At 44.0% G+C, this 55,528-nt stretch overlaps 1 long non-coding RNA gene across 3 annotated transcripts; it reads left to right on the top strand.

Annotated features, from left to right (window-relative positions):
- The first annotated feature begins 2,941 nt into the window (after positions 1–2,941).
- LOC310703440 lies at positions 2,942–53,883 on the top strand. Of its 3 annotated transcripts, XR_014524116.1 has the most exons (7): positions 2,942–3,650; positions 4,222–4,413; positions 12,368–12,497; positions 24,757–24,861; positions 39,879–40,056; positions 44,479–44,591; positions 53,672–53,883. It is a non-coding gene; the product is annotated as an uncharacterized lncRNA (long non-coding RNA). The 3 variants fall into 3 exon arrangements; XR_014524118.1 differs by lacking the exon at positions 2,942–3,650 and having other exon boundaries at positions 4,120–4,413; XR_014524117.1 differs by lacking the exons at positions 2,942–3,650; positions 24,757–24,861 and having other exon boundaries at positions 4,120–4,413.
- The last annotated feature ends 1,645 nt before the right edge of the window (positions 53,884–55,528 follow it).

The raw sequence follows: 55,528 nt of genomic DNA, 5'->3' as shown, positions 1-55,528 counted from the left end.
ATACTAATAAGAATCAGTTATTCAGAGACTTAAAAAAAACAACCTATCTGCTGATAAATGATGATACCCAACCTGCAAATATATTCCAGGAACCTAGCTATTAATGATAAGATGGGGAATATGGAGGAGAAATGATTTTGAGGAGATATGGAAGGTTTGCAGAATTGGTACTGTTAAAACGGAAAGGGGTCAAACCATCACAAGAGATGTTGACATTTTGGGAAGTTGAATAGTTACAATGGAGTGGTCTTGGGGATGGGGGTGCATATTTTTATTTATTATTATTAAGTAAAGGTAAAGGGACCCCTGACAATTAGGTCTAGTGGTGGCCGACTCTGGGGTTGCGGCGCTCATCTCGCTTTATTGGTCGAGGGAGCCGGCGTACAGCTTCTTGGTCATGTGGCCAGCATGACTAAGCCACTTTTGGCGAACCAGAGCAGCGCACGGAAACGCCGTTTACCTTCCCGCTGGGGAGGTACCTATTTATATACTTGCACTTTTTCACGTGCTTTCAAACTGCTAGGTTGGCAGGAGCTGGGACCGAGCAATGGGAGCTCACCCCGTCATGGGGATTACTTTGTTTAAAATTTAACAAATAAAATATTTCGGGAAATCTTAGCAAGAGGTCACTGAGCCCACATTGCAACGGTGAAGGAGAACAAACGTAGAAAAAGGTAACTGCTACATAAAGGTTCCCAGTTTTGAACATTTCTCTTCCATTTGTCAACTGAGCAAAAAAAAGGTAAAAAAAAAGTGGAGGTACTTAAGGTACAATACGGTAATTAAAAACCAATACATATAATAAAATTATTCATCATCATGGAAGAATTAGGTCAAAAGCAGGAGAACAGAGATAAAAACTAGAACTAGGTTAGGATTAACACGCCAACATCCCTAAGAGGGAAATTTCCAAAGTGCTGGACTTTTTAGTTTAGGGGGCAAGCGGGGGAAAGGCAACAGAGGGAGATAAGATGGTGATTATGTATGGCATGGAGAAAGGGGAAAGAGACATGTTTTCCTCCCTCTCAGAATACCAGAACTCAGGGTCATCCAATGAAATTGGAGGAGATTCAGACAAAAGGAGATTCTGGACAGTTTTCTTGAGACAAACAGCACACAGCTAATTTATGGAATTCACTTCCACAAGATGAGGTGATGGCCAGCAGTTTAGAAGGCTTTAAAATGAGCTTAGGCATATTTGTGGAGTGGGGGTGGGTGGGGAATCTGCCAAAGGCTACTACTAATGCTTATTTGTTATATCATATGTTTTCTTCAGGGTTAAAGGCAATGTGAGAGGGCTGCTGCTTTCACGTCCTACTTGTGGACATGTGGGAAGCAGAATCCTGGGTTAGATGAATCTCTGGTCTGATCCAAAACAGGAGATTTAAAAGCCTAGCGAGGGGTGCGGATCCTGTGACCCTCCAGACATTGTTGAACTCCAACTCCCATCCGCCCTGACCACTGGCCTTGCTGGCTGGGGTTGATGGGAATGCGAACGAGCATCATCTTGAGGACCAGTTTCTCCAACTCTGGCTAAAAGGTGCCAAGAAGGACATCAGTGGCACTGCCAGGTTAGCTTCACTGGATAGTGTATCCCAGAGATGAGATGCCACCACTGAAAAGACCCCGCCTTGCGTCACTACTTGTGTCATCGTTGACGCCAGAGGTATCTGAGGAAGATTTCCTAACATCTGGGCAGGGGGGCAAATTAGAAGTCAGCAGTCCTTAAGGTATGTACCAGAAGAACATGTGTGTGCCTGAACATTGCATTGCAAGATAAGATCCCAATGCACCCTGATAACTTAGGGTTTTTATCTCTGCCTTGTAATGTTGGAATTTTACCTCAGGCTACCTAGCCCAGCTAATAAATACTATGTGTGTTGTAATATAGGTGAGGAGCCTTTGTCATAAACAATCTAGCCCATCTAGTCACAGAGACCGACCAGGTGCCTATGGGAATCCTGCAAGTCAGGCATTAGCAGAACAGCACTCTGCGCACCTGCAGTTTCCAGCAGCTGGCATTCAGAGGCACGATGCCTCCAATCCTGCAGGTGGATCATGCCCATCATGGCTAGTGGCCCTTGATAGCCTTGTCCTCAAAGAAGTTGTCTACTCTTTTAAAGCCATCCAATTTGCTGGCCAGCAATGCATCCTATGCAAGTTCCATTGCTCTGATGTCGCCAGCCCATGCCTTGCCCTTGTTAGTAGGTCAGTGGTCAGGTAAGTCTTCTAATAAGAAAAATAAAATCTGCTTGGGGGAAAACACACAGAGAGAAATCAGAATACTAGTGGATCAACATGTTTACAAACTCAGGCTGGGACCGAAAATCTCATTCCACCCTCAATTTCTTGAATATAGTTTCTCCTCTGAAAATGGAGGCTGCTTTTCTGCTGGGGAAGAAGTATTTCAGGTGGAGGGGTGTGTGTTGCTGCTTCCCTTTTGGGATATTCTCAGGGTATGTAGCCAGCGGTAGAAAGAGTTCCTGGCTGCCAGCTGTACAAAGAGCCGCCCACCATTACAAGCCGTGCGCAGCTTTTTTTAACATTAGAAAATTTGAGGGGCAAAGGGAATGGAAAACCTATGGCCACTTCATTAGGTTAAGCATGATAAGTAATACAGTGGTACCTCGGGTTAAGTACTTGATTCGTTCCGGAGGTCCGTTCTTAACCTGAAACTGTTCTTGACCTGAAGCACCACTTTAGCTAATGGGGCCTCCTGCTGCTGCTGCCGCCAGAGCACGATTTCTGTTCTCATCCTGAATCAAAGTTCTTAACCTGAGGTAATATTTCTGGGTTAGCGGAGTCTGTAAGCTGAAGCGTATGTAACCCGAGGTACCACTGTCACCCTCTCCCTCGATTTTTTGGGCAGGGTTTCACTTGAACTGTACCCACCCACCCACCCACCCACTAAATGGTTGTTTGTTTGTTTTTAAAGGGATTTTCCAAAATTGCAGTGACACCAGACTAAACACTTATCATTGTGGCTGAAGGCATTGCCTGAGACTGGGAAGGAGAAAATGACTGTCAACTGACCAGGGGGAAAAAAGATGACCTGGTCTGCTCCTGTGCCTTTACAAGATCTTGGCATGATGTAGTGGATGTGTTTTCCATGGCATGGTATAAGTTTTTATCGCCTGCTAATTCCTTTAGATGAAGCTGCTGTTGAAAGAACAGCAGGGTCTGGCAAAAGAGTTGGCAACCCTAAAGAAAACCCTTTGTTTTTGCTCCGCATATGGAGCAGGTCACTAATATCAAAAGAACTTTTAACTTGAAAGGCGCTTAGTTTGGCTGCCCTTGTTTTTGAGAACAGGCAAGCCCAGAGAGTGACTTGAAGGTTTCCCACAGTAAATACATTATAGGCGGGTTTCATAGGCTACTGAGACCTTTATACTTCCACCTGCACATTATGGCTCTAATAAACACATTATCAGGTCATGAAAATGATGGCAAACATGTGACTGGAGGATCTGATAAGTCAGAAGCAAAGATTAGCAGGTCCTCATCTCTCTCCCCGCCCCTCCCTTCTCAATGGAAAAAAAGCTGCAAGAGATTCCCTTATTTAAAACAATTGCAGCATGTGGATTTACTGCACTTAAATCATTACTGGCAATTAGCACATGTCAGAAGGTTGCAGCTGGCTCCAATTACAGGTAAGATTTTAGAGATTTGAACTTAATTGTATGCATGATAGTGGGAGGCTGGGGGGCACATGCCAGAATAAATGGGATCACACCTCTTTGAAATGGGAATGTTACCACCTTTATCATTTTCACTTGACTTTTGTCCTTCAGGAGGGGGAGGAAATGGAGAACTAAACTCCCAGCACCATTTCTGTGTCCCCCCTCCTTCCCCAGTTAGCGGAGTGTACCTATCCAGGCACGATAAAGAATGAGAGTTTCTTATCAATAATAATTTGGAGCCTACCTACTTCCTGTTACCCCTTTTGCCTGAGGGCTTCTGATAAGCGCAAACAACATGATGGCAAAACTTTGGCCAACTTCACAAGTGGCACTGAAGCGTTGTTTAGGAATTAGAATTAAGGCCTCTTCTTGCCCCACTCTACCCGGTTTCAAGTTTCACCATTTTTTGTTGCCAAGTTGAGTGCAATTTTTGGGAAGCCAATCATTGCTTAACGTTCCATGGATTGGTGTGTGTGTGCTCTTGTTTGATAAAAAATAATGTCACTTTCTCTCTCCCTTGCTTGAGTTTGGTTATCATGAGAACACAAGGAGCCCTATGGGAGCAGTCCAACAAGTCCATCAAGATCAACCTCCTCTGTCCCATTGTGGCCAGTCAGCTGCTTCTCCAGGAAACCTACAGGAAGGATATAAAGACAATAGCCCTCTGTGGCAACTGGTATTCAGAGAAGCATGTTGCTCCTTCTGATCCTGCACGTAGCATATAGCTCTTATGGTGAGTTCACCCAGTTGCCTTTTAAAGCTTCCTAAATTGGGGGCCATCAATGCACCTTGTGGCAGTGGATTCTGAAGTTTAAATATACAGGGAGGAATTCAACATCGCATACTTGTTCCATAAGGGCAAGCATTTCAGCTTGACAGATAGACCGATCACCACCCTCTCCTTCCCTATGCACTGTCCTGAGGGTTCTCCTGAAGCTCTCCCTGAACCAACTGGGTTGGCATGGAGAGAGAGGAGAAGGGTGAAAGCCCACCGCACAATCAGAATACCACCTTTTGCCTGCCCTTAATTTGCCAATGCGCATCTCCACGGAATGGTCCCCAATCCAGCAGGATGCTAGGGTTGATAGTATTGAAAATCAATGAGAGGTCCAGAAAATCAACAGCTACACTCTTACTTGAGCAATAACTGTCCAACTGGGCAACCAAAGTTGCTTCAGTCCCCAATCAGCATCCTATTCAAAATTGGTAGTGGCCTGGGTCAGTAATGAGGTACTGTGGCCTGGGGATCATTGGTCTTGCTGGCAGGGGCAGTTGAATATTGGAGTCTAACAACATTTGGAGGGACACATGTTCCCTGTCACTGGTCTAGGCAATCTGTTTCATCCTGGAATTGAGCAGACAGGCATCTTCTGCTCAAGAACCATGCTCCTCAAAAGGATATTTGTCACCAACTGTTAAGGTCCAGAAAGAGTTTCTTCTTCATCATGAACACTTCCCTCAATGTCACTGGGACCATGTTCTTCTTCAAGAAGGCATTAATTACCTTCTACCCTCCCATGAAGACAGAATAAGGCAGAATGGGCAGACGTGGAGCAAATAATGTTAGCCCAAACACCATTGCACACATGAAGAAGATGGTTGGCTGGTTGGCTTGGGGGTATTTTGATTCTTTTAGCAGTTAGAATTTAGCTACTATTATTTTACAGTTCAGTCAGGTATTCAACAAAGTGGCTGTCAAAGACAGTGTTGATATCCTCCACAGACATCAAGGATTTAGCAAATTCTGCGAGCCAGTGAGGGCTTGCAACCAATTCACACATTTATTTTTGAGGTAGTTATGTTCTCACATGTGGGGACTTTTTACTGCCTCGTTTTTTACATGTTGAGCGGCTTGTGTGTGGCAGCCCTATCCTAATTTGGGCCAGGGAAGAGAGGAAAAGTACAAAGCCAGGGAAAATGCTTGAAAATGAGTCCTTTGTTTTTTCAGCCACCTCATGCTAACGGTTCTTCATGTGAAAATTAGGTGTCAGGCTGGCAGCACGAGAACTCCCCCCCCCCTCAGATATTAGCGTGCAATTTGGCAATATAGCAGAGAATTATAATGGGGGTGGAAACTACTGGTGTTAAAAAATTGTTTTAAGTATTATTGTAATAAGTGCAAAATGCTTAGAGCTTCTCAGTCGAAACAGAATTAAGTGCAAAGCTTGATGATTCCTCCTTATTTAAAAGTGTTATGAATGCTTCTTACAGTCTTCCTTTCTCGTCCCAAGTAAGGCACGATATAATGAACATATTTGCTCACTGTGTATACAAAATGGCCCTCTTCATTAGAGATGGGGAGGCTTTTGATTTGGTTTGCATTTTAATTTGCTCTTCAACACAACAACGCACAACACACAAGGCGAATCTTTCAAAATTCACACTCCAAATTTCACATTCCAAATTTCGTGAAACAGTTTGCCGACCGAAATGTGTGTACAAAAATGCATCTGTTAGGACAAAATGTGCACAAAAATTAGGAAAATAGCATTACAAAAATATTGGGGGAAATTTATTGCAAAATGTGTATATTAAGAGAAATGTGTACTGATATGCTGATGAATTTTTGTGAGGTGTTTTTTTATTTAATCACAAGCTCATATGATAACTGGATTTAAGATGGAAACCCCCCCCCGAAGCTAACAGATTCATTCATCCCTATAGTTAACTGATTAAGGATCTGTTAAAAATGTAAAGACAGGCACTCCCCTCTCAAGTGCCTCAGAGATTATAGGCCCACAGCACTTGGTCTGAAACAATTTTGTGTTACCTTTCTGCCTTTGTGAGTGTGGTCTCCATGTCCAATATGATTTGTATGATTGCAGGTTTGGGACTGAAGCAACCTGTTGAGCAATTTGCCTACATCACAAAAGAACAGGGTACACTGAATGGATGGGAAGAAGGGTGGGGCCACAATGGCCAGCCCACCCCAACCTTTGTGTAAATTCTGCACAGGGCCCATGTGCACATAACACTCTGTGTATAGGCTCTGAATGGAGGTCTGGCTCAATGCCCAGAGGTTAGGGGTGTGTGAACTACAGCTGTGATCCTGTTCCTCCTTCCACAAATTCAACACTGTTAATTGTCTGAACAGGATTTCTGTGGCTCCATGTGGTGGTGTGAGTTCTCAGAAAAGACAGCTCCACAGGATTGTGGAGCCAAAAAGTGTTTGGTCACTGTTACCACTTGAACAGGGCCTAATTAAACATTTCCGACATTTCTAAGTAAAATCCCTTTCCCCTTTAGCAGTGAGTCCTTGTAAACACGAAGGTTCTCAGATTTGTGATAGGCATCATTTTGATTTCATAGGAGTCCTCCTTTATTTACCTATCTGGCTCTCAGCTTTTCCTCTCCCTCCGCTTGGGAAAGCTTTAATAGAGCTTTTGCTCCCACACTGCCACAGAGATTTGTTTCAGAAACCTTTGAAAGAGATTTTTAAAGACCCTTGTCATGGGAACAGCTGTCAGCCCACACAGCTCACTTTTAATATTTGAAGCTTTTTTAATGTTTAATTTGCTTCTACAGGTTTTGAGCCGATTTTATTGTTGTTGAGTTAAAAAAAAATCTGTTTTAATTAACCCCTGCCACCCAAGCAACTGAAAAGCACACCAGCATCTCATGATGTTTCTCAAGCCTGAGCTTCAGAAATGAGTATATTTGTATGGCCTGAGCCCAGGTTAGTTGTTTGAAACATAAACTGAGTCACACAAGTATTTATTTATGCATTTGATCGCATTTATGGATCGCACCTCATAAAATACCTTGTAGCGATTTCACAGTGAAAATATCAACAAAAAGAACAATTTTTAAAAAATCCCATCTGTAAAAACAATTTCAATAATTCCACGTGGGTGGAAAATTAAAAGCCATTTTGTATGCAAAACCTATTCCAAATCCAATAGAGACACAGGTGGGGATAAAGATTTCTACTTAAAAGGCTTGTTGAAAAAGGAGAAATCTTTCCATGGGTGCTGAACAGGTGATAGAGATGGAGCCTGTCAGACATGGGATGGTGACATGGGATGGGTTGGGGAGGAGTTCTGAAGAGCAGATGCTATTTCAAGTGGTGTTTGTTATCTATCTATCTATCTATCTATCTATCTATCTATCTAATTTTTATTAGTTTTCAACATATCATTTTCAACAATAATTGAACATATTTTCATATCTTATACCATTTTTTTTCTTCCATCAATCACATCTGAAAATTTTCCAATCTATTCACTTAATATACATTTATTACATTCACTATTACATTCAGATCTCATAACTAATATCCTATTCTTTCTTTACTGTGCAATATTTCATATATTTCTCCTTACAAAACTTCTTGTAGTCCTATTAACGTAATTTGTTGATTACAATTGCTCTTCAAATAGTTTGTATATTTCTTCCAATCTTCTGTGAATCTCTGGTCCCGCAAGTTTCGAATCCTTCCTGTCATTTTATCTAATTCTGCGCAGTCCATTAATTTTATCTGCCATTCTTCTTTTGTCAGGATTTCTTCTTGCTTCCAATTCTGGGCTAACAATACTCTTGCCACTGTTGTTGCATATAAAAACAATTTAACACCTTGCCTATTAATATCCTCGCCTATAACAAGTGGTGTTTGTTATCAAGCAGGAGTAATATAAGATGAAGAACTTTATTTAAACAAACTTGCATTCATGCCTTTCCCTGCTGTTCTGTTGTTGCACTGTTTGTGCGGAGTCATTTCTGGGTAGCTATTCCCTCGGTGGTCACTAAATTTCTACCTCTGACTGTTGTCCTCATCCTTCTACATAGTTCCACATAAATACAGGTACAGTTCCTAACATCTCCCATTAAGAAGGAAGGGGAACAATGTCTCTGTGTTTTCCCAGTGGCCACCATCCAAAGAAAACAGTGCTCAACTCCATGTAAAGCATTATAATAGGTCAATAATGTTGGGCGAGTGAATCATTTAATGACTTCCAAAGGTCTGATAGTTAATGGTATTGGGGTGGTAGTGGGGTGGGGAGGACAATCCACTAGTTCTGCTCCAGTCTTGTTCCCGAGTAGGGAGGCTTCATGAATTTGATCTTTGTGAATTTCAGCCTGAACTTAAAAATAATAACCGGTGCGGATTAATGCAGAAATGGGATGGGATTTAGGACGGAGCACATGTGAAAATAGTGTGGACTAGAAATAGATTGATTTGCTCCTATCACAGGCACCAAACTGCTGATGAGAACTACTTTCACTTCCGTAGGTCCACATAAACATTAAACATAGAGAACAAAAAAACAACAACAGCTGTCACTTGAAATATGACGTTCCCTGAAATAATGCAAAGTAGAATAAAGCCCAGTTCACATGTGGAGCATTTTGGGCTGTCATTACTCTGCAACCAGAATTGTTGCAATTTCATTACTTTGGCTTTGCCGGCCTAGGCAGAATGACAAGGAGCTGGATTCATTGAGCATGGGTCGTTGGTCTTTCCCTTGGTGTTTCTCTCCTTACAGTGTGCCAGGACTATCTATCTACTGGATTTTGAAGACCTGGGTGCAGATCAATATCTATTGGCTTTCCCCACTTTTGCCCATCCTTGTGAGCCCGTGGGGCAGATTAGGCTGAGAGATAATGCTTGACCTAGGTCATCCAGTGACTGTCATGGCTGGACAGGATCTTGATTTCAAGCCTTCTACTGGGTTACTCTCTGCCCAGTAACCCAACACTATGACCCCATCTGCACTATACAGTTAAAGCATTATTGCACCACTTTAAACCGCCATTACTTCACCCAAAGAGTCCTGCGAACCACTGCTGTTAAGCTGGGCTTTTTCAGCTGGAACTCATTGGAACTCAGTTCCGGCACCTCTCAAGTGGGCACCATTGCCATTTTATAAGAGAACAAGGTGAATTCCAGCACCCCTTTTTCTAGAAAAATGGCACCGCCGTTAAGTATGCTGGGAGTTGTTAGGAGACCCCCCCCCCCATTCTCATCACAGAGCTACAAGTCCAGGATGGTTTAATGAACACCCCTCTTTTCAGGAAGCTCTTGACCATTGTACCTCTCTGAGGACAATAAGAGTGTTTTCAACAACTCTCAGAACCGTTAACAAGTCACAGTTCCCAGAATTGTTTTTTTTTTGGGGGGGGGGGGGAAGCCATGGCTGTATAAAGCAGCATGATACTGCATTATAGTGCAGATGGGGCCTAGGTATTGTTGTCTTGTAACACACACACAAGATACCGTGCAAAGACTCGGAAACTACAACTAATCCTGAATGCGGCAGCTAGACTGGTGACTGGGAGCGGCCGCCGAGACCATATAACACCGGTCTTGAAAGACCTGCATTGGCTCCCAGTACGTTTCCGAGCACAATTCAAAGTGTTGGTGCTGACCTTTAAAGCCCTAAACTGCCTCGGTCCAGTATACCTGAAGGAGCATCTCCACCCCCATCATTCTGCCCGGACGCTGAGGTCCAGCGCCGAGGGCCTTCTGGCGGTTCCCTCATTGCGAGAAGCAAAGCTACAGGGAACCAGGCAGAGGGCCTTCTCGGTAGTGGCGCCCGCCCTGTGGAACGCCCTTCCACCAGATGTCAAAGCGATAAACAACTACCTGACATTCAGGAGACATCTTAAGGCAGCCCTGTTCAGGGAAGTTTTTAACGTGTGATATTTTATTGTATTTTTGGTTTTTATGGAAGCCGCCCAGAGTGGCTGGGGAGACCCAGCCAGATGGGCGGGGTATAAATAATAAATTATTATTATTATTATATATTATTATTTCTTTACGAAGGAATGAAAGGGAACTCCTTATGCGAGGAACAGCATGTTTCAATACACTTGAGCACGCCAGTAAAAATGGCATCCTTCTCTTCTCTTTCATAATATCTAGTTATTAATGTCTGCTTCATCATGATGAGGCCTTTCTCTGATTCTGGCAGCAGCATGCAGAACAGAGGTGGGAGAAGAGAAACATTGCTGTCTTTGGACATGGGTACATTTTACTACACCCTAAGAAGGGGTGAGGGAACCTGTCAAACAGCTGCTAATTTTCACTTGTGGTGCTGTGCATATTGCAAAGTGTGTGTATTTCAGCAGAGCAATTTGGAATGCCAGAGCCCCAAACTGAGCGCGGTTCTAAATTTTCCTAGATGGGTCTATATCTGACTGCTGCGCAGCTGTTAACTCTGCACAGAGCATCTTGTGCCAGATCTTGCAGAAGGCATCCCGGCAATCAGAGGAATTATTTAACTCAATTATTTTTATTAATTTATTGTATGAAATCCTTCAGAGCGAATCCTCTTTGATGTGCGATACCCTAATCACACCCGCAGGGCATTGCGAAGCGCAAAGCGTGCGTGAGTGTCTTTAATTCCTCAGTGGTATGATAATATCTTTTTTACTAGTGTAAATAAATCAATTATTTAAGTCAAATACTTTGATCACTGGGAACTGCCAGTGAATGTCTGTGCTGTGGAGTTTACGGTGGGCAGTTCTTGTCTGTAACAACTACCGTCGCAGTGCTTGTAGCTCTTCATTTCAATCCACACTTAAAAATGAGATTAGAAGCCATTCACCAATATACATACTTATCTTGGGCCTGGTGTGGCACAGAGTACCTTAGCCAAGTGGAATAACAGGGTGCTTTCATCTGTCACAGGGTTAAAGATGTGCCACTCTTCTTTCTCATTAACTAATTGCTATTGTACAGAGAACGTATACAATGATTTCTCCCAATGCACCGTGAACCTGGTTCAAACACTCTGCATCACGATAACAATTATTTGCCCATATGGGTAAAAGGGTATTTTGGGTCTCTTGGGATGCAAGGTAAATTAGCATTTTATATCATATTAATGAAGTGTTAATTGTTTCTCACAACGTCCGTGTGTATGCGTGTGAGAAAATTGAATGCGTTCCTATTGACATTGTCGCGGAACAGCCACATTACCTTGCAGCACTTTCTGATGAGTTCATCGAGAAAGTGAAATATTACTAATTGTGAAGTGTAATTAGCCGTTCATCTAGCAGAGACCTTATTTTAAAGTGAAGCTGCAATTTTTAGTCAGAAAAATATGCTTCAAAAAGCCTTTTTCTGAAAAGTGCAGTTCAGTAATACATAGTCAGCATGTGAATACTAGCACACAAAGGGTTTTGAAGATGATTTGGTAACTTCAATCATTTAGAACTCACATAACCCCCCCATTTTAAAACCACTGCACTTGTTGCCAGTTTATTCCTGGGGCTGATTCAAGGAGCTCATATTGGTGTTTTAAGCCATAAATATCTTAAGGCCCCAAATAAATGAAAGATCATCTTCATCCCCACCAACCTTCTGGAGGATACATTGCTGGATTAAAACCTACAATATTTTATCCTCACACCGTCAAAAGTTCAAAATAAAATATTTGGCAAAAGTCTCCTCTATTAGTCACAGATAGGATTGCATGACCTGTGCATGGTACAGTGAGTTCTGGAGAGGAGTTGAAGAGAAAGAGGAAGCCTTCTGATAAAAACAAAAGGGGAAGATTTCTCCCTTCCTCACAAGCCATGCACTTCCTCTCTTACGGGATCCTCTCTACATTCCAGTCACTGCTTGTGGGCATTTATGTAAGACGTGGTGAATAAATGTAAGAAAGCAAATTTCATTTTTGCAGTTGAAAGTAGACCAGCCGATACCATAAGCTATTCTAATATACAGGTGTTCTTCTTTGTAGGTTCTGTTCAATTCCATGTATGAGAATGTGGCTGTGCAGACCACAGGTAAAATCTTCTACAAAGCTCTGGAAGATTAGGATCAATGGCTTCTCCTATCTCTCCCCTGCACAACAGCAGCCCGCACATAAGGTGAGGAGACACAGCCAGCTGGAAGGGACCTCTCCCAATAAATGTCCTGTGAAAGCCACTTATTCCTTCATAAAATCATTGTCCTTTGGACTCCCCCCCCCTCCATTCTGTGTCAACTTTCCAAGAGGCGCAACAGCAAGTGCTGTTTGTTTTTAAATCTCCTACTGTTGTAGGAATGAAATTCACAAATTTCATCTGTTAGTCCTTTAAGAAATAAATGAGGACCTTCAGCCATTGCGCCTATCATGCTTGGGAGAAGGTCGAGGTGTCAGGCCTACTGGAATTGGAAGCTGTGCTCCTGCTTCCTCTAACAAATAATGCTACACAGATTAAGGGAAATCTAGCCAGTGCTCCACTCCTTTTTACAACAAAGCCTGCAAACATGACATTATGGGCCAGAAGGCTTATTACTGGACAGCAGTTTCTATAAAAGTAGCAATTTTATATTGCCTTTTTTAAAAAAAAGAATCCTTATAATCTTCTGAAAATATATTGGAAAAAACACTTGGACCAAGGTTTCTGTATGAAGCGTGGTGAAATAAAACCTTACTGTACATTCAGCTATGTGCTATTCTTCCTTAAAGCACGATCTCCACTTTTGGTACCTCTGTTTCACAGTATGGTGGTGGACCCTAGAGGATATGCCCTTTGACAGAAAGGAACTCTTTAATGAAGGTATGATCATCTTGAGAAGCTGAGGGAGGACAAATCCAAATTTTGCTCCTTTGGTATCTCTGGTTGTTCTTTCCTTTATTGACGGCACTCCTTGGATTTTCCTTCTGAAGTTCCTAAGTTGTCTCTTTGTCTCATCAAAAGCACCACCTCTCAGCCTCCAAGATGTTTTTTTTCCCAACAAAACAATAACAGAGAAGCATTGCTGCTGCGTTCATTTTCCATTCTCAATACAGGTTGCTTCCCTCCTTCTTTCTTGAAATATCCTCCAGCACATTTTTGCCATGTAAAAAGTTACTTGCATTGGAAGCCTCCTAGACCAGGGGTCAGCAACCTTTTTCACTGTCCCTCAGACCATGTGGTGGGTTGGACTATATTTTGGGGAGAAAAAATGAACAAATTCCTATGCCCCAGAAATAACCCAGAGATGCATTTTAAATGAAAGCATACATTCTACTCATGTAAAAGCACACTGATTCTTGGACCGTCCGTGGGCCGGATTTAGTGGGCCGGCATGTTTAGCCTGGAGAAGAGGAGGTTAATGGGTGATATGATAGCCATGTTCAAATATATAAAAGGATGTCACCTAGAGGAGGGAGAAAGGTTGTTTTCTGCTGCTCCAGAGAAGCGGACACGGAGCAATGGATCCAAACTACAAGAAAGAAGATTCCACCTAAACATTAGGAAGAACTTCCCGACAGTAAGAGCTGTTCGACAGTGGAATTTGCTGCCAAGGAGTGTGGTGGAGTCTCCTTCTTTGGAGGTCTTTAAGCAGAGGCTTGACAACCATATGTCAGGAGTGCTCTGATGGTGTTTCCTGCTTGGCAGGGGGTTGGACTCGATGGCCCTTGTGGTCTCTTCCAACTCTATGATTCTATGATTCTAGAAGGCAATTGGGCCGCATCCAGCCCATGGGCCTTAGGTTGCCTACCTCTGCCCTAGACAATCAAGAAAAGAGAAGGGGAATTCTTTTTTATTGGAATATTTCTGTCCTGCCTTCTGTCCACGAGGGGCAATGAAGGTGACTCATGATAACAGAAAACTAGGAAAATAGAATACAAATATTCTTAAAATGACCCACTTGCCAATAACAACAATAAACAATAAACAAAACAGCAGAGGCAGTAAAACAAATTAAAAAGAGCAAGAATTTTCAACCACTGCTCAGGTCTGGTGATTGCTTAAATACTAGCATCCTGGACTGGCACCTAAACCAAAGCAAGTATGGAACAAAGTTTTACTCTAAAGATTACAAACTCCACACCCTGGGAGTCCTGTCAAAGAGTTTTATATACACAGCACAATCTGTTTCAGACAATGTTGGATCAAGATATAATATGTGTTAGGTTAATATGAGAGGAGCTGGTCCTTCTGATATTTTCCCGGCCTCACGTGTGTTTAGAGCTTCAAAGGTAAGAATGAGAACTTCCATTTGCCTGGGAAAACAGGAGCAAATAAAGTGGTACATATTGGTGTTTTGTGACCTGAAAAAAGGGGCTTCTGTTATAACTCTCGCTTCCACATTCTGAACCAATTGGATTTTCTAAATGCTTTTCAAAGGCTACTCTGTATTGAGTGCATTGCAGTAATCTAATCTGGGTGTAATCAAGTCATGTATGACATTGGCCAGACTGGTTTTCTCCAAGAAAAGGGGAAGGCTGGTGTAGAAGCTGAAGCTGGGCAAAAGTGCTGCTGGCCACAACTGCAACCTTGAACTCAAGATTCCTAATTTGCAAACCAGATCCTTCAGGGTTGTGGAGGCGGGTCCAGTTGGTTTTTTTTTAAGGGGGATTTCCTAACCAGTGATCTCTCCCTCCCTCCAGTTGTTCAAGCTGTACATGTCATGGATAGGAGCAATGTGATTCGGAAGATGGTACTGTGGGGTACAGGATATGGCTACATCTTTTTGATTTTGGGGGGGGGCAACTTAGGTTTTACTTTGTGTATTGTATAGCCATGACCTTAGCATATTTCGTCTCTAGATAACCGATGTGTCTGATACATAGCCTTTCTGCTGAAGCCAAGATGGTTATTGCCTAGAAGCAAGAAAGCAAAAGAAGCTCAATTGTACAGGAGAGGTTAAATCAGAACAGACAAATCAACCAGTTATTTAAAAATCTAAGAGGAAAGGGAGTGGATGATAGACGTAACTGGGAACCATTTAAAGGAATATGCAATCCTTAAATGATTGCAGCATGTGCTTTTCGCTACTTTGATGTCATGTCATTGGTTTACACGTCTCAGTAAAAAGTTGATGAAGAAAATGCAAGTGTGTTCCAACTAAGGTGTTTCCATAGAAAGGTTGACACCCATGTATACTCAAAGGGGTTTATGAAAGGAGAAGTACATAAGAGAAAACTCATAGGCTGCTGGCCTTGTCAATGGCTTTTATTAGCTGGGAGAGAGAATGGTTGTTGTGTTAGAATTCAGGAGAACACCCAAGATAGTGCACCTGAGCAAACACTGTTATCCCTGAGTGAAGTCCATACCAACAGAGAAGGCCAGCGCAAGGTCCAGACACGGCTTACATCCCACTTAATCCTGAATACAAGGGGTGGGGTAAACAGGTGTGTAAATCTCATCTTGGCTCTCTCCACCAACATGAAGGTGACTTTATGACTGTTATGGCACATTTTATGAGTTTATTATAGGGCGTACCTTAACAAGCTTGCTGGATAATTTCTTGGATTCCCCCCTCCCACCCCGGGTTTAGTTATGTGGCAGAGATGAGGAGCTTGTGGTAGCTAATGCTCATGACGGACCTTGAAGAAACTGGTTACATCAGGAGAAGATGGTGGGTTTTTCCTCCCACATCGAAACTCCTTCCTCTTGAAGGCTTGCAAAACTCTGAGCAGTTTCGGACACAGCTTTACAAAACACCATAGTTTCAGCTGGCTTTGGGAGGTTGACACTCTCATCCCGGGAGCTGCCCCCGCCCTCCACCCAAGGCAGCAACAAAAGCCACCAGTAAAGAGTCCTGTGGTACCTTAAAGACAGTTTAATTATAGTATAAACATCCACGGACTACAGCGCCGCTTTGTCATGTTCATGAAGTTCTCTGTTCAGCTGGGGATCTGCAGCTGGGGATCCAGAGAGCAATGGCTGGGGCTGATGGGAGTTGTAGTCCAAAGCAGGTAAAGGGCACCAGGTCGAAGAAGGCAGACAGGAAAAAACTGTCAATAGTAGGGCCAAAAGGCCACGGAATGTATGGTAATAAGTACAGAAGGTCAGTGCCATTTCTGTGCAAAGTCCAGATGTATGTAGGATAAGACCTGAGCCAGCAGCTCACCAGAGGGGCTTAGCACTGGCACAAAGAGACAATATGCCCTTTAGTCCAGTTGCAGGTTCTGCCCCCAGCCCTGGCATAGCAGCAGCTGGTGCTGGGGCCACGGTTTGGGTGTGCCAGCCCTAGGCCATGCTATTCAAGTGGACATTGGGAGAGGCAGTGGGAAAGGACAGGTATGAAGGCAAAGTCATTGCCCGCAATGCTGAGCCACACATGTAGTGTGGTTATCTAAATACGGGGTGTGTATGGAATACAGTGTGGAAAGGCACTGGGTGGTTCTGTCTTCTCCTTGACTTGCACGTAAAATGTACATGTACACGTAACACAATATTGATATATGTCCACCCACAATGTCATTGGGCAAGTGTGGATTCACCCTGCACACAATGGCCTGGACCACATACATATGTTTTGAAATGGCCATGCTGCAGGGTAATAACAGAATCCATCTGCAATGAGCTTTTATTTCTAAACAAAACCAGACTCTCAAGAAGAACCTTTCAGGGGCAAAACAAGAGGTTTAGATTGTGTGTGGACTATGTTCTTAGTCTACATTAGTCCATGTCTTCGTTGATTTTACTGCTGCTGCTGCTACTATTTATTACATGCCCTTCACCCTAAATTCCCAGGGCAGGCTAGAACAATTAAAACACAACATTAATATTAAAATACAGTACAATAGTGTTAAGTTGTGGGTGAACATATCAGACGACACAGCGATTCTTCAAATAGCTCTTGTTTATTCACAGGCCAGGACAGAACTGAACTGAAGGGCTCAGTCAGCCTGCTTATATAGAGCTCCAGTACCACGTTACTGTAACAACTTTCTAAAACTATCCAATCACTGAACGTCACTTTCGATCCTTCATTTGCATAACTATCTACAGTATCCCCCTGCTGGCCCAGGGTGAGAACTTCAGTACATAACAAATAGTACACAATATTTAAAATAGTTTAAAGCAAGTTAAAGCTACATAAATAGGGTGGGTCCTAAAAGTATACATCTCAAGTGTCAAAAGCCAGGGTGAAGAGGTAGATCTTTAGCAGTCACCGAAAGCTATATAATGAAGGTGCCAGAATAAAATGTGTGTGCACAGCATTATAGAAGTCCAACTGCATTCAGTGGGACATATTTCTAGGCAAATGTTTGTAGAATTGCAGCCAAAGTAATAGAGAACTTTCCTCCAATTCACTTATATAACACAGAGACATTTCTTTGCACCTAAATAACATTGTATGAATTGTTGTAGGTGAGCTGTAGTTTTTGAGCTCAAATTAGCCATCACTGGTTCCTGGGAGTAACCTATTCTGTCCTTTGCCTTGGAATGAGTGAATAATATAGAAACTGATGTATGCTGGCAACAAAATAATTGAAAATACTTCATGTCTTGTTTGTTTCGACTGCTGCTTATGGTCATATCAAGGTATATATGGGGAGAGCCTTCCAATCAATAAGAGAAATAGGAATAGACAACATGTGACTCTAGAGAGGAGGAAGGTAATGCGTGTTCTTAAGCTACAGAAACAGATTTCAACATATGGCTCAAGTATTTCTGCTGCAAGGAATTGCACATTCCTAAACCTGTTTTTAACTGATGACATCCACCTTTGACTCCGAGTATTGCATTTACAGCCAGTTTGCACACCTCTTGCTAAATACCTTCCTGTTTTGGGGGAACGATGGTGAAAGGGTTTCTCAAGAGCTAATGCTATTTGCTTGACAGGTCTTCTCTTATTAAGTTGTCTGGCTTGACTGATAAGACATGCCTCAGTATAACATATAGCTAACTATAATGCCTGGATAACCACCAGAGAGGAAAGACGGGAAATTTGGTAGAATATCAGTATGCACATGAAGTCTTTGTGTGTGCGCACATGAGCATAAATGAATATGCTTTATGCTGTTTGGGGTCACACCATATTAAACCACATCTTATCCTTTGGCTCCACACACTCTTTAAGGTGTATTGGGACATTTAAAGTAACGTTCTCCAACGGCTTTTAAGAACTGACTTTATGTCAGTTGCTTTGTGGGTGTGTGTAAATCAATATATATGAAGGGATTCCTGTAAGTAGAAATGATGGCTCCATTTCTCAGTGTGACAGCAGAAGGTGGTTGTGTTTTTTTGTCTTTTTTTTCTTAAAGATGACATCTCAACCAAAATGTGTGATGGAAGTGTTTCTGAAAGTAGCCACTGGAACACAGATGGAGTACCTGGGGTTCTCGATAGGTTGTTGGACTACGACTCCCATCGTTTCTTATTACAGTGGTACCTCGGGTTACAGATGCTTCAGGTTACAGACTCCACTAACCCAGAAATAGTACCTCGGGTTAAGAGCTTTGCTTCAGGATGAGAACAGAAATTGCGTGGCGGCGGCACAGCGGCAGCGGGAGGCCCCAGGTTAAGGGGTACCTCAGGTTAAGAACGGACCTCCAGAACGAATTAAGCTCTTAACCCGAGGTACCACTGTACTGAAAATGCTGGTCTGAGACTGATGATAGAATCCAACAACATATGGAGGGCAACAGATCCCCTCATCCCTGCTCTAGGAGGAGGTTTCTCTGTCACAGGCAGGTCTCATCTGGTATAAAGACTTGTTGGCCCAATAAAAGGCCAGACCCTCCAAGTGTCCCTATTTTCCAGGGACAGTCCTGGATTTACAGAAGCCATCCTGGTTTCTGATTTTATCCCGGAATGTCCCGCTTTTCCTTAGGATGCCCCTAGTTTCATTGGAGGAATGTTGGAGGGTAAGGAGTTATGCGACTCCCGAGCCAAGGAGATAAGTAACTATGCAACCTTTAGATGACATCTGAAGGTAGCCAGTCAGGGTGGTGTTTTTTTTAAAAAAATGTTTAATGCTTTATTATGTTTTTATATATGTTGGAAGTCACCCAGGGTGGCTGGGGCAACCCAGTCAATTGGGTGGGGTATAAATAATAAAATTATTATTATTATAGTTGTTGTTGTTGTTGACTAGGACATCCCTATTTACATCGGAGAAATGTTGGAGGGCACGAAAGGCATCTCATTTTGTGATCATAACTAAGGTTCAGGGTCAGGACTTCATGAAATATTCTTTTATTGTGGCATAGTTTCTAAAGTGTTTGCCTGGCTCTGGGGAATGCATATTCTAGTTCTCTTTCAGTTGTCAATCCCACACAGAGGTGGCCTTGGCAAAGCACTGCCTTCCAGGGGCTAACTGCACAATACACACAGATGTATGAAACAAAGCCATGCTGCTGTTTATGAAAAAGGAAAGCATCTTTGGGAAATGGGGAGGCCAGATATTGAGGGAGACATCCCTCAGCTTTAACCCTTCCCTGCCCTCTGCAGCGACCATTGGTAAATGGTATCATTGACAGTCCTACTTCCTGACATTCTATAGAGTTTCCAGAGTAATTGAGGGTACCAAAGGAGCACATCTGATTAAATGCTCCCAGAAGCAACTTGGAACACGAGATGTTACCATTGGTCATATTATCACAACAGCATATCCCTCATCATTTACTGAGTTGAAATGGTGTGTGTGTGTGTGTGTGTGTGCGCGCCTGCGCCCGTAGGAGGCAAGGTTGGCATATGCATGCAAATTCTACATCAACTTTAAATTAGGAAAATGTTTTTTTAAAATTAATTTGTAGAAGTAAAGGTTCAACATTCTGAATGACAAAGGAGGAGGCTCTGCTTGTTTTATTACGTTGATCTATTGAATGCGGAAGCTGATTCTTAACCATATCAACTTTAAAATTCATCAGGCTTTAAGAATTGGTATTTTAAGCACCCCTTAACCCTGCTCCTGCCAACCTAGCAGTTCAAAAGCATGTCAAAGTGCAAGTAGATAAATAGGTACTACTCCGGTGGGAAGGTAAACAGTGTTTCTGGTCGCTGCTCTGGTTCGCCAGAAGCGGCTTAGTCATGCTGGCCACATGACCTGGAAGCTGTACGCTGGCTCCCTCGGCCAATAAAGCAAGATGAGCGCCGCAACCCCAGAGTCGGTCACGACTGGACCTAATGGTCAGGGGTCCCTTTACCTTTACCTTTAATGTTGAATTCTGAAATCCAAAGCAAAAACCTTTGAAATTCAGGATTCACCATTCTGAATTTGGCCAATTTAAGAAAATGGTGTGAAAGTTTGAGTGGGTTCTTACCACTTACTATTCAACTTAGCTTTTCTAGTTGCAGCTTTTCAGTTCCATTATAATGATCTTCTCTCCCGCTCCCTTTCCTTCAGGAATGCTTTGTTGACACAGATTTTGCTCAGTAATACCAGGGGGAGTTGTATTATGTTAACTTGTCTTGCTCTTTCCCCCCCTTCCTCAGTGTGTAATCTTATTTCCCCAGCTGTATGACTGCAAATGATGAACTTTTTACATTTATGTTCCATATCTATTTTGAGCTGAAGTATAATAATTAACATTGTTAAATGGCAGCCCTCAAGGAAGGCAACTTGAAAAGGTATTTTGATAGGTCTTCATAAATCTACTTCAGCAAAATGCAAAGTGTCTGCATATCTAATAATCTGGATAGGAATATATCCCCCGCTCCCCAAAAGTAAATCTTTAATTTCATAGGGTTTGAGTACCAAGTAACATATATCATCAGTGATAGTGTCCAGAGCCTTGGCCAAAGTAGTATAATTTCTGTTACATTTTATTAACTCATAATATTATTCTCCTTTTGCAGAATTAGATTCTTCTCACAAAGGCACCATCTAATTATTATTAGATCAGTTAATTTCCTCATAATTTAAAATAGTTAAATTTGCCGGATCATTTTTTTTTTAGATTAGGTGATTGTGGGGTCTGCTGACTGAGGGTCCCAGATGCTCATTTTCATCCCCACTGGATGACTACTTTAGTGGTAGGCAGGCAGCGACGCTACCTCATACTTTGGTAAACTGGAGTGCTGCAATTTGGGCAAATTAAGGTGGAAGGCAGCCATCCAGGATGCAAACTAAGTTGGCTCCCATTCAGAAGTGACACTGTTGCACACCTACTACTCAAATAGCCACCTGGGTCCCCAGGGAGGGGCAAAAAAATATTATGAAGCTGCATTGGGGTGGTGGTGGTGTGTGTGTGTTGGATTGTGTGGGGGCCTATTGCCAACACTATGCTGAGGGTCCCTTAAATCTGGTGCTGATCATGGCCTTAAAGCTGAGGTTGCCCACCCCTGCTGTCAGGTGCTCGAGAGTAACCAGGCAGGACTCCGACCTGTCTTTTACAGACTTTATTTGGGTGCAAACTATTTACAGTGAAGTGCGTCATAAGTTCATGTCTGGCTCAATCGCTAGCAGAATCCTGGAATGGTCTGTTTTTGTACCTCCCCCAACATAAAAGTTTCATCACCCCCAGCCCTTTTCGCCCCTCCCTGCGCCTCAAACTACTGCGCATGATGGGCGATGGCAGGGGTGTGCTTCCCTCCTCTCCGGTTTGCTCAGGTGCGGTGTTAAGGCTCTTACTAGCATCCTCTGGTCCTTGCACCTCTTCTCCACTGGAGGTGGGGCTTTCCTCCTCACCGGAAGAGGAACTGCTTCGCAAGATTTTCGGAGGCTCCCTGTAACACAACTGCCTCTCTATCTCTTGCCTCTGAGCCAATGGCAGTTCCCTGACACCTGCTTTAACTGGAAGTGCTATGGATTGAACATAGAGAGCTTTCTCCACAAAAAAACATGTGTTTCCTCAAAGGGCTATGGCTCACACCCAGTAATCGCCCCCCCCAAAGGCTTTTGTGTAAGTACATGAAGTAACTCCTAGAAGAAAAGAATGGACATTTAATCAGCTGTTTAAAATTTCCACTCTATTTCCCTATTGAAAATATAGGACACGAAGAGCTACTGTAGGACAGGTGAGAGGCGTGGTCAGTGGCAATACATAGGTGAAGTCTCAACTTTCCAGTGGAAGAGGGGCTGTAGGTCATGCTCTAGGTTTCAGTGTGCAATACTGCACTTTTTCTGAAGGCAGTTGGGCCTAACATCGGCAAGCTTGGAAGAAAGGTGGGATATAAACAACAATCAATAGATCAACCCACAGTCTGGCTTGAAGAAGATAACTTTTAGCGGTGTGAACGAATCGCAGAAATCAGTCTGTGTGTGATGAGAGAAAGAGAGAGAAGGGGGTGGGGAGGAGATCTGTAATATTTAAGTTCAGTGTAAACACCAGAAGCAAGATAACTATTGTGGAATTTGCAATGGAAATGCAGTTATTTCTACTGGACCAAGTGCAAGAATGTTTTATCTCATGGAATTTCCAGTCAAGAATGGAATTATTTTTCACCCTGCTGAGGCTGCCTCAGCACCAAATATGGATTCAGCAAGGAAGGAGGACCAAAAATACCATTCGGCATTCAAAACACAGCTGTTGTGGCCACATTTTTCTTCTTCCTCTCAAAACGGGGGGCAGTATAAAAAAAAATGTACTCCTCTACTGTTATGGTACTACTGGTGGCATTGCAGATATATTCTTTGCTGCCTCCTTTTTCTCTCTTCTTTTATAAACCATCAAGCTGATTTTCCAGCAGTTCTCTATCTACATGGTGTGCTCTTCCCGGCTTTTAACTATGACAATAGGGTGGGAAGAGCACCAATTCTTTGATCTTTGGTACTAATGGAGAGCTCTGGTATTATGTGGCTTTCCAACAAAACAGGCTATTTTCATGGCTGAGGCCAAACCAAGAACTGAGCTGGGGAGAAAAGCCAAGAATCAGAGAGCAGACGGTTAGTTTCACATGCTTAAAATTAGCCCTGCTCGTCCACTGGAGCGGCTCTCGTACTTTATAATTTATTTAACCGTTTTGTCAGTTGTGTCAGTCAAAACGGCCAGCCATTTCAGCAGCTGGGAATCCAGCCCCTTTGCAAGAACAATTGCCTGCATCTTGCTGTTTCTGGCATGTATTCATCATAGAGCTAGTGGAGATCCATTGCAGGAACGATGCCATTCCAGCATCATCCAGGACGAGTTCCTTAGGGTGGGAAGCAGCTGCACAGTAAGGAACAAGAGCAAGTGGTAAAGCTGGTGGCTGTCACACTTTCTTGCATATATATATATATATAATCTAAAAAGGAGCTTTACATCAATAGTTCAATTCAGACTTTATTCATATGAAATGGAAGAATGTAGAAAGGGGTTACGAGTCCATCCCTCTGCTGCTGTTGACATGCAGTTCCTCCTGCCCTGTTCCCATTTTGGGGAAAATTGGAGGCAGTGTCACTTAAAGGTAAAGGTAAAGGGAATCCCTGACCATTAGGTCCAGTCGTGACCAACTCTGGGGTTGCGGCGCTCATCTCGCTTTATTGGCTGAGGGAGCCGATGTACAGCTTCTGGGTCATGTGGCCAGCATGACTAAGCCGCTTCTGGAGAACCAGAGTAATGCACGGAAATGCCGTTTACCTTCCCGCCAGAGCGGTACCTATTTACTAGCACATTGACATGCTTTCGAATTGCTAGGTTGGCAGGAGCAGGGACTGAGCAACGGGAGCTCACCCCATCGCAGGGATTTGAACCGCCGACCTTCTGATCGGCAAGTCCTAGGCTCTGTGATTTAACCCACAGCTCCACCCGTGTCACTTAGTTCCATATAAATATGGTTAGGATTGAGATACAGAGCTGAAGGCTAATTTAATAAGGCAAATAGAACTATCATATTTTCCCGTGTATAACACATGTATAAGACGCCCCCTATTTTGGGGGACTCACATTTAGGAAAATGGGGGAGATTGTGCAGAATTGTTAAGCTTTGTTTGGGGGGGGGTTGCCAGCGATTGTCTGCCCCCGTGATGCCAGCAGCCGCATATCGCCCACAAAATTACCGTTGCGACAGCCAATCACCACCAGCCCCTGGAAAGCAGCCACCAATCACCTGCCAAAACAACGCTGACAAAGTTCAGCATGCGACAGCAACCAATCCACTGTCACCCCTATGCACTATCCCTGTATAAGACGATCTCCCCCTTTCTATGATTATTTTTTCATAAAAAATCCTCGTCTTATACACGGAAAACTATGGTAGTTCAAATCCAACAGAGGGGCCCTGTGCAGACATCTGCCTTAACTATATTTACTGCTACTTTACTAAATGGAAACAGGGTGGGAAATTATTGGGCCCCTCCTATGGATAAACTGGCACAAGGCTGCTTAAAAATCACATTTTAAGTCAGGGTTACTGATTTAGGGTCCCCCCATCCTGTCTCCCCCCCTTTCCCCCCTTACCTATGTACAATGAAGGTTTACTATGCCCCATTGTTTTGTGTAAGTGTATACAATGTTTTTTTTTAAATAAATAAATAAAACATGGTTTGCTGTTTCAGCCCTGCTTGAGACCCTAAACCATGATTTTTGCTTGAGGACCTAACCCCACCTGCCCCAGCTGAGAAGTTGTGTATAGGAAGACACCTGCATGTCACCTTGTGGAGGTGAGGAACTGTCTTGCTTACGGTATAAAGGCATAGCTTCCTGTCATAGCTTCCTAGTCTGGCTTATAGCCAATGCTTAACTAGGTATTCCAATGTAACGCTTAATCGTCATGAAGGGAAACAAACGGTTAAGCCTTTTATTTGCCTAAGTCTGCAGTGTACACCATAAAACTGGCACCAAATCAGTTCAAGGCAGGGATTGTTTGAACCACTGTGCATTGTTCCTCGGGAAAAAGGTGGGAAAGTAAAGATGATTACTGTAAAAATGAGTAATAAATCATAGCTAATCATGCGCTTTTGTCATATTTGTTGACGAGCAGCTGCTTTCATATATTATTCAGTCATCCTGCAGTGCCCTTATCTTGGGCTGGCTTTCTGATGATGTTACACAGCTTATGGGAGAATGTGCTAAATGTCGGATATTCCCCACAGTGATAGAAGCCTAGTTCTCGCAAACGGGAGAGCCACCTTCACTCAATGCTAGCCCTGCCCCCAACCTCACATGGGGAGGAATTCAGTGTTGCATTAAAGTGATCGGTCCATCAGGGCAAACATTGCAGATTGCCATATGGAACAACCAACCTCTCCTCTTCCCACACATTGTTCTGGGGCTTCTCCCCACCCCACCCCACACACCCCTGGCCAATTTCAGGGGCATATGGAAGGAGGAAGGGGAGAATCTCTGTTGCGTAATACTACTACTACTACTACTACTACTACTACTACTACTAATTTATTATTTATACCCCGCCCATCTGGCTGAGTTTCCCCAACCACTCTGGGCGGCTCCCAATCAAGTGTTAAAAACAGCACAGCGTTAAATATTAAAAACTTCCCTGAACAGGGCTGCCTTAAGATGTCTTCTGAATGTCAGGTAGTTGTTTATCTCTTTGACATCTGATGGGAGGGCGTTCCACAGGGTGGGCGCCACTACCGAGAAGGCCCTCTGTCTGGTTCCCTGTAGCCTCACTTCTCGCAATGAGGGAACCACCAGAAGGCCCTCAGCGCTGGACCTCAGTGTCCGGGCAGAACGATGGAGGTGGAGACGCTCCTTCAGGTATATAGGACCAGGCCGTTTAGGGCTTTAAAGGCCAGCACCAACACTTTGAATCGTGCTCGGAAACATACTGGGAGCCAATGCAGATCTCTCAGAACCGGTGTTATGTGTTGCGTAAGCAGAAGTCCTTGCATAGGACTTCTGCTGATGGGACTCTTTAGTTGGAATTCCAGCCCATGGTTTCCTTGGCACCCACACCCTAAGTGGGAAGCCTATGATCTGGATTGGGGAAGCCATTGCCCTTCAGTTATTATTGGATGCCCAAATGGTCAGGGATGATGGGAGCCAGCAAAATCTGGAGGCACCATGTTGTCTGTGGCCCTTCACTAGATTTCCATGGGAGGTGAATCAGAGCAGGGCCCTGGGCCAGAAGATGTGAAACAAGCCAGAAGTCTGGGCCAAAAGAGCCAATGAAAGAAAAACTAGGAGACAGGATCAGAGAGTGAGCCAGGGCCACAGAATAACCAAGGATACAGGAATGCAACAGAGCCCAGGAAGAGACCATGTTGCTCAAGCTAGGAACAGGAAACCCTTCAACCAATTACCAGCCTGTATCGGTGGAGTCACTTCAGGTGTTTAGATGGCAGCCCTACCATACTAGGGCTCGATCTAGACACATCAAAGAAATGTTTCCGTTAACTGTATTGTAAACTTTGTATGAGAAATCGGGTTTGGCAAAAATGGAACTCTACAGCGCCATCCGGTGTCACAATGTTATAATGCATATACAACACTTATCAAGCGCTTTTTCTTTGCCAGTGTAGCTGAGTCCTAAGTTGGTTGTATGGAGGAACATTCCATTAGGTGAGCTCCAGCCTCTGAAATGGTAAAACCGGGACATAGATATACCACCATATCAGCTGAGAATAGCCGGTGGCAGGAAAACAAGTAGAAGGCTCAAGACCGCAACGTCCTGCTTTAATGAGGTCGCCAGTGCATTTGGAGGATGCCCTCTGGTTTCTACAAATACTTCATATATATGAGGGTTGCTTGTTTCTCATGGCGGGTTTAAAAGTTGCAGGTGGACTCTTGGGAGCTGCATTTCATAGAATCATAGAATCATAGAATCATAGAGTTGGAAGAGACCACAAGGGCCATCGAGTCCAACCCCCTGCTAAGCAGGAAACACCATCAGAGCACTCCTGACATATGGTTGTCAAGCCTCTGCTTAAAGACCTCCAAAGAAGGAGACTCCACCACACTCCTTGGCAGCAAATTCCACTGTCGAACAGCTCTTACTGTCAGGAAGTTCTTCCTAATGTTTAGGTGGAATCTTCTTTCTTGTAGTTTGGATCCATTGCTCCGTGTCCGCTTCTCTGGAGCAGCAGAAAACAACCTTTCTCCCTCCTCTATGTGTCATCCTTTTATATATTTGAACATGGCTATCATATCACCCCTTAACCTCCTCTTCTCCAGGCTAAACATGCCCAGCTCCCTTAACCGTTCCTCATAAGGCATCGTTTCCAGGCCTTTGACCATTTTGGTTGCCCTCCTCTGGACACATTCCAGTTTGTCAGTGTCCTTCTTGAATTGTGGTGCCCAGAACTGGACACAGTACTCCAGGTGAGGTCTTGTAGCTAAGGATCTGGGATATGTATGCATTTGCTTTCTCTCACTGTATATTTTGAACTTCCTATAAAATAAATGCTCTAATGCTTACGTGCCCCATCCCCCTACATGGGAGGGACATTACATGTACTGAGATGGAAATTACTCGTATCGGCTGGATGTTTATAAGGTCTAGTTAACTTTACCTGCTGGCGTCATATTTCTAAGGCCCCAAATCCCTTTCTCCATCCCTTGTTTGCTTGCATGTGTGGGTTTCATTTCCTTTGTGGCTCAATGCCTGTCAATCAAGTGCAGAAGCCTAGAAATCCCCTCAGCCTTTATCCTGTTGGATCAGTGATGGCTAATTCACTCCTGAATGCTATGTAAGCAAGGAATGTAGGGAAATTTCTACTTCATATTAGGGCTGTCCCCCCCCCCAATACACCTGAGAAAGTAATAGCACATTAAATTAGGGCAAGAAAATGGGGTGTGTGTGAAGGGTTAAATGCAGGGCTTTCTTTCAGCCGGATCTCGCCGGAACTCAGTTCCAGCACTTCTCAGTTCGGCACCATTTGTCAGGAGTTCAGCCTACACTTGAGTAGGACCCTGGCAGAGACGCATGCCCATCATGTGAAAGACAACAATCCTATGACTGCAATCACGGATCAGGAATTCTCACACCATTGTCATTATAAGAGAACAAGGGAGGCGTTCACGGTGAGTTCCGGAACTTCTTTTTCTAGTAAAATAGTACTGGTTAAATGTCCTCTCTAGTATGGTACTGAGAGAGTTGCCTGTAATGTGCTGCTGTGGGTGCTGTGCAAACAGACAAATATTGCCTGGTGCATCTTTTATACCCTAAAATTTATAGCATTAATATCACTAGCTCCAACTAGTGAGATTTACTGTGAGTAAACTTTAGGTCTCACACTACCTATGGGGCTGATATGCACAATAGTCTCTTAAACACATATACGTAGGAAAGAACCATGTCATTGGTTCTGCCCATACTGTTCCTGCATCCAGAAATACCCTTGGGCAAAAAGGAGGAAGGCGTGGCAGGTGTGCACAAATTGGCATCTAGCGTTAAGTGCTGTGTTTAAGGTGGTTGCCGGATACAAGCAGACCCAGGAGTTAATCCCTTTGAATTTAAAGGAAACTAATAAGAACGACTTCTGAGTAGATACGCACAGGATTGCACTGTGAATAACTCAAACTTTATTGTTGGGAGCCATCATGTTGGCTTCAGTGATACTACAGTCATACCTCAGGTTACAGACACTTTGGGTTGTGTGATTTTGTGTTGCGCACCGGAACGGGTTACTTCTGGGTTTCGGCACTTGCGCATGCTAAATCACACTTTGCGCATGTGCGGAAGTGCCAAATCGCAACTCGTCCGTGCACAGACGTGGCGCTGCAGGTTGCGGATGCTGAGGGTCGCGAACGTGCTTCCTGCATGGATCACATTCTCAACCCGAGCGTCCACTGTACTGTGCATTCGATCAGTTTAGGCTGATGATAATGGCACGTTCATGCTCTATAACATTCTCCTATCACTTCACAGTCACATGTGAAATTTCTGCTACAAGTTCCACAGAAGTTGTTTGTTGCAGGAAACAGTTGCTGGTGGTTTCACAGCTCATACGCTAATAACACAGTTATTGTCTCTTTTTTTATTTGGAACGGAGTTTTCTTCTTTCTAATAAAGAGCACCAAATGAAGGAATGCACACAGCCCCATCAAACAATCGTTATTACATTCCAAAACGGAGAAGACACTCTCGTTAACATTCATGTCCATTTGGCAGCCAGCCTCTCCCAAAGGAATTGCTGTGTTGCTTTTCATTATTCGCAAAGTCCTCTTGCTGTAAGGTTCTGGAATCTGATATCGTCAGCAGCACCTAGGCGGGTCCCAAACCCCATGGCGTATCTGCTTCCTTTAACTCTGACACATGGCACTCTGCCAGGTACCTTGAGATCCCCTTGTCTCTGTTTGGGAAGCCTTGTTCGCACATCTTGATTCCATCTGTAAGTCTCGAAGAGGTGGAAAGTGTATGTCAAACACATGTGCGTTCCCCACAGCTCTCCTTTATGGGTCATGCACTGAAACATCACCAATTCGATTTCAAGGATTGGCAATTACAAAATGTCTTTTGTGTTTCTAGACCTTAAGAGAAGGGCCACTGCTTGGAAAGCGCGCCCGGTGGAGTAGCAACGGACCCCCTCATTCAAGCAGCTTTGAGGAACCAATCATGTCTTTATCTTGGAGTTTTGAAGCTTGACAGTGGGGAGGGGAGATCCTAAGCCGAGGGAGGAAAAGAACGAATTATGCAGAAAGTTAATGACCCTCAGCATCGGAGTGACATTCCTGAAGCTGTAGAACATCTTCTGCACAGTCTAAACATTATTCTTATTTGCCTAGACTGAGTTCTGAAGTTGCAGCTTCTAAGATCTATGACAGCTTGAAATGAGCTTTGAAGTAACTTACGGCATAGCTAGCATGGTCTGTCCTCACATTATTGTTGGTTAGGCCCGTCCTCCCGTTATTTTAAAAATTGTTTAGCAACAATTGGGGACTTGTGATAGTTTGCATAATCATGGCATTGGTAGTTCCAGGAACAGATTGAGCACGTTCCTTCCTTCTCTTTCAGTGATGTGGTGGTCATGATGCAAGGTTTGTGGATGTTTCTGAGGTGCCTGCCTTGGGCAATGAGGAGACAGTTTGGCAAGGTTGTGACACTTGGTTTTGTTTTTAATTGCACTAGTACCTGTTCTGCCCACTCCACGGACTGTTGAGCTGCTGCAAATATAGCTCTTTACAGTTGAGTTTTTGAAGTGACAAGAGCGTTTTTTCAGGGAGAAATGTGACCTGAGGATTGGGTCACTCTGGAAATCCATAATTCTTTGGATCCAGCAGAGCCAAAGCCATTAACACTCTGTTCCAAAACACCCTGTTCAATGGCTTTTCTTACTATGCTGACCACAGAAGGTGTCTTCATGGCAGTGGAGCTCTCCACACCCTTGAAGTGGAATCTACACATGTATTACAAAAAACGCTGTGAAAATGCTTTTTTTAAAAAAGTTTTGAAAAAAATACATTGAATTTGCCATAGCTCACTGTCGCCATCTAGTGCCACATTTGTATATTGCACTTTACAACACACTTAAAACGTTTTATTTGCACCTGTATAGCTGAGTCTGGTGAGGGCTCATCTCTGCCACATCTGAACCTTCTCCAGCAGAACAGATCAGGGGTTAGGAGTGCACTGCAATTGTACGAGAGTAATGTATTGATTTGTTTTTATGGTTTAAACCAGTGAACAGATACCAAGAAACAAAAAGGGCACCCACACATGGGTGCCAAGTGAGACTATGGGTGATATATTCAATGTTAGTCATACTCAAGAGTAGACTCAGTAAACCTAATAGGCAAGTTATTGATTTCAGTGGCGCTACTCTGAATATGGCGTACAGTGACTATTACATCTAGATTTAGCTTTTTTATTTAAATGGTCCTGCTGTCTACAGGTGGATAGTTATTAAACGTAGTTATAAACACAGAATAAATGCATTCATTGGAAACTTCACACCTACAATATCATCTCACTTTGCCCTCATGCTGTATTCTGTCCATTTCCTCACATCCTGCCTTGTGCGGACAGCTGTCCTGAAAAGCAGTGTTTAAATGTTTTATTTAAAAAAGGAATATTCCCCTGAAGACTCAATGCTCCTATTCCACCTTTGCCAGCTCATCACCAAACCGTTCCATGATTTACCCGCGTTAAGATTTAGACAGGAGATTTAGGGTTTGTGCCATTTCCTCAACCATATAATTCCATAGACAGATGATTCTAATTAGCAAGTCAGGGTTAATTGCTTAAGTGCAAAGAAATAAAATAAAAATAATGCAAAGAAACCAGTAATTAACACCTTTCCCAGCATGGATCGGAAGCTAATTAATAAGGGGCAATTCGGGCTGCAATTCTAAGCACGTTTTCTGGGGAGTCTCATAGACGTGAGTAGGGCTTACTTCTAAGTAAACATGTATAGCAAGGGTCATCCACCTTTTTGGACCAGTGGGTACATTTTGAATTTTGGAAAGGTGTTGCGGGTGCTATTCACAAAATGGCTGCCATCGAGTTTTGGAATAACACAACATGGCTGCCATTGGGTGGCATAACACAAAATTAGAAAGAGTGTAGTCAGTGCTGCTTCTCTCCATGATGCCCAGGCATGCCAAAGAAGGCTTTCACAGGTGTCATGGCACCTGTGGGGACCAGGTTGGCAATTCCTAATGTATAGGATTGCATCCTTTGGGTAATTTGTCACTTATCACACAACCACACAGAACAGGAAGCAATAAAATGGGCAAAATCAACAAACCGGAAGCTTTTAATTATAATTGGAAAAGGACTTTTAGCATGTGGGAATCACCTGTGGGTAAACATTGTAGAAGGAACTTGGGCATGGGGGAAGGAAATAATAGGGCATTATATTAAATACTACTTGGTACCGCTATTGTTCTTTCACTTCCAACTTATTGAGAAAAATCAAAGCTTCCAGAGTGCTAAAGTGTTCTTGGTTTCTGTGGAAGCCGCCCAGAGTGGCTGGGGAAACCCAGCCAGATGGGCGGGGTACAAATAATAAATTATTATTATTATTATTATTATTATTCCCATGTGGAAACAACTTTAGTCTGATCAAATGAGGACTATCGGCTCAATTGATTGTTGGGCTTAGATCTATATCCTCATTCATTTGTTCATTTTTTTTTACGAAATCAAAAATCATATTTCCACATTTCCCAGTGCCCAAGGCGATCTCCAATGCGCTGCATGCAACGATAATAAAAGCCTGTGTGGTGGTGTGTTGAGAGTGTTACAACTTGGGGTTGCTTCCAGATGACCTGCTTATTGAACAGTCATCCTGATTTGTTTGCGGAAAGCCAGTTACTGTTTCTCAGCCTAATCCACCCCATAGGCTGCTGTGAGGAGTAACAGGCTGCGTACAGTTCCCAGAGCTCCTCTTGAGGAAAAGGTTATAGACAATGTTATGTACTGAGCTGAATAGGATCCAAAATGCAGCAGTCTGATTGGTCCTAGAACAATATGTGATAATACTAATAATAATAATAATAATAATTTATTATTTGTACCCCGCCCATCTGGCTGGGTTTCCCCAGCCACTCTGGGCGGCTTCCACAGAAACCAAGAAACACTAAAATATCATACATTAAAAGCTTCCCTGAATAGGGCCGCCTTAAGATGTTTTCTGAATGTCAGGTAGTTGTCCACCACCTTGACATCCGATGGGAGGGCATTCCACAGGGCGGGCGCCATCACTGAAAAGGCCCTCTGCCTGGTTCCCTGTAGCTTCGCTTCTCGCAATGAGGGAACCGCCAGAAGGCCCTCGGCGCTGGACCTCAGTGTCCGGGCAGAACGATGGGGGTGGAGACGCTCCTTCAGGTATACTGGGCCGAAGCCGTTTAGGGCTTTAAAGGTCAACACCAACACTTTGAATTGTGCTCGGAAACGTACTGGGAGCCAATGTAGGTCTTTCAAGACCGGTGTTATGTGGTCTCGGCGGCCGCCCCCAGTCACCAGTCTAGCTGCCGCATTCTGGATTAGTTGTAGTTTCCGAGTCACCTTCAAAGGTAGCCCCACGTAGAGCGCATTGCAGTAGTCCAAGCGGGAGATAACTAGAGCATGCACCACTCTGGCCAGACAGTCAGCGGGCAGGTAGGGTCTCAGCCTGCGTACCAGGTGGAGTTGGTAGACAGCTGCCCTGGATACAGAATTGACCTGTGCCTCCATGGACAGCTGTGAGTCCAAAATGACTCCCAGGCTACGCACCTGGTCCTTCAGGGGCACAGTTACCCCATTCAGGACCAGGGAGTCCTCCACACCAGCCCGCCCCCTGTCCCCCCAAAACAGTACTTCTGTCTTGTCAGGATTCAACTTCAATCCATTAGCCGCCATCCATCCTCCAACCGCCTCCAGGCACTCACACAGGACCTTCACCGCCTTCACTGGTTCTGATTTGAAAGAAAGGTAGAGCTGGGTATCATCTGCATATTGATGGACACCCAGTCCAAACCCCCTGATGATCTCTCCCAGCGGCTTCATATAGATGTTAAAAAGCATGGGGGAGAGGACGGAACCCTGAGGCACCCCACAAGTGAGGGCCCAAGGGTCTGAACACTCATCCCCCACCACCACTTTCTGAACACGGCCCAGGAGAAAGGAGCGAAACCACTGTATAACAGTGCCCCCAGCTCCCAACCCCTCTAGACGGTCCAGAAGGATGTTATGGTCAATTGTATCAAAGGCCGCTGAGAGATCCAGCAGAACTAGGAAACAACTCTCACCTTTGTCCCTAGCTCGCCGGAGATCATCAACCAGTGCGACCAAGGCAGTTTCAGTCCCATGATGAGGCCTGAACCCTGATTGGAAGGGATCCAAATGGTCCGCATCCTCCAGGCGTGCCTGGAGTTGTTCAGCAACCACACGCTCAATCACCTTGCCCAAGAATGGAAGATTTGAGACTGGGCGATAGTTGGCCATACTGGCCGGGTCTAAAGATGGTTTTTTAAGAAGCGGTTTAATGACCGCCTCTTTCAGCGGATCTGGGAATGTTCCCTCACAGAGGGAAGCATTCACCACCCCGCAGAGCCCATCGCCCAGCCCTTCCCGGCTAGCTTTTATAAGCCAGGATGGGCAAGGATCAAGGAGACAGGTGGTTGGTTTCACTCGTCCAAGCAGCCTGTCCACATCCTCGGGGGTAACGGATTGAAATTGATTCCATGCAACTTGACCAGACAGGGCTCTAGCACTCTCCCGCCCCAGCCCTGCTCCCACGGTGGTGTCTAGCTCCTTCCGAATATGAGTGATTTTATCTGCAAAAAACTTTGCAAAATCGTTGCAGGAGATCTTGGGGTCTTTACAAGGCCCCGATGGTAAAGGTGGTTCCGTTAAATTGCGGACCACCTGAAAGAGTCTCCTGCTACTATTTTCTGCAGATGCAATAGAGGCGGTGAAGAAAGTCTTCTTCGCCGTCGCTATCGCCACTTGGTAGGCTCGACGTTGAGCTCTAACCTGTGTCCGGTCAGATTCGGAGTGAGTTTTCTGCCACCGACGCTCTAGCCGTCTCAGCGATTGTTGAACCTATAACACAAATCGAAGCAACCACAACAAATTTAGAATAAAAACCCACAATCGAAGCCGCGGACACACCATGCCTTTAAATCGGTTATCATTCCCCAAGAATCCTGATTTACACTTCACAGAGCTACAGCTCCCGGCACCCTTCACAAGCAACAGTTCCCAGGATTCTTTAACTGCATGGTGTAAAAACAGCTTGGAGACTCTTAATTTCACCCTTGTCCTCTCTCTGTTATATTCCTTCCCAGTCCCCCCTGCAATTCTCCTCACCTGTCAGGGAACTGCCATCAGTACTGGAGGGGGAGAGCAAAAGCCAGAGGGATTCCAGAGAGCGTCCAGGTATCGGGAGGAGCAGCCCATCTTCTGGGGAAGAGAATCAGCGTAGCACCAGTGGAGAAGGGGGGCAGCTGGGGGAAGTGGCGAGGCGGTCTCATGACTCCTTGCCTGGGACCAGCGGGGAGAGTAGGGGTCCTCCGTTGCCCACGCCCTCCCTGCGCAGAAGGCCTCCACGCAGAGAGGGTAGGCGGAGACTAGGCGTCAAAGAACTTCTTTGCTGGAAGAAGTTTAAGAAACGCCCACTCACGGATTCTGCCAGCGATTGAGTCAGCCACGGGTGAGTGGCTGTCCGGACAGAAAAAGGTTCACTTTGGCAACCCAGCCAGGTGTTTGCACCCAGCCGGGGAGATAGGTACCTGCTTACGCACGAGCAACCCCTAGAACCATTACATCACCCCTTTCTAGTTCAGTTTCACAAGGAAAGGTTACTAACCCTTAATGCCTTTGTTCTAGCTGAAATCTGCAGACTTCTGCTATCAAGCAGTAGGTAATGGTCGTCACTGTCTTGGCATGCTGCTGGAATTCTATTATCAGGCTAAGTAACATTTTTTATTTTTTTTTTAGAATTCAGGAGTGCTCTCTCTAAGTCAGTGCTGCTCCGTGCCAGAACGAAGGTCATTTCAATTTCATGTTATGTCGCACAGTTTTGAAGTGACATGTGTTTAATGATTTCCCCCCCTCCCTAAATGAACTGTAACAAGTATTGCACTAATGGGCTCTAATGAGATGCCAACAAAGAGCAGGGAGGGGAGAGGAGGGTGAGAAGGAGATGAATCTCTCAAATAATATTAAACTAATATTTTAGCAAAGGAGCTGGCAGAAGAGAGATGAAGGTCTCCATTCTCAAGTTTCAGTCCCTGCAAAAAACCACACACCAGTTTTCTTTCGGAGAGTCTTGAGAGTCCCATGGACTGCAAGAAGATCAAACGTATCCATTCTTAAGGAAATCAGCCCTGAGTGCTCACTGGAAGGACAGATCCTGAAGCTGGGGCTCCAATACTTTGGCTACCTCCTGAAAAGAGAAGACTCCTTGGAAAAGACCCTGATGTTGGGAAAGATGGAGGGCACAAGGAGAAGGGGACGACAGAGGATGAGATGGTTGGACAGTATTCTTGACGCTACCAGCATGAGTCTGACCAAGCTGCGGGAGGCAGTGGAAGACAGAAGTGCCTGGCGTGCTCTGGTCCATGGGGTCACGAAGAGTCGGACACGACTAAACGACTAAACAACAACAAAAGTTTTCTTTCCTTCGTACTTCCTAGTGATCCATGATTTCATTGCTGCCTTTCAGCATTTATAAACTCTGAAATATTTAAGGCATTGGAATCCATTTACAACTTGGCAGTCATTTCTCTACCCCTGTTTGCCCTGCCTTTCCCAAGACTTGAACTTTGCAAATAAAACATTTTAAGTGTGTTTTAAGTGCAACATACAATGTGACACCAGATGGCGATGGTGAGCCTCATGGAAAATTCGATGTATTTTTAAAAACGCTTTTAAAAAACAATTTTCAGAACGGTTTTTATAGGTCCTTATAGTTAAAGCTATGGTTTTCCCAGTAGTGATGTATGGAAGTGAGAGCTGGACCATAAAGAAGGCTGACCGCCAAAGAATTGATGCTTTTGAATGATGGTGCTGGAGGAGACTCTTGAGAGTCCCATGGACTGCAAGAAGATCAAACCTCTCCATTCTTAAGGAAATCAGCCCTGAGTGCTCAGTGGAAGGACAGATCCTGAAGCTGAGACTCCAATACTTTGGCCACCTCATGAGAAGAGAAGACTCCCTGCAAAAGACCCTGATGTTGGGAAAGATGGAGGGCACAAGGAGAAGGGGACGACAGAGGACGAGATGGTTGGATAGTGTTCTCGAAGCTACGAACACGAGTCTGACCAAACTGTGGGACACAGTGGAAGACAGGAGTGCCTGGCGTGCTCTGGTCCATGGGGTCACAAAGAGTCGGACACGACTAAAAGACTAAACAACAACAAAAGATTCCACCTGTGGCACTAAGGGTGTCCCTACGCTCCCCAAATTTAAATTGATTTGAATATTGATTTCTCTCTTTCTCTCTCTCTTGGTACTCTGGGAACAGTAGTTCTGTGAGGGACATTATGGATCTTTATCAGGTAATTCTTTGCACCCTCACAAAACTACAGATCCCAGGATTCTTTGTGGATAGCTGTGACAGTTAAGTAGGCAACAACAACAACAGCAACTCTCATTCTAGAAATGTGTAAAAGTTCTATACATTTGTACAGGCCCGTAAAAGCAATCTAGGGGATATGACTTCTGCAGGAGGAGAATTAACCACTTTATTCTGCTGCAAAGATCCTGAATCCCCCCCTTTTCTTTTTAGAAAAAAAACCCAGTTCTGATTGAAATCTGCTTACTTCTTTGACAGAAAACTAATTATAGCTTAAGGCAATAATAGGCCTGTTCCTTCTATTGTTATTCAAGCGCCACTTCCATTATAATACAGTAGACAGTCAGCAGCTCTCCTTTTGAAGAGACGGGTAAAAACTCCACACATATCTGATCTCTTATCTGTCATACTGGAAATTCATGATTTCAAAAGATAAAAAGATTGGAACTGAACTTGGGGCTAAAAATAAGTTGGGAAACGCAAGTGGGCCATCTTTTGTTCATGCCGTGCAGGTTTGCTGAACAGCGAGTATTGCAAAGCGTTGTGAGGGAGGCAGAATATTGCCATTTCTGTGACTCTAGTGGACGTTAAGCACTCATTTCCCTGTTAACCGCTTCCAGGAAAATAAAATGGCTTCCGTCTCCGTTAACCTGGAAAATCGCAGGATGAAGATTGGGATGGTATCCCAGCATGCAGTTCTTTCCTGCCATTTACACATGTGATGCATGGGGGGGGGCAGAAGCACATGTGTGCATAAAGGGTGGTGATGGTGACATGCCATGTATCACACCACATCTGCTGGTGTGAGTGAAATTAAGTGTGACATGGGAGCATATTGATCAAAAAGCTACAGTTGTGTAATGCCACAAGTAATGCAGTGTAAAAGGACGTCGGAAACAAAGACAGAAGCAGTAGTACTATAACCAAGAAAACTAACACAATTACGCAAGACAACCATTCATTCGTGTTGCAAATCCCTCTTGAAGCCTGTTGTTTTAAAAGATTTTATTAGCACTGCATTATGGAAGCAGGTCAAATATTTATGTTTTTTTCCCCATAATATAACTACGTGGCATAAACATGTGCAAATGCTTATATATTTGTAATATTCAGTTTATAAAAAAGAATCTCTGCAAATCTCTCTGCACCTCATTTATAGCCTGGTCAGAATCGATGCAGAGAAGGAAATGCATTTTTACAAAAATATTTTTTATGGTGCCTGACTTGTAGATGATCACTATCAGTATATGATTTGTCTTGCAATAGACCAGTGGTTTCCAACCTTTTTTTTGGCCATGCCCCACCTAAGGATCTCTAAAATCCTGATGCCCCCTGTGACATATAATTCTTATTTTTCAAAAAGTGAGCTCATATTCACGTGGAGGAAGCCTAAGAGGCCATTAGCTTGGTCTAACTCATTCTCGAATTGCCCCCCTTAAAAATCAAATTGCCCCCCTGTGGGGTGTGTGGGAACCACGGCAATAGACATATTTCATTCACAGATTCAGTTGAGTAGTTCTGTGCTATAAAGCAGGGGTTACCAACATGGGGACCTCAAAATGTTGTACCCAACTCACTTCAGCCCCAGCCAAAATGGTCAGTGGTCAACTAGGATGGGAGTCATAGTTCAAGGAGAGCCAGGTTTGCAATTATTGCCATAAAGACAATGAAACAGTATGCAAGAATTAACAATGTGTTGATGAGAGGACAATGGAAAAGAAGTTATTCTACATAGTTGGCAAAATAATGCAGTTCTGTATTTCGTTAGGATCTGTTGGTTTATTATTCATTATATTTATAATGCAGGGACGCGGGTGGCGCTGCGGTCTAAACCACCGAGCCTCTTGGGTTTGCCAGTCAGAAGGTTGGCGGTTTGAATCCCCACAACAAGTTGGCTGACTCTGGGGTTGCGGCGCTCATCTCGCTTTATTGGCCGAGGGAGCCGGCGTACAGCTTCTGGGTCATGTGGCCAGCATGACTAAGCTGCTTCTGGCGAACCAGAGCAGCGCACGGAAATGCCCTTTACCTTCCTCCCGGAGCGGTACCTATTTATCTACTTGCACTTTGATGTGCTTTCGAACTGCTAGGTTGGCAGGAGCAGGGACCGAGCAACCGGAGCTGACCCCATCGCGGGGATTTGAACCGCTGACCTTCTGATCGGCAAGTCCTAAGCTCTGTGGTTTAATCCACAGCGCCACCCGCCCTTATTCCCCCCAAACAGCTACAAATTCCAGAGATCCTGGAAGAGGGATAGACTTCTACTCTCATGCTGCATATGCATTAACTTGTTGGTAACACAAAAAATATAGTCTTTGCACAATCTGGAATTATTCACGTTCATCCTCAACATGCTGCGTTCAGTCTGGATTGAGTCTGGATCCTGCCATCTACTAGGGTAATTGTGGTTGTTTAATACACATTCAAACTTCCATTTGAACTTCATAAACAATTTCCTGTGCCTTTAAAACATGTTTTTTGCAGTTCGTAGATGTATTCCTTCCTCCTATCGAGCAGGTTCATTTAATGTAAAATAACATTTTATATGCTTGAATTTTATTTTTCACACACACACACACACACACACACACACACACACACACACACACGCCTCCCCCCCCCAGTATTACATCAGCTTGCTGAAGACCTAATTTACTTCATAATTTCTGAGTTGATAACCAAAGCATAGATGAGATGGCTTTGCATCCCTAATAAGAGTTATCATAATGTATTGAGGATGAATCATTGCTCTTCTATTGTTGTTCATTTCTAATTAGATGCTGTATATCGCCCTTGGTTTAAATGCGCAGTTCCCTGCGGAATCTCATGCCCCAGATTGAGAGCATATTTGGCCTAATCCAGCTCCCTTTGAAATCTATGAGTAGAAAACCACACGATCAGCTTGCAAAGCCGGCATGCCATAGAAAGAGAGGCAGATGCTACAGGAATAAAAGGGTGAGTGTGTTATTTGTTCCGTTTGCTTTATGGAGGAAGAGTTTCTGCTTAGTATTCCAAGAGGTTTGAACAGGTTAGAAGTCATGCTCTGGGTGGGTGCCTGTCACCACTGAAAATAGCTGTGGCATCTCTAGGGAGTCTACACTGCTATGCCACTTCTGTGCTAAAAGGAAACAAACACAACTTGTTCTGAAGAAGTTCACAGTGCCACTTCAGTCTGAATTTCTGCTTTATCAATCCTTAAAGGTGCAACAGCTTTTTCAATCCTAAACCAAGCCTTGAAATTAATGGTGGTGATAATATGACAATTATCTACCAAACTCCCTCTCCAAGGATATAACACAAGTCCAGATTTGCCAAAGGGATCACTTGTTGAAATAAAACACAAGGCTCACAGAGCAGTTGCATAAATATTAAATGCCTTTTAAAAAGTGATTTTGGCTGCATATAACACCTCCACAGGTAAGTGTTTGCTCGTGACCAGTGCATCAGTCACATCAGGCACTTTCTCTCCCCCCCCCCACTTCTCTGAATTTTGCACTGCAGTTCTCCAGACAAGCAATGTGTGCAAGAATGCACACACTAGGGGAGAGATGCACAGAAAAGCATCTGTTAGTGAAAATGATATGCACAATGCACTATATAAGGGAAAACTGATTTGCAAAAATATGCATGCCATGGTAAATTTGCACTAAAACGCTGATGAATTGTCATGAAATGAAAAAAAAGAAAACAGTGACTGATGTGAAAATGTGGACAACTGAATTTAAGACTGGAAAAATGAGAAACCGAGAGAAACAAAAATTTTCAGTTTCACCCATCCCTAGTGGAGACTGATTCTAGGAAGGATATAATTTCCCGAGGCCTATGGAAGGGGCATAGCAAAATGGTAGAACACCTGCTTTGAGTGCAGAATGTCCCAGTTTCATTCCCCAGCATCTCCAGTAGGAGGAGAGATCCCTGCCTGAAACTCTGTAGAGCCTCCGTCAGTCAGTATTCAGGATTTCGTTCACGCCAATCAAACCCCAGCCTTTTCCTAGTCTTCCCACTCAGAGTCACTCAGCATCCAGCCATCACTGCACATACTGTATGGTCCTTCTCAGGGATATCTCTACATCTACATCTGTACCTTGCTATGCAGATGTGACGGAATCTACATTATGGCAAATTATTCACCCTTTTTGGTTTCACTTTAAGTGATAAAGTGCGCCAGGCATTTTTATAATCCCATGTAACTTGGAAGACATATTGGGGTGGTAGTGGCAGAGGAGCTGTAAGCAACATCTACATGGTGCATGTGATCAGTGCCGGATTTACATATAAGCTAAACAAGCTATAGCTTAGGCCCCTCCCTCTTGGGCCCCCCCAAAAAATTAAAGGGAAAAACCTGGATGTACATTTCCAAAATATAAGATAAAAAACAAATAAAATAAAACCTCCATACAGCAATAGTGTTTTGTGTTGTGTAGGCTACTGTGATGTTAATAATGGACCCCGCCTGCTAGCCTGCTCCCTAAAATATCACTGGTTTCCTCATTTCTATATATAGGGCGCCTATATTCTGCATGTGCAAATGGCTATAGATACCTATTAGGTCCATAAATTACCATATAGCATATATTCAACGCAAAAAACAGTGGCAATTTGTTGTCGACAAAGGACAGCTGGACATATAAAGGGCCCCATTACCTTCAGTAGCTTAGGGCCTCATCAAACCTAAATCCAGCCCTGCGTGTGATATATACATCAGCGGTGTTACAATGCCCAAATGCAGAATCTGGATTGAGCCATTTCTGACATAGAAGTCTAGATAAGCAAAACAAACAAACAAACAAAACCCCAGTGTATTCCCATCACCATAGCTGAGAGAACAAATTTACCGAATAAAGATTTTGTAAGTGAAATGGAATGCAGAGTATGGAATCCTGCTTTGCTATTGGATAGCCCTTTTGGAGCACGTATGGTCAGCCCTGAGATCAGGATAAGGGTCAGATCCAGGCCATTGCTCAATTAAAGCCTTTCAGCCTGTTTGTCAGGGCGCCTGGATTTTCTTCTAAAACAATTTCAGACTGTAAGGATTACCATTTTTAGAGATTAGCTGGACTATCTTTTTCATGTGTCAATTAAATGGGGGAAGGAGTAAGGGAAATCCTTCGTTCAGCTCTCTGCCCCTGGCCCCACTCATTCATGTTGAAGAATGCAGAAGAATGCTGCTATTTTAATGTGTGAATAACCGGGGGGGGGGGGGGGAGGCTAAAGACCTCTATTGAGTAAAGAATTTGCTTCTTGATATATACGGGTACTGTACCCAGCTCCCTAGCTTTTCAGTTCCAGTCTTTTGAAACCGACATGAGAGGAGATCCCATCATGGTACAAGTCATGTACATTGGTTTCCTGAGGTGCTTCCAGACTGTTGCTATTTGAGAGCTGGGAGATTCAATCAAAATTAGGTTGTGCAATTAAAATTGATTTGGTGCTTGGGAGCAACAAAGCCCCTCCCGCCCCAACTCACTTTTTGTGATTAGGAAGGCAAAGGACCTTCTTGGTGGTGGCGCCCGTCCTGTGGAATGCCCTCCCATCAGATGTCAAGGAAATAAACAACTACAGTGGTACCTCGGGTTAAGTATTTAATTCGTTCCGGAGGTCCGTTCTTAACCTGAAACTGTTCTTAACCTGAAGCACCACTTTAGCTAATGGGGCCTCCTCCTGCTGCTGCACTGCCAGAGCACGATTTCTGTTCTCAACCTGAAGCAAAGTTCTTAATCCGAGGTAATATTTCTGATATTTCTGCGGAGTCTGTAACCTGAAGCATATGTAACCTGAAGCGTATGTAACCCGAGGTACCACTGTATCTGACTTTTAGAAGACATCTGAAGGCAGCCCTGTTTAGGGAAGTTTTTAATGTTTGATGTTTTATCATGTTTTTAATATTCTGTTGGGAGCCATCCAGAGTGGCTGGGGGAACCCAGCCAGATGGGTGAAATAATAATAATAATAATAATAATAATAATAATAATAATAATAATAATAATAAATAAATAAATAAAAATAAAAATAAAATTGCACTTGGAAGCGTAGGGTAATACTTGATACAACATTGTATAATTCCCCCAGTGCAAACAAATAAAAAGGATTGCTCAATAAATAGCCAACACTGTCTAACCTCTGTGCAAACTTTGTGCAAACAAATCAGGACGAATGCTCAGCAAACTTGATTGTTTGCTGCTGAAGGCATACACACAATGCACACACCTAATGCCACCTTGGAAGGCCTATGCATTCATTTGCTGCTGGAAGAGCAGGGAAATGGGGACTTAGAGTTGTATCTAACACTGCGTTTTCACTTGGGCTGCAGACTTCAGTTTGCACAACAACAACAAAAATCCCTCTTCTCTTCTCTCCTGCTGTTCCCAACACTTCCTCCAAATTTATTCCAGATGGTTGGGGGACCCTCCAGAGCAGATTTTGGGGGAGCACAAGGAAAGGAAGGGGTACCGCCATTGGGATAAAACCCTTAGCATTTAGGTTTTAGATAGTAAGAAGGTGAATATTAGTTAGCCTGGCCAAGTCCATCATGAATCCTGTCCTAGGCTCCTGTACTGCTCTGCGCTCTTGTGGAATGATGAGTGGTCTGTGAATTTAATACCAGTAGCAATAATAAATACAGTGGTACCTCAGGTTAAGTACTTAATTCGTTCCGGAGGTCTGTTCTTAACCTGAAACTGTTCTTAACCTGAAGCAACACTTTAGCTAATGGGGCCTCTTGCTGCCGCTGTGCCGCCGGAGCACAATTTCTGTTCTCATCCTGAAGCAAAGTTCTTAACCCAAGGTACTATTTCTGGGTTAGCGGAGTCTGTAACCTGAAGCGTATGTAACCCGAGGTACCACTTTACACGTTCTTGCCCATTGATTTGTGTGTGAGGAATGCTCCTAAACTATCAGCAGTTGGGTGGGCAAATGCTTGGTGCCAAAGCAGGTAGAAATTTCTCAGGAGCCTAGCAACTATCTATTGCGTTACACAATACAGAAAAGGGTTGGATAGGGTCAGTAGATTGGTATCTCCCCCCCCCCACTTCTCTTACACACCTTGCAGGTAAAACCTGTTTAATAGGACCAAGGAAATGGAAAGATACAGGGTCAAATACCAGCATTTAAAGGCATCAAGGCCAAAGCAGCTATCTCAGCTAGTTGCAGATCGCAAACTCTCTGCATGTGATATTTTGAAATACGGCCACTTTTGTTCAAAATAGTTACCTTATCAGTAAAATAATACGTTTGTTTTTCTCTCTCTCTTCTTAGGTAACTCAAAGGGGTGGAGTGGAGGCCCAAACCTCACATGTCTGAGAGTAGGCAGAGCTGCAAAATACAAGTTTACATATTTAATTCAGCATTCCTTTTTCTTTTCCTGTTTTTCTTTTTAAGAAAAGAAACCTGACATGGATGCAAAACCGAGGTCTGAATTCCCCAGTGAGAATAATGAGAGGGAATGCTGGGAGAGAAGAATGCAATTGTATTAGGCTCCATCACAATGGGAGGTAAGCCCCGACCATTTATAAAAGGTAAATGCTGGCAGAACACAGGGGTTCTGGAGCACCACACTGCAGGTGTGATTTATGAGTCTAGGGACCGGCTATAAATCAACCCCTTTTGTTTTAAATGGTACTGTTTTGATGCAGTAGATCAATTTACATGCAGGGGGAAAGATGGGAAGGGCGGGGGGAGAGCACAGTACATTCAGCCCAGAGAACATTAGCGAATCATATTTACAATCAGCGGCAAATTTTCACAGCATGTATTCTGTTGAAGCACGGTGTAATGAGTGCTTCGACAATTTCGGGATTGACCTCTACCAGTCCAATCCCATGCATGCTTACTCAAAAGTAAACCCTACTGAGTTCCATGTGGCTTACTCCAAAGGAAATGCATATCTGTCAGAGCTGCTTCCAGATCCTAGCTCACAGAGGATCACGCTAGCCAGCGGTCACTTGTAAAAGTCTTTTATTGAGTTACAGTTTCCATTCTCAAGCTGCTGCGCGCAGCTCTACGTCTTAAGGGTCAGACCGGCGAAGCTCCGTCTGAGTCTCCGCCCCCTGTACACCAACATAATACCCTAGCCTTACTCCACCTTTTCCGCCTGACTGTTCTTCTCTGGGTCCCTCTGCCCCCCGGGGTCTCTTCCTTCCGGGATTCTTCTGACGCTGACCCCCCGGACCCTCCTGTCTCCTTGCGCCGGGCTTTAGGACCTGGCTCCCTTTCCGGGCTGCTTACTGCGCCACCTTCCTGTGCATTTGAACTTGGCGCGCCCGCCCAACCTTCCACTTTCCGTCTGACCGTTTCTTCGCTCCCCGATGGAGGTGTGGCCACTCCTGACTCGTGCCCTCCCTCCTGTTGTGAGCTGCCAGCGCTTGATACCTGGCGCCCTTCCTCTTCCCTGCTCTCTGTTGGTGACGCTGGTCCCGATTTCCAACTGCTCCCCTCTGAGCCCCCTCTGGCCCTTTCTTCCTGGGGTGTCCCCCTTGCCCTGGCCACTGGTGCTCCTTTCTGTGAATCTTCTGATTCACTGGAAAGACTCGGAGATCTCGGGTCGTCGTCATCACTCATCTTTTCTTCTGCCTCCTCCCCCTCGCTCTCTGTTTCCTCCCTTGCCCTCGCCTCTGCTCCTGAACCCCTGACAATATCGAACTGCAGCTGTAATGAAATTCTGCACATTTCAAAATGGCCTCCCTTCTGGAATCTGCAGGGCAGTTCACGTACTTGGTAGAATCACGGGATAAATATTTTTCCTGTGCCATTTTGGATTGTAGGTCAGGGATTGCATGTTTGAACTAAAACAAAAGACTACAGTGGTACCTTGGATGAAGTACTTAATTCGTTCCGGAGGTCCATTCTTAACCTGAAGCACCACTTTAGCTAATGGGGCCTCCTGCTGCCGCCGCGCCTCCGAAGCACGATTTCTGTTCTCATCCTGAAGCAAAGTTCTTAACCCAAGGTACTATTTCTGGGTTAGCGGAGTCTGTAACCTGAAGCGTCTGTAACCCGAGGTACCACTGTATTTGTAGAGCTAAAACTATCATGTGTGAGAGAAGGCTTTAGACCAGTCTTATCCCCAAAATGATTTTTTAAATGTGAATGCACAAACCAGGCTATCAAAGCTCCATCAGGTTTGGAGGAAAATACAGAAGCAGATAGAACAAGGTCACAGCATCTTAGCTGACAGGCTAAGAAGGGCTCTCTGGCTCAGACCTTGAAGAGCCACTGTTGGCAAGAGCACACCAGCCTCCCCCTGCCTTGTACATTGCTAGTGGTTGGGGACGAAGAGAGTTGGTGATAGGCAGAGATGCCAGCTTTTCCAGACGACTGAAGGGTCCCGACGTCCTGGTGTTATGTGTGCAACGTCATACAATACCCTGAGGTCGCACAATGTCCTGACATTGCACACGCGAGGTTGTGAGGACCCAGGGGGAGGAGCTGAATGCCCTCTGAATATTAAGGGGGTTTGCCCCCTAAAAAAAATTGGGAGGCCCAAAGTGCCTTGGCCCCCAGGAACCAGCACCTATGGAACAGGGGTCAGTAAGCTTTTTCAGCAGGGGGCCAGTGCACTGTCCTTCACACCTTGTGGGAGGCTGGACGATATTTTGAAAAAATAATAACTGAATGAATTCCTATGCCCCACAAATAACCCAGAGATGCATTTTAACTAAAAGCACACATTCTACTCATGTAAAAAACACCAGGCAGGCCCCACAAATACCCCAGACATGCATTTTAAATAAAAGGACACATTCTACTCATGTAAAAACACGCTGATTCCTGGACCGTACGTGGGCTGGATTTAGAAGGCGATTGGGCCAGCTCCGGCTCCTGGGCTTACCCATGGCCTATGGTGACAGGCCATTTGGAGTAGTGTTGGGGGGAAGCAAGGGTAGCTGCCCCAGGCTTCACACACGTACAAGGCTATCTTCCAAGGCAGTGGGTGGTCAGCGCAGATATAGATCTAGGAGCTGGATTTAATTTCAGTGCTCTGGGTTAATCCCAGACTCCATTGATTGGACTGCTGTCTTGAGCAGTCAGATCTTATTGACCTGTTGCTTGATCTACAGATTGGTTGAGTAACAAAATGTACAAAGTTAAGACCTACCAACCCTACCCTGTAAATTTTGCTCAATGTATTTGTGTACAGTATATACCAATCAAAATCAGCTTCTGAACCAAATGAGGAAATACAAATGTTTTAGCATAACAAGAACCTCCTGCCTGTTAGGAGAGGGGCAGATTACCCCCAACCTCTATCCACTTTCTTCAAGCCATTCATAATTTTATAAGTTTCTATCATTTCACCTCATATTTGCCTCTTCTCTAAACTCAAAAGTCCAAAGCGCTGCAACCATTCTTCATCGGGGAGTCACGCCATCCCTTCTGGTTGCCCTTTACTGAAGCTTTTCCCACTCTACAATATCCATTTTGAAGTAAGGCATCCAGAACGGTACACAGTATTCTGTAGATTTGTATAAGGGCATTATGATATTGGCAGTTTTGTTTTTCAATTCCCGACCTAATAATGTCTAGCATGCAATTTGTCTTTTTCAAAGCTGCCGTCCACTGGGTCGCCGTCTCCATTAAGCTGTTTGCTATGACCCCAAGGTCTTGTTCATGATCAGTCAACGCCAGTTGAGTGTATATGTGAAATTAAGATTTTTGTTGTTGTTGCCCCAACATCACTTTACACTTGTTTACATTGAATTGCATTTGCCACTGTTCTGCTCGTTCACTCAGTTTGGTGGGGTCCTTTAAGAGCTATTCACAATCCCTTTTTGTTCTAACCACCTTGAACAAGCAAACCTGGCAACCTAGCTGTCTACCCCAAGTGCAAATCATTTATGAACAAGCTCAAAAGCACAGACCCCAATACCGATCCTTAGGGGTCTTTTTAATGACAGAAGAGAGTGCCACTTAACATCCTAATGCAAGTAACACTTTCAGTTGCCAAATACATTTTGACCATACGGTCTTCCTCAGTGGCACATATTGATAGGTAAATTACATCCGTATGGTCGAAATGTGTTTGGCAATCGGAAGTGTTGTTTATATGCATTAGGCTGTTAAGATACACAATTATATGTAGCTGAGAGTAAAACTTGCCGTTTCTGAAGATCCTGGATTTTTATTTATTTTATTGTATTTTACTGATTTATGAATTTGTGTACCGGCCTTCACCCATCTCAGGGTGGTTCACAACATAAAAATACGACCTTAGAAACACAAAATGCATAATAAAAAATAAGAACGAAGCAAACCAATTGAAATATATTTGGAGTCGAGAGTGAATTTCATGCTCTTTATTCAGCTCATAGTGGTGAGGAGGAATGGAAGTTCCCCCAGAATGTCTGCTTTATATACATTATTTACACAATGGGCCCCACGTGATTGGCTAATTCCGGGATTCTCCTGTAGGCCAATCAGGTTGCGGATTCACTTCCACCTGGAGCTGGATTGGGTGGCTCCTGTGGACCAATCAGACTGCTGCATTCTGAATCCTATTGCTCTAGGACCAATCAGGCTGCTGCATTCTGAATCCTATTGCTCTAGGACCAATCAGACTCTGCATTTTGGATCCTATTCAACTCAGTACATAACACCAATAATCCCACAACACTTTTAAAAGGGTGTTGGATGTTAATCAGCCAAAGGCCTGGTTGAAGAGGAATGTTTTCGCCTGGCACCTAAAGTTGTATAATGAAGGCACCAGATGAACTTCCCTGGGGAGAGCATTCCACAAACAGGGAACCACCACAGAAAAGACCCGTTCTTGTGTTGCCACCTTCTGGACCCCTCGTGGATGAGGCACACGGAGAAGGGCCTCAGATGATGATCTCACAGGTCCCCCACCTCTGCTGAGGGGAAATGGTGCTGAAAGCCTAAAGCTTAGCAGCAAGTGATCTGACCACGACAAGGGGCTGATCCCCCACTTTCAGATCACGCTGTTCCCACCCAGCTGAGAAAACAAAGTCCAGAGTATGACCTGCCACATATTGTTTTGGAAAATGCAAATTATGCATGTCTGCCTTTAAATGCAAATTGAATAGATGGTAACCCACATTCCTACTTCCCAGTGCATTTTCCTGGCCCTTTCCTGATCTTTTGATCCGATAAGCAGGATTTTTCTTTTTGCACAGGACTGCGAAATCCACTATAATTGTACAACCTGAATTTGTCGCCATGTGATTGAATCCCAGGCAAAAATAGTGGTGGCCTAGAAGTATCCTTAGTTTTTGACCGTCTTAAAAGTTCCCACTGGGTTCAATGATGCTTAGTTCTAGATACATGACTGCAGTCTTAGATGGTATTCCAAAAAAAAAAAAAAAACTCTCTCTCTGTGTGTGTTTGTTTGTGTGTTTGTTCATGCTTAAATAAATCCAGACTTTTCTTAGCAACTTAGTAATGTTATTGCATATATACTTTAGTTCACCAACAAGAAGGGGTAAATGTCCTCTGACATGTTGTAGGCACTTTTAAGATACTGGACTTGGAACATACTAAACACTCCAATTCAAAAAGTTGATTGCCAAGAATTGAGAAGCGTCAAAAATGCTGCAGTCGAAGCATACGCTGGAACACAGTCCAATATATTGAAATAGTTGATCTCTCCACGATGCTACTTGCTCACAAATAGTCCAGTTGGTGGTAAGATGTGTACTTGCTTCATACAGCCAAAAGTAAGGGGAAATCCATCTGCTTGTATTTGAAATCAGCTCTCTAACCTGCTGTTGGTCAAACCCCACCCAGATGGTGCTACTCAGACGTATGCGCTCAAAAGATAATCTACGTTAAAGTTGTGGGTGTCTATTTTTATTTTTCATCTTGGTTAAATACCATGCAGCCAACGTACCCAACCTGCTCTACTCAGAAATCGTGACCAAAAAAAGAAAGGAAGAAAGAGAGATTAACTGGGAGTGGTGGAAACCATGCCTTTCTGCAGCTAAACATATACATTGGTACCTCGGGTTAAGAACTTAATTCCTTCTGGAGGTCCGTTCTTAACCTGAAACTGTTCTTAATCTGAAGCACCACTTTAGCTCTTTAGCTAATGGGGCCTCCCGCTGCCACTGCACCATTTCTGTTCTCATCCTGAAGCAAAGTTCTTAACCCAAGGTACTATTTCTAGGTTAGCGGAGTCTGTAACCTGAAGCGTATGTAACCTGAGGTACCACTGTACTATATGGTGAGAGCAGGGGGGTGGAATCTGTAGCCCTCCAGACTCCCATTGGTTTTGCAGATGGGTTGTAGCTCAGCGGTAGCACATTTGCCTTGTATTCCGAAGGTCTCAGGTTCAATTTCTGGCGTTTCCATGTAGGGCCGGGAGAGACTCCTGCCTGGAACCCGGGAGAGTGTAGACAATACTGGATTAAATGGACCAGCAGCCTCACTTGGTATAAGGCAACTTCCTGGCCCCAGCCAGCCGTGCCAATGGGAAGGGACTAGGGGCCAAGGTCCCTTCAGTTCCCTGAATAAAATATTTGAGGGGACTGGGCCCCCCAAGTTGATGGGCATTGCCATTCAAATGGTGTGCATGCACTGCATCATGTGATCAGTTATGCAGGGCAGGGCTTACCTAGGCCCCCCCAAATTTTTTTATTCAAGTTGGCACCCCTGGGAAGGCTTAATGAAAGTTGTGGTCTGGGTAGGGATGCCATATTCCCCAAAGTGAAAATCCAGACAAAGTTGTTGAGCTGGCAGCCACAGGTTTCCTCATCCCTGAAGTAGAGGATTCGAGCATCTCCCTGCCCTGAAAACAATGAGGAAAAATGCTCACGACGAAAAATGATAAAACTATTTATCAACGTTTGATCAATAAAATGCTAAGTAAAATCAGTAGGTTAAAGCAATGACAAAAAAGCTTTAAAATTCATTCTGTGCTCACTTATCAGGGAATAACAGTACAACCTTTTAAAGATAAGTACTAGTTTATATATGTTTACTCAGAAGTAAGTCCTGTTTTAGTCAATCTAGCTCACTCCCAGGTAAGTGTGCATTGCAACCTGTCACATTGGCAGGACTTCCCTCCAAGTAAAAGATTCATCACACTGGCCTGCAGATGGACAAATATTGCACCCAGAGCGAAGTAAATAAACTTCATTGCACATAGCCAAAGGCGTTTGCAAAAAAAAGAAGTATGTTCATACATACATAGTGGGGGAGGTGATTTTTTTCATGCAATCCAGGGCAGGCTGACGCAGATATGTGCCATCTAAATTATGAATTAAGCACGGGCCTTGATACTACACATAAATTATTGGCATGATTACACTGAAAGCCTTTGCAAGAACACACTGATATTTAAAAAGCAAAAGTCAAATCTCTCCCCCCCTCCCCTTCCTCCTGTAGTTTATGGTGCCAAAATGCTGCCACTAACTTGTACCGTTTACCTTTAAGAGAAGAGGTTTCTGCAGCGGGCATTTAGCTAGATCTGTACACCTACACGCTGCAGATGGTTTAGTTTTATAAGAGATGAAACTGCATTTGGTGGAACTGATTAAATATAAAAACACCACCATCTGCCATTTATTCTAATATAAAATGGTTTGGGCAGATGCTGACATCTTTCTAGATGATTGATTCATCTCTGACAAGTGAAGATTCTCAGAGGACTCCAGCTGCCCACTGCTCACACAATACCCGTTTTACAAGACGGAACGCCAATCAGAGCTGTTTGATTTGGATGGAGCAGGTGAATGAAGGGCACTTTAATAAACCAGCAGTGTCTGGGCTGCTCTCTCTCTCTGTGCGTTTTCCCCCCTCCTTCACTCCTGGCCCACATTTCACTGGGACGCTGTTTTACACAAATAGTACTAAAGCACAGCTATCCCAGCACAGCGATTATGGCAAAAAGAGCCAAGTTTTGGCACAGGCTGCTCCACTTTCCTCCTCTGCGTGGAAAATCGTCAGATTCCTTCTACATAGGCAGCTCGCTTTTAACGTTACATTTCAAAAAAAATAATGGGTGAGTGTTAAGTTTACATCAGGTTTCTGTTTAAAAAGCCTGCCTCGTTATTTATTAAGTATGACACTGGTGGCTTTGTAATAACTTGAGTAACAGATGTAGGCATTCTTTGTTTTAATAAGATCTGGATGCTCTCGACTGCTGCTTGATGCATGGGCCTCAGCACTGCACACTTGTATTCTCCACCCCTGTCATTCAGCCGGGACACTGAGATCCAGCCCCGAGGGCCTTCTGGCGGTTCCCTCACTGTGAGAAGTGAAGCTACAGGGAACCAGGCAGAGGGCCTTCTCGGTAGTGGCGCCCGCCCTGTGGAACGCCCTCCCATCAGATGTCAAGGAGATGAGCAACTCTATAGCCTTCAGAAGACATCTGAAGGCAGTCCTGTCTAGGGAAGCCTTTTAAGGTTTCATGTTTTACAGTGGTACCTTGGGTTACAGATGCTTCAGGTTACAGATGCTTCAGGTTACAGATCTGCTAACCCAGAAATAGTACCTCAGGTTAAGAACTTTGCTTCAGGATGAGAACAGAAATCATGTGGCGGCGGCGTGGCGGCAGCAGCAGCAGGAGGCCCCATTAGCTAAAGTGGTACCTCAGGTTAAGAACAGTTTCAGGTTAAGAACGGACCTCCAGAACGAATTAAGTTCTTAACCTGAGGTACCACTGTATTATGTTTTTATATATGCTGGAAGCTACCCAGAGTGGCGGGGACAACCTAGTCAGATGGATGGGATACAAATTTATCATCATCATCATCATGTTTCTTGAGTTATTAACAGAGCCCTAGAAAAACTCACCCCAATTCTCGCACTATTTATTAATTTTATCCAGCTATATCCAGCCTTTGCTTTGAGGATCTCAAGGTACATGCCCCCCTTTTATTCTCACCACAACCCTGTCAAGGTGGGTAAAGGAAAGAGATAGTGACTGGGCCCATATCACCAGAGAGCAGGGATGGGGAAGAAACTGGATTCAGTTTGCATTCCAAGGCAAACTTGCCTTATTTCCTCTTTTTTGAAACAAGACATAAACCAAAACAGACATCCTTCAGAATTTGCAGTTCTCCAAATTCTGCAATGCAGATCTCCAGACAAGTAATATGTAAAAAATAAATAAAAGCATATACGCTCGGGTGAAATGTGTGTAAAAAATGTAAATATTTGGAGAAAAATTGCAAAAACATGGGTATTAGGCAAAATTGCATTTGTGCATATTTGGAGAAAGTCACGCTAACATGCTGATGGATTCTTATGCAGACGGTCTTTAAAAAAAGAAGAAGAAGAAGCTGCAAATTGATGTGGAAGTGTAGAAAACCGAACTTAAGATTTGAAAGAAAAACCAAAGTGACAAGATTTGCACAACGCTACCAGAGAGCTTTATGGCTAAGTGGGAACTGGAAACTAGTTCTTGCCAGTCCTAACCCAACACTCATGTGGTGTGATGGGTTATTCTCATTTAATCCAGAAGTTTGCGTTGATGGTGAATATACAAACAATTAAAGGGTGATATTGCTGTCAGTACCTTGCATTGAAGCTAAGTTCGTGCAATCAGCTTTTACAGACAAAATCTTACCATGGGATGATCATGAAATTAATTTTTACATACTTTTTATTTTCACAGAATTATAGAGTCGTAGAACTGTAGAGTTGGAAGGATTTGTTCCTGCAGATGTAGTGGAGCAAAAAACAACAACTTCTCAAAACACACTTGACACTTTTTAAAGGAGTCCTTTCACACTTCACAACATGGGAATGTGGCGCAAATTATTTTTTATTTTCTTTATTAAATGTCTATACCGCCCTTCATCCAAGGATCACAGGGCGGTTCATAATATACCGTGTTTTTTGCTCTATAAGACTCACTTTTCCCCTCCTAAAAAGTAAGGGGAAATGTGTGTGCGTCTTATGGAGCGAATGCAGGCTGCGCAGCTCTCCCAGAAGTCAGAACAGCAAGAGGGATTCTGCTTTCACTGTGCGGCGATCCCTCTTGCTGTTCTGGCTTCTGAGAATCATAATATTTTTTTCCTCTTGTATTCCTCCTCCAAAAACTAGGTGCGTCTTGTGGTCTGGTGCATCTTATAGAGTGAAAAATACGGTAAAATGAATCAGCTGAACCAATCTGGTTCCTGCCTGTGTGTTTGCACTGCCTCACGCCTTGACCTCATGGTAAGCAGCAACAATTCACCCGCCAGGAGGTCAGGTAAGTGCCTCCGTTCCACCATCCTCTCTGCTGCTAGCTGTGGTGTCATCCCAGAAATTCTGTTGCTTGTTACACTGTAGTATTTTTGACACGGCTGGTGGTACCTAAAATGTTTTGCTGTAGATGAGTTCCCCAAATCAACCATGAATGCAAAAAGAACCGCAGTGCCGTAAAACAAACGGCAAGAGCCATACTAAGAAATTGCATTTTCCTGCAGCAGTGCCACTGTAAATTCTTTTATCAGTTCCCCTGTTAATTAGAATTGCTATGTGTTGTCTAACAATAGAAGATTTCATTATGCCTTCTTCAGTAATTATATATTTTAACTATAAAGTATAGCCTATAAATATCAGACAAAAACAAGCACCACCACCTTCTTTGGGTACAGTTAAGGTTGTAAATAGACATCCCTTTAGAACAAAACTACACGGTGTGAAAAACTGAAGCCAGCTACCAGCTTTGGATACTGAGGTGAAATTTAAAAGTTATCCTTACTACATTATGATGTGCTGGTATAGGAAATGAGCTGTAATGTTGGTTGACACATGTTTTGTTTGCCCTAGGTGAGTCTTCTGTAATGTACTTTCCTTCCCTGTTGTTAGTGACTTTCTTTAGAAAACCCCCTGGGATAGATACCACATAAACAATAGTTAACAATAAAATGGAAGTCAAGACTTCTGTTTCTGCAGAGCAGAGGTATGGTCCAGATATTGTTGGACTCCAACTCCCATCAGCCTCAGTCTGCATGGCCATTGGTCATGGACAGAGACAATGGTAATTGTTGTCCAACGACATCCAGAGGGTTCCATATTGGTTAACCTGGCCGTAGTGTCTGCCCTTTACAAATATGGCCACTCTGTTATGGCAGAGTCCCTCTGTGCCAGTACCTTGACTGAAACCACAGAGAAGAAGAAAGCTAGACTGTCTCCACATTACCAGCAGTGGAGGAAGCCGCTCGGGCGCCTGGGGTGGCGTGCCCAGGGGCAGGGCGAGCCACCTATAAGGCCTTCTCCCACTCAGTCGCCCTACAGCTGGGGGGAGGGGAGGCAGCGGGCAGACAGTTTGGGCAGCGTGGAGCCTGTGAGCACCCAAGCCACTGCGTCTCTCCCAGGAGAGATGCGTGGCTCGGGTGCTCTGCAGGCCCTGTGGTGAGTGCTGCCTGGCATTTTGTCACCCCCCTCAGTGGTGACACCCGGGGCGGACCGCAGCCACCACACCCCTTCCTCCGCCCCTGCACTTTACTGGCCATTCGTGTGCTGCGTATTCTGTTCTGATGGA

Source organism: Podarcis liolepis (genome assembly GCF_965112155.1).
Source record: "Podarcis liolepis genome assembly, chromosome: 3".
NCBI lineage: Eukaryota > Metazoa > Chordata > Lepidosauria > Squamata > Lacertidae > Podarcis > Podarcis liolepis.
Note: the sequence above shows the minus strand (reverse complement) of the source record. Positions and strands in the feature narration are given on the sequence as shown.